Below are 60,885 nucleotides of genomic sequence, written 5' to 3' on the forward strand. Positions count from 1 at the left end.
GGTGCAGTGGCAATTTATTATTCCTAGGGGTCCTTACCGGAAACTTTGGGAGATTCTTTGGTTTATGATTGTTTGGGAGATTTGGAAAGTAGGAATTCAAGAGTTTTCCAGAGTGCGGAGATTGCGAAGGAAACGGTGATTTTTAATTGCTTTAACAAGGCGGCTTTCCTTTATAAGCTTTGTAATAGGAGTTTTTCTTACTCGGGTTTGGATTTTTTTAGAAATCCATTCTGTATTCTTTTTTCGAACTTGTGACTGTGTGTTTGTCCGTTGCCCATTGCCTAAGCCTCTAGTGTGCCATTTTAATGTGCCACTTCTTGTGCGAAAGTTTTGAGTAGCGGTTTTGCCACTTCTTGTGGCTTTTAATATAATTTTTATTCATAAAAAAAAAAGTAATAAGTAATCGATTTTGAATTGGTAGTTTCACCTATTGCATTGATTCTTATAATATGTCAGTATATTTTTATTTTTCTTACCAAGTTGTTGGATAAGGAGAATTAATTGATAATATTAATAACAATGTAAACAGCCGCACTCTATTTATTTCAAAATCATATATTTTTGTTCGAGTTGATAAAACATCATAAAAGTAATGTTTCATAAATTTGTACTGTTATTTTTTTTTTAAGTTAGACATATAAAAAATAGATAACATTAAGGAGGAAAGTTTATCATTAGTGTTTCCTTTATTTATATTTCTGCCACTACCATATAATTCAATTCACTTAAGCAAGCGAATTAACTATGTGATACAAAAATTTGATTTGTCGTTTTAATATGTAAAATATATCAAAACTATGAAAACTCCAACTTTATTTTAGTACAAGTTTAATAATTTACCTACAGTTAAAAAATTTATATTTTTTATGCCATTTGAATCATATGTTATAATTCATAATTCATAATTCAAAAGCTTATATTTTGTAAGGTAAAACAATTTTTGTTGTCAATTATAGAGAAGATAAACATATTCAAAAACTATTAAAATTTTTTATTTTTATTTTTAACATGATATTCGAATTCTACGTTATAAGTCAAAATTCAAAAACTTGCCTTTACTATAAAAAATGAATTTTATTATTAGTTATAGAAAAACAATGGTTCATAACAAGAAGAAATTGTAAAAAACATTAATTTGAGAAATACAATTTTTTGGAGAGATCAATCCAAATCCGATCAATATATTTTATAAAAATGAAACATTTAATAACAAATAAAATATAGATATAGTACTATTTTATAAAAGTACAAATAATTAGAATTAATCTAATTCAAGATCAAATAGAATACTCAAGAGATAAAAAAAATATTTTAGAGAGATCAATCCAAACAACAAAAATTTATAAGTGTTTTTTTAGAAAGATATATTATTTTATAAACATATCATTTATTAGAATTATTCTAAGTAAGAATCTTAAAAATTACAATAAATTTGAGAAATTTTACTAAACATTTTTTTTTTGATAATTTGGGGAGGGGAAGCGCTTGTGGGAGGAATCGAACACACGACCTAGCAGTTTTCTGCTTAGCGCTTATACCATTTGAGCTAAAGCTCATTAATATACATTTTTATTAGTTTTAAAGATAATGTAGAATTTTATTTTATTTATATATCCAATTTTATCCACACAAGTATTTTTATTAATAATATAGAAAATAATCAATACCATTCATGGTAGCTAAATTCAAAATAATATTTAATATAATAATATTATATTGGTCTCCCGCAATTGCACGGGCATTGGACTAGTTTTCTCATAATTCCTGCTGCTGCTGCTGCTGCTTCGTTAAAGAACAAATTGAAATAACTTCCCGCTTCAATTCTTCTACACTACGCAGCGCTACGGTTAACAAAACCTAACCCTAAGGTACTGAAATTCTGATTGTCTTAATCAACAATGTTTACTGTTTAATTAATATTCGTATGCCTTCTATTTGGTACGCTATTTAAACCCTAATTTGTATTATAACTGGGATTAGGGTTTCTCTGTATGCCTCAATTTATAATTTTTTTTTGTTTTCAGTTGATTAGCTGCTCTTGATATGCAATGTTAAATATCATTTGATTGTTATTTTAAGTTGTTTTTTGTATCAATTTTGCAGAGAACAATGGGTCATTGCTGGGATATTCTCAGACTACAGTTGTTCAGTATATTATTGACATTTGTGAGTGAACCTTTTTGCCTTCCTATCAAGTGTTGCAGCATTTTATTTAGGGTCAATGTCACCATATAGCACAATCTTCCACGTTTTTTTTCGACTTGAGCACAAACTAAAAAGTGTATCATACATCAGCACAACCTTTCCAAACTTTTCATTCTATAGCTCGGTATACATTTTATGCTTTGTTTTTTGTTAAAATGACGTTGTTTTTGGTCGTACGGACGACCAAAACGATGTCGTTTTAGACATTTATGCTATATATGCCGCATATTGAAAGGTTATGCTATTAGTTGAGACGTTTTAAAGTTTATGCTTAAATCGAAAGAAACGCGAAAGGTTGTGCTATATGGTGACGTTAACCCTTTTATTTATGATTAGGGAACAGTATGCGAAATCACTCTATGAAAGTGCACTTGTTAATTTGCTTTTTGTTTTTTTCGACCGATATGGAATGGGGAATATGTAATATATATAGTGTGCTGAGTTAAAGTGAATTCTGGCTGCAGCTAAGCAAGCAAATTCGTCAAATGATGTTCTGGGCAGGCTATCGGAGTTTGGATTTTCAACGTCTTCGGGAACCCGTTCTTTCGCTGAGGAACTTTTTTCTAGAGTACCCCATAAACAATCTGGTTTAAATGTGAGTTTATTTATGAATTCTTACACTTGTAAAGTTTTATTGTCAATATAGTTTGCTGGAAAACATATGTATTTTAAATAACATGTTCATATATTTATGGCGTAAATGAGTGGGTTTTGGGTTGCATTGATACGTGGGCAATGTGGTAAATAGGTGAAATATTTAAATGTCTAGACCATACTTGTATGCCCACCGAAGCCCACCCATTTGTTGCCCTTAGATGCAATGATAATTCTCCTCGTTGTTACTTGCAATATCATATTTGTATGTTTTTTTTTTTGCCCAGAATTATCAAAAGCAAGAAAGGGAAGCCGCTATGCTGGCAAGGAAGCAGACAACATATGCAATATTGGATGCTGATGATGATGACAACAACAATGGTGATGCCACTACTTCTGGACAGACATCCTCAATTACTGTTGCCACTGAACGTAGAAGAGATGAGTCACATAAGAAGCGATTTAGGAAAAAGATTGAAAGTGAAGAGGATGAAGACAATGAGGCAGAGTTTTATTTTCTTAAATTGATTATTTTATCTATTTTTATGGTCTTAATCTTAAGCTGCTGCCCGGTTTTATTTCTGTTAGACATCTCCATCACATTTTTCTTTTTGGGACTCAATCGAATGATGCATCAGGTCTCACAAGTGGTAAATGAGAGAAAGGTTAAACAGAGGATTTCCCAAGATGAAGAGGATGGTTCAGAGGTATGGTGTATTTTCTGAAATATGCCCCTTTCATGAATAGTTGTAGCAACTTTTTGTTCAGTTTCTGGTACTCTTCAAGAAGTTAATATCATTTTGTGGTTTTAGCAGTGAGATTCTCTTCGTTTATATCTTTGTTTATTGTTAGTAATAAGTACTTGAATAAAGTAATTAACAACTTAATTGCTAGCTATTTTTTACTTCCCATAAAATCTGAATGTGGCTTGTATTTTATTCTGTCTTGCAGTCAGAGGAGGAAAGATTGCAGGATCAAAGGGAAAGGGAACAGTTAGAGCAAAATATAAGAGAACGCGATGCTGCTGGAACTCGAAATGTATGTATTGCACATAACAATCTTATTTGTGTTTCCCTTGCATTTTAAACTTGTTGTTTCTGTGATGTAGGACAGATTGCGTAAACTGATTGCATTTTAAACTTTTTGTTTTCATACTTTGGAGCGTTCATGCATTTTATTTATTTTTCGAGTAATTTTCTTACATTAAATGTCAATGAAGTTCTCCTTATTTGGTCTATTTATCTCAGCTGACAGAGCCAAAGATAACAAAGAAGGAGGCAGGTATAACACCTTAAGAGTAATACGTTAACAAAGCCACACACTTAAGAAGTGCATTGTGTTTTGCTTGAAATATGTTAACTCTTTTCCGCAACTGCTTTCCTTATTTTGATGCAACAGAAGAGGCAGTGCGAAGATCACATGCTTTGGAGGAAAATGGAATTGGCACTCTGAGGTTCGACCTTTAGCATCACTTACTTCTGTGGTTTAATTTTACTGGTGAGAAAATCTAATCCTCTTTTTGTTGGCTTTGATTCAGAAACGTGTCTAGGCAAGAATATCTTAAGACAAGAGAGCAAAAAAAAATGGAAGAACTCAGGTAAATTACATCTAGCCGTGATCTAAATCTATCACTGTTTTTTTCTTTATATATTTATTATGTTTGTAGATTATTTTGACCTTAAAATATAAAAATGAAACGTCCTTAATGTGATCATTTGCAGTAATTTTGAATTTCTGTATGAGATTATAGTTGTCAAAAAGCACCAGCTGTATGGCCTATGAATAAGACACTATTGCAAGATATGCATAAAAGACTTGCAGTGGTTGTGAAAATGTGTTAGTAATAGTTGAAAGAATCATAGAGCATTCTCATTAGTCATTACTGAAAATTAAGATATTCATTGGACTATGTAGAACAAGTTATGTCTGAGGAAGAGAACATCTGCATAAGTAGCATTATGTCAGGAGAAAGATGATAGGCTATGCTTATACTTAGGCTAAATGGTGAAGAAATGGAGAGGCTGCAAGATGATTAAGGGGAAAGATCAGGACGCCATGCAGGGAGTAATAACAGAACGAAATAATTAAGATGGCAGAAGGGAAACTTTCGAAAATGAGTTGGACAATAGATCATGCATGACAGAGACATAAAGTAGAATAAGAATAACAAAGGCGTGTTCTTAGAACTTAAACTGCCTAACAGAAGTAAACCAAATGATAATTAAAATAAAAATTGGCCAAGTTTATGACATGAACCTTAGCATGGTACATTTAGGTACTGTAGCCCTTAGGCATCTCATTGTCCATTGTGCTACAAACTTTCTTTTACATTATATATTGTTTATGCTTCTGGGGTTACATCTTTACAATTCTATTTGTGAACTTCTACTTCAGGGATGATATAGAAGATGAACAATATCTATTTAATGGTGTAAAGCTTACTGAAGCAGAAAAAAGTGCTCTAAGGTAAAACTTTTGGTCATTGCTTGTGGTCCCGTGTGTAATTAAATACAATTACTGTCTCTTTCTCTCATCCCACCCTTATTGTCACCTGCAAACTAGCAATTCCAAATGATGATTGTAAGTGATTTCAAATTTTAGTTAGTTTATGAAAATTTATGGTTTTTTCACGTTTTTGTGATATAACTGAACAAATGGAAAATTTATGTATTTTTGCCTCCAGCTTCCAGTCTTGTGTGTTCTACTTTGCCAAGCCTTCCTTTCTCTTTTATTCCTCATTTTCCCTACTAAATGAGTTAGATGTTAAGACATAGTTTCACAGCACTATATAGTATACATTGATTTAACTAAATATGGTAAATAATCATGGCTATCTTATTTTCGCAGTTACAAGAAGCAAATGTTTGAGCTTGTACAGAAGTCGTCAGAAGATGTAGATGATACTACTGTGGTATGCAGCTTTTTTGTTTCCTTATCTGTTTTCTTTTCTCCTAACATATTTGTGATTATTGAAGGAGACTTTCAAAATTTAGTGGCAAATCCTTGCGGCTTTTGACAATATTGTTTAACTTATGAATTTTCAATGGATATCAGTGTCATTTAATCTTTCCACAATAGGTAGGATAATGACTATGACAAAATTTAGTATCTAGATTCTAGACCACCATATTTATGCTGACAAAAGAAATAAAAAAGAAGTCTGAATTGTTTTGTGTATCATTTCATTAACAAAATTACAATATATAGACATTAGAAATAATCAAAACCCTTGATCTTAGAGACTGGTATTGTAAACAGAATCTGATCCCTTAATCCTAGGCCTATTAAAGAAGGAAATGCAGCAGTAATTACAGCCATAAGATATACAAATAATGAGAATCTAAGAGAGGTAATCAAGGGATATGCATAAACTAAATAAGTAAAGATGAATATATTGACATATGCAAGCTCACATACCTTTTCTTTCATGATTTAATCGCTTTATATTGTTTTGTAGCAATACGTAAATACATCACCCCAATAGTAATCGCTTTATATTGTTTCATAGCAATACCTAAATACATCACCCCAATAGTAACTTAAATGTATTAATAATGTATGTGATTTAGGATACCACATCCTTGAACCTCTAATCAGAATAGCCTATTTGAGTGGCCTGCTATAACGATTTAGTAAAGCTATGTTATGGTCCCGCGAATAGGATCTCGTCACAGGTCTGTTACTCGGAAAATATCGTCGATTTCCCTTGTTTTTCCTGTTCTTCGATAAACCTATTTTTTGAGATGATAATGGTGATTTGTTCAAGAGACCACCAACTCTCCTTTTCTTTAATTTTTGACTGAATTATTGATTGCTTTATTGAATATAATCTTCCCCTTTAAATAGAGAAGAGTTTAAACTACAAAAGGAAAAGAATCCCTACTTAAGATGGACTCCTAATAAGCATAAATAATACTTCCTAAATAATAGAAAACAAAACATTCCTAATTAAGAGTCTAGATATTAGCTAACAAAATGGGAACTTTATTATTACAGCTGTAATAAAACAGCTGATCATATCACCTATCTATGAAATGCTAAATTTTATCTTTCCCTTTTCTTTCCCCAAGTCTCTTCTTCCGAATCCCACTCACCTCTGTGCCTTCTCTCTTCTGTTTACGAATTTCTCCCTTTGTGTTGCTTAAAACAAAATTAAGCACCTATGTGCTAGTTGAAGCTTCATCCTCTTATTATTGTTTGACTAGCCTTTCTATCTCCTCTTTGTCCTCTAATTTAAAATCAACATTCAATAAATAAAATTTAAACTCCAAGTTTTGAACAACCATCTCCTTGTCAAACCAACAACTTAATCTATGTAAGAATAAATCTTCTCTCATGAAATCCTCCCAAGAATCTTTAGTAGGAGGCTGCAAGAATTAGTGGTGCTCTTTCAAACAATACCCACGATATGGACAAATCTCTTTTTTCATAGAGGCAAGCAGCCTGGTGGTGCTCTTCAGTTCTTGGACCGTTGATCCATTATTTGTCATGATATTCTTGATTTTCATCTTCTGGAATACCCTTGATTTTATCCTTTGCGTGTTACAAGGAAGAAGATTCAGTTCCTTTTTGGGATTCTACTTTCCCAAAACATTCTGCTAACTGGACTTCTAATGATTATCTAATAGCTGAAATTGGAGAAGCTAATAATGTGATATCTAAAATGACTTATGAGCATTGTCTGAATCTGCATATTCCCATGGAGTTTTGTCTTAGTGCTGAGAATTTGTATTGAATTATGGTCACATGAAGTTTTATGGAGTTAGATTGTGCAATACCCTTGATTTAGTTGTTTTGTATAACAAGGAGGAAGATTGAGTTCTTCTCTGGGATTTTTTTTTCCAAAACATTCTGCTAACTGGACTTTCAAAGATTATCTAATAGCTGAAATTGGACTGGCTAATGATGTAATATTTAAAGTTAGTTATGAGCATTGGCGGAATCTGCATTTGCCCATGGAGTTTTATTTTGGTGCTGAGAATTTTTATGAAATTATGGCCATATGGAGTTTTATGGAGTTACATTGTGCAATACCCTTGATTTTAGCCTTTATGTATAACGAGGAAGAAGCTTCAGTTCCTCTTTGGGATTCTGCTTTTTCAAAACATTCTGCTAATTGGATTTTTAAAGATTATCTAATAGTTGAAATTGCGCAAGCTAATACTTTGTTATTTGAAGTTACTTATGAGCACCAGTCGAATCTGCATATGCCCATGGAGTTCTGTTTTGGTGCTGATAATTTTTATTTGAAAAATGGCCTCATGAAGTTTTTTGGAGTTATGTTGTGCAATACCCTTGATTTTAGCCTTCTGTTTAACAAGAAAGAAGATTCAGTTCTTCTCTCGTATTCTACTTCTCCAAAACATTCTGCTAACTGGACTTCTAAAGATGATCTAATAAGTGAAATTGGACAAGCTAATACTGTGATATTTGAAGTTACTTATGAGCACCGGTCAAATCTGCTTATGCCCATGGAGTTTTGTTTTGGTGCTGAGATTTTTGTTGAATATGGCCACATGAAGTTTATGGAGTTACATTGTGAATTGCAGATAATCGTTCTTGTTAAATTGTAGGGTAATGTATAAGCACTTGAAGCCTGAGAATCCCTCATTTGAGAGTAAGATAGAGGGGGAAGGCCATTGATATTTGGAACAATTTTTCCTACTGTTCAATGAAGAAAATTTCAAATTTCAGATGAGATAGAAGTGAACAAGGGGATAATAAAGTGCAAGATAGTTTGGTAAAAAATAATTTAGCATTTGATAGTATCTGGGTGCAACCATTTTGTTGTGGAAGTGGTGGTTTCGTATAGTAGAGATAAAAGGATAAAAACATGATTTCTTTCTATCAAATAAGAAACTAGAATTATCTTTTAAGAATTGCATATTATTCCTGATTTACAAGCATGAAAACATGTGTGTTGCTAAGTAATTTTATGTCCCATTTTCCCTTTGAATTGCAGTATATAATACCCAAAGCATATGGCAGTTTAGTAAAAAATAAATGTAGCATTTGATAGTATCCGAGTGTCACCATTTTGTTGTGGAAATGATGGTTTCTGTATAGTAGAATTGAAAAAATAAAATAGAGGATTTCTTTCTATCAAATAAGAAACTAGAATTATCTTTGAAGAACTGCATACCATTCCTGATTCAGAAGTATGGAAAACATGTTTGTTGCTAATTAATTTTATGTCCTATGTCCCCTTTGAAATGCAGTATAGAATGCCAGATGCATATGATGATCAAGTTAGGGGTGTTAATCAGGAGAAGAGATTTGGTGCGGTTCATCAGCGTTATGGGTCAGTATGAAAAGAAAAGGCTTCTTGATTGGGACCGTAAAATTTTTCTGTTAAAATGTTAATTTTCTAACTAGCACAAAGTTTCCAATATTTTATTGCTTGTTCCCTTGCATTGAGGCTTTTTTATCCTCTTTTTTTTTGTAGAGATGGTGGTTCCAGTAGCAAAATGAACCCCTTCCGAGAACAGGAGGAATGGGAAGAATATCAGATTGGTAAATTATTGTGAAGGTTTTAGCATTTTCTTAGCATGTGCTCTAATGCAAGACAACTCTAGGTTTGCAACTTATTCTGAATTTGCTGTTATACTCCAGGGAAAGCTTCTTTGAAGTTTGGCTCAAGGAACAAAAAACAGATCTCTGATGATTATCAGTATGTTCTTAGAGTGTTACAATTGGATGAAATTATTGACTGAGCAATTTCTTACTGTATACTTTTTAATTTGTTTTTCTGCCTTAATTAAGTTTTCTCGGTTTTTTCTTCTTTTGTTCTCTTAAATACAAATATTTTCATGTGCTGTTTATTTTCTATATCATATTTAATTACGAATTCTTGCTTATGCTTAGGTTTGTGTTTGAAGACCAGATTGAGTTTATCAAGGCATCAGTGATGGATGGTGACAAGGTAGAACCATCAGTCCCCAAGTTATGAATGGTGGTTGTTCAGTTTGTCTCTGAATTCACAGTAAATACATGTCTTTTATGCAGTTTGATGGTCAATTACCAGCTGATTCCCTAGATATTGCTATGGAAAAATCAGCTATGGAGAAGATTCAGGTGCGTAATTTATTATTATTATTATTATTATCTTTTCGCCCTTTCTGCCTACGGATTTTTCTTTCTATCTTCCTCAAATTCCCTGATAATGCGTTTTGTCAATAAAAGGTATGCGGCTTACATTCAGAACAAGTATCTTGGGGCTCAACTTTACAATCATTAAAAAAAAAGACAGAGCCAAGGTTGATTCCATAATTCTTTTAAAATTAAGTTAATTGCTAGACTTCTATAGATAGGTTCCTCCTCGCAGCCAACTATCCCTACAAAGACCTTTATTGTAGTTGGTTCCTATTGAATAAGAACAAAATTGAAATTTTGGCCCCTGCATAAACAATCAAGAATCTCAATACTCACTCTTCTTATTCAATACAATCAAAAGCTCCTGTAGATTCTGATGAAGAAATGTACTTCCACAACTTTTTTTATTGATCGGCATTTTCAAAAACCAATCACTGGATTACAGCTCTATTCAATATTGAGTCGAATCGAGTTGAGTTGAAACACTGTCAAAATCGAGTTTGGCTCGACCCTTAAATTCAAAATTCGATTCAAACTTGAACGAGTTTTCTTTTATGAGTTCAAGGTTGAACTCGAGATCAGTAGAATTGATAACCGCGTTCGATTTGGTTCGACTTGATTATCAATATAAGAAAGTTAGTATTAAATTAAAAGTATTATTGTTAATATGTGTAATTATAAAAGATAAAAGAGTAAATTAATCAGAATTCGATCAGACTTGCGAGTTTCTTGAACTAAGTATCTTGATTATTGATGTTCAAAATCAACTTGGCAGTTGACTCGAGTAGCTCGAACTTGAGGTCAACTTGATAAAAGGTTTTGAGTACTATTAAGTCAATTTCGAGTAGTTTGGGAGTTGGTTTGACTCAGTCACTCATACCCTTAATATGACGCATGTAAAATTTCAAGGTGAATAGATTTTAAGAGGCTTGAATCATCTATTTTACAGTTGAAGTTCTCATCAACTATTACCAAATCTATATGATACATGACATTTCTGATTGATATAAACTTGGTATAAACAGAAAAATTGAGTTCTATTGTAAGGCTTTTCAAAACAGCGAGTTAGAGAAAGATATGGGACTGTGGAAGTAACTATGTAATTACAACGTCCAACTGTATATGTGCACTTGCAACTGTTTTTTGCTTGTACAAATATAGTCTCTCAGCCAATATATAAAAATGTATTTTTATTGCTTATAATGATAATTTGTCTTGATATGTATGTTATAATTAAGATTTCAAACTCTCCTTTATTGATTAAATGTGACGGAAACATAGAATATTTTTCCCAAGTAATTGTGCAAAGGAAAACTAAGGGTGTATTTTAGTAATATCTAGACTCTTAAAGCTTCAGCCTCGATGGTTAGCTAGCATGTAGCATTTACATAGCCTTAAATATCAGTTCCCATTTTGTTTTTTTGGAATCCGTTTTCCTAACCATTTGAGCCTGCAAAGTCTTGCAGGATTCTATAGAAGTGAATTATCCTTGGTATGGAGATGGATTTGATACTAGTTTCCTTATCATATCCTTTTAATGATAAAGTAACTTAAATATCTGAGATTGCTTCTAATGCAGGAGGATCGAAAAAGTTTACCTATATACAAATTCCGAGACGATCTACTTGCGGCTATTGAGAAGTATCAGGTTTGCGTCTTTTTTTTTAATATCCTGGTCATGCTCTTAATTTTTTATTGGACATTAATGTCTTGGCATGTTTCATATACGTGAACTACTGTGCATGTTCTTTGTGGCAAACTATGTGTTTTTGGCATGTACATAGTTCATGGCGTCTGTATTAATGCTGTTTCCTTTTATTTCTATTTAGGTTCTTGTTATAGTAGGAGAAACCGGTTCAGGGAAAACCACACAGATACCACAATATCTTCACGAAGCTGGTTACACCAAGCGTGGAAAGGTATTGCTAATGTCTGTTCAAAAGTAAATTTTGACAAAATTTGTACCTATAATTACTGTGATCTTTTGTTGAACAACATCTGTAAAAAGGACGGAACTAGAATATAATGCTTGATGTAACTACAATTTAATGTATGAAGTGGACCAAAGTTGAAGTATGGTATGGAGGATAAATCTGGTCTCCTAAGAAAAATTCTAAGAGGAGGCACTGCCATCACACACCTTTTTTCTTTTTATCAAATACATCATAACTTATAGTTGCTATTCTAATTTTAATTTCTTTGAAGGAGACCATGCATAACCTGGTTCCGTTCCTGTCTGTGAAAGCCATTCAAGTGCCATAATGCATCAGAACTCTTGATTTGATGCATCCTAAGGCCATCTCCAACCCATCTTTATTTTAAAGTAACTCTATATGATAATGAAGTTCTTCTCCAACACAAACTTTGTCTCTAACCCAAACGAATATTCTCACCATATTACTTTTTTATACTACTATAATTAACACTACACTTTTTTGTTATCTTAACAACTTAAAAAAAATTTAAATTTTTTTAACATCATCCAAAAATTAATTTTATTTAATTTTTATCGATAGTAAAATAATAAAAAGTTAAATAAATATACTTTACAAATATATCGACATAAAGTAACTAAATTTTACTTAATCAAATCAAATCAAAATTAAAAAGAAATAATAAATAAATAAAGAATTATTTTTAAATAAACACACGTACTAAAAAATTATTACATAAAAAAAATATACAATACAAAGAATAAAGGATTTTTAATTTCTAATTTTTAATTTTCAATATTTGGTAGTCCGATATAAAGGAATTAAATAATAAAAATATCAAGGTATAGAATTTGATCATAATATTTGAATATATTATCTTTAGAGTTGAGTTGGAAATGTCCTAATATTAAAGAAGTGCAATCTCATGCTGGATATATGTAAACTTTTATTGTCTTTTACAGGTCGGCTGTATGCAGCCAAGGCGGGTTGCAGCTATGAGTGTTTCTGCCAGGGTTTCCCAAGAAATGGGCGTCAAGCTTGGGCATGAGGTAGCTTCCTTCCCTTTTAGACTAGTGATTTTGTTGGTTATAGTCTTATATATGTTTCATTTCATGATCCAAACAGTTGTCACATTTAAATTTATGAGCTTTGCTGTGAAAAATCAGGGAACATGATTTTTTGTGTTAAGATTGAAGAACTACAGCTGCATGATGTATTTGAATATTAGTTTTGACTGTGATTATGATATAATCTTCAGTCTATTACAAATTTCCTGGTGTAACGATACTATTCTGAAGTTGGGTTTGTTGCAAGTTAAACTTCGAGTTCTGAAATGTTTAATATATCTAACTTGATCTTTAGTTTGGATTCCAATATGAATCTTGAATCTTCGACTTCTCATCTTGAATTTTTTTTCTCAATCCACTTCTAACATGACAAATTGGTTTATGATTCCTAGACAACAGAATTTGATTTGACGTTTTATATAACATTTCCAAATATTTTGTGAATAAGTTACCTTGGATATAGTTTTTAAACATTTTGACCCTTAAATATCAACAAATTAGCTTTTTTGTTCTCTATTAGAATTAAGCAAAAAGTTCCTAAATGTTTTCTGAGGTCTTATAATAAGTTTAGATGAAATAAATGCGCGAGGTCTTCAATGTAGGTTTTGCAAGTCAGAGATGACATATTGAGGTCTCCTAAAAGTTCCAGATGCTGGGTGTAATTGTCCCTAGATTTTGTATTTTTCCAGTGTCTGGCTTCATTAGTAATATTATCAAAAAAAAAAAACATTTATGATTATATCAAGTCTGCCAATTTGGAGTTAAACACCATTATTTTTGCCGATAAATGGACATCAGTAACACTTTCCATGTTATATTTCAGGTTGGCTACTCCATTCGTTTTGAAGACTGCACTTCAGAAAAGACTGTATTGAAATACATGACCGATGGAATGCTCATGCGAGAATTCCTTGGTGAGCCGGATTTGGCAAGCTACAGGTATGCATGCTTACCTACTCCATTAATATTTATATCTTATGGTGTTTGGGCTGGTTTACTTACTTTGTATTTTATTAGTGTAGTAATGGTGGATGAGGCTCACGAGAGAACTTTGTCGACCGACATTCTGTTTGGACTAGTTAAGGCAAGTATACTTGATGATCCTTTTGAACACCCACACACGGGCACAAAATGTGGCTGTAAAGAAGTTTCTGCAGAACATGAACTTTGCTGACGTGTTTTCATAGGCATACATGATCTGTCTGACAGCATTTGTGTTTGCATACCTCTAAATGTTGTGAATGAATTCAAGCATGGTCAGATTTGAATGAACTGATCACCATCCTTTCATTTTCAGAGTCCACTATATTTCTTGTCAATCCTAATTATATTTTATTATCTGGTCCTCATGTATGACAGGATATAGCCCGGTTTCGTCCTGAGTTGAAGTTGCTGATCTCAAGTGCAACGCTTGATGCTGAGAAATTTAGCGATTACTTTGATGGAGCTAATATTTTTAAAATTCCTGGCAGGAGGTTTCCTGTTGAGATACACTACACAAAGTCACCAGAAGCTGATTATCTAGACGCAGCAATTGTAACTGCCCTTCAAATCCATGTGACACAGCCACCTGGAGATGTTTTAATTTTCTTCACAGGTCAAGAGGAAATAGAGACGGCTGAGGAGATTTTGAAGCATAGGACCCGAGGTTTGGGGACCAAAATTGCAGAACTTATCATCTGCCCTATATATGCAAATTTACCAACTGAGCTTCAGTCCAAAATATTTGATCCTACACCAGAAGGGGCCCGGAAGGTTGTCCTTGCAACCAATATTGCCGAAACATCTTTAACAATTGATGGGATAAAGTATGTCATTGATCCTGGCTTTTGCAAGATGAAATCATATAACCCTAGGACAGGGATGGAATCTTTGTTAGTAACACCTATTTCTAAAGCTTCAGCAATGCAACGCGCTGGCCGCTCTGGTCGAACAGGTCCAGGAAAGTGTTTCCGGTTGTACACTGCCTACAATTTCCAACATGACTTGGATGACAATACGGTACCGGAAATACAAAGAACAAACTTAGCTAATGTTGTCCTCTCATTGAAGAGTCTTGGAATTCACGACTTGCTAAATTTTGATTTTATGGACCCCCCACCATCCGAGGCATTACTAAAAGCCTTGGAACTCTTGTTTGCTCTAAGTGCACTAAATAAACATGGTGAGCTGACCAAAGTTGGTAGAAGAATGGCTGACTTTCCACTCGATCCCATGCTATCTAAAATGATTGTTGCTTCTGACAAGTACAAGTGTTCAGATGAGATAATTTCTATTGCTGCGATGCTTTCTATCGGAAATTCAATATTCTATCGTCCAAAAGACAAACAAGTTCATGCTGACAATGCCAGACTGAATTTCCATACTGGTAACCTGGGGGACCATATAGCTCTTCTGAAGGTAACACATGAGAAACATAATTTGTTATGTAGATAAAGATGCTCATGGAGGCTTGTGAAATAGTGGTGTAGGCACTATGGTTTACTTATATTTGCTCGTATGCATTTTGACTTTGTAGATAGGCGCATCAAATTTGATTTTCAAATAAACAACTTAGATACTGATACATGCACAGAACAAACAAACAAAATTAAAAGACAAAATGATGCTTGAAGTTATTTAGACTCATATAGGAGGTTTCTTTGATGCTTTGATAAGTATGAAGTATCTGTCTTTATTGTTAGAGCTTTTTTACTCTTCTGTATTCTTGACGAGTTAGTACCAAGATTCTCTGTTTTCTGACAAAAAAAAGAAAAAAAATAATCAGACTATTAAATTTCGTGTGATTTATTCTCAATTGTTTCTGTTTGTTTTAGGTGTATAGCTCTTGGAAAGAAACTAACTACTCAACACAATGGTGTTACGAGAATTATATTCAGGTATGGCTCTACATATAATAGTTATTTCTGATCTCAATGACTGATTTATAGAGTCCAAGGGGGCTTGATGGAGACAACTTTGGTAGTTTGCGTTGTGTGAACTAATAATTTCCTAATTAGATAAGGTTAATGATTATGGAGAGAATGTTAGAGACAACACAGGAGAGAGGGGTGAAAAACTAAAATAGGGGATCCAAAAAGGGAAGCAGAGGGGAGGAATTGGAGCAAAGAAGGATGGTGTTAAAACTGAAAGGACATAGTCGCCATCAGTTGATGATTGACGTCATTGTATACTCCGTCAAAAAATCTAGTAGTATTTTGCTTAGTGGCATGAAAAATTTAGCGTTTGAATGGCTAGCTGTTGAACATCAAATATAATAATCAAAAGTGTTAAATAATCAATTAATCCAAAGGTTAAGCTGTAAGGTGAAGTTCCAACTATGATTTTTATATTTCTAACTCACTCCCACGCGTGAATATTCATCGGGCTCGAAGAATGCATAAAAACACAAACTGACCTTATTTTCTGCTCAATTGTTTATATAATCAAAGGGTGTTGCTTAGGATACCATATCAAATAATCAATCAACCCCTGAAGCTTAAGTTAATAGGTGAGGCTCTAACTGTGGCTTTATATCTCTAACGAGAAGATTGTTTATTTTAACTAAATTTACTCGCAATATCCCTTCACTGTATGAAGGAGACTAGTAGTAGTAAAATTTGACATCATCAAGGCTTAATATACATGGAGGATATGATACAGTTTTCTTCTTTCCTTTCATTGCATCACTCGTGCTAAGAAGCTTCTTTGTAAATTGTTTGCTCTCTTTATTGGGTTGTAAGCCTTTGCTCGGTGCTAAGGTGCTCAATTTTGGCTGAAAGGTCTTACAATGGAGTCTTAAAATTCCTGTTTATGAAAATAGATTTGTAGGCCACATAATGGAGGACACCCCCAAATTTTTGCAACCCGAGAATCCTGTTCTTTTTATTAGTCTGTTGAAGTTACAACATTAAATTATGAGATTCTGTGTCTTGAACTCGATCAAAATTTGATCACTTGAGGCAGCTTTATTTATCAAAAGTAATTAAGTGATATTTAACACTAGTTATCCAATCAAAGCTGGCTGGTTAGTAATGGCTTATTACTAAACTGTCTCTCTCTCTTTCACACACACACAACCACATTTTGCATTCTCTCTTACTAAAAAAAGGGGCGGATCCAGTGGGGGCGAGGGTGGCTACCAGCCTCACTTTTCGCCGGCCAGAGACCCAAATGGGGGTAGCATAGTGGCTGGGCCGTCTTCCTATGAGGCAGGTCTGCCCCCAATGAGGCATGTCCGCCTCTCCTCCATTGATGGAAAAATCTCTTTAGGAGCCATTGTTGATTCTTTGTTATAGTGGAAAAAAAAGCAGTAGGTTATTTTAGAGCTTGAAGAAGGAAAGAAGAAGATGACGAAACAAAAAGATATTAAATTGAGTATTAGTATATTCTACATGGATGGCTTTGTTTGCTACAATCTATAATAAAACACACCGAGTAACTTATTGCTTTACTTTTTGCAGATTTCTTTGGGCAAAAGGCTCGATGTTTCCCTTTGACTATTATCGGAAAACTATTTAACTCTTTGAAATATCATTTAGACTATTAAAACTTTAAAATAGTCGAAGCCAAATTAAACAACTCATATTTCTTTTAACACATATTAGACCATATGACATGTTTAGGCTATTTTTTAAAAATATCTAAATGAAAATGTTGTTTGGCCAAAAAAACAGAGAAAATGAAATCGAACCATATTGTCGTTTGGCCAAGTAAAATTCTGCCCCACCCTAAATAATATTTTTGGTTCCGCCACTACCCAAAGAACTCATCTCAATTATAAACACAAAACAGATGATCTAGTCTCACAAAAAATAAATAATAAAAATGATATTAATTGCAAGAGGTTGTCTACATTCAAAGTAAAGCTTACTTTGTTCATTTTTCACCATTGGATGAGTTATTTTCACTTTCATCGGGTGGTGAAAATAACAAAGTAACTTAAAAACAAAGTAACTTAAAAACAAAGTAACTCTAGAAAAATCCTAATTTCAACTAAGAAAAGGATACCTCTTCATTATAAAAGCAATTTGGCACAACAACATAATTTTTTTGTTTAATAAATGTTCTTCTTCGTATCTACATTTGTGAGACTATATATTTATTTCTCCGGGATGGAAATTGTGGCTGTATCTGAATTTCGAGCTGGTTGCTGAACTTGTCTATTGCTGTATAATGTGTCCTGTTCTCATGAAAATGTGGCATGCATGTTCAACCCCCTAAATTCCCTTAGATTGCAATTTAAAATGCAGTTCTGCAGTTGTTAGGAATATTTTGGATGGTTCAGTTTACTTTTTGTTTCATTTTTTCACTTTTGTTTAAATTTTTGATGATTGATTTTATGATATAAATTGATTTTTTAGTAGATGTCAATTATGTGTTAAGGTAATATCATGATAATAAATTTTGGTCCTTATTAAATTCCAATCTTCCCATTAACTTAGCGATGCAAGTATATTAGCAGTTATTGGTCATCTAAATTGTATGACGAGAAAAAATAAAAGAAAATTTGTTCAACTATTAACAAGTAGTAGAAAGTAATTTCTAAGTGCAATTCAATTAGCAGTTAGGTAGGAAATTTCTTTTGTAAGTAATCACATTAAATACAGATTTAAACAATCTGTAAAGGAATTTAAAAAATCAATATGAGAATACAATGAAAAAACATGATTATAGTTTAGAAGCATTATCCATTTTCAAAAACTAAAAGTTATCTGATATATAAGGACATTAAACATCTGTCTATTTATTCTTGTACTTTTAAGTGCTGCAACACCTTTATTATTAATTTGGGGTTCCCTTTGTTAGGGTTATTTATCTCTGATCTGTTATGTTTTTGTAATGCGGTATTTCAATCTTTCAAGGTAAGGAGTATGAAACGAGCAAGAGATATAAGAGATCAGTTGGAGGGCCTACTAGAAAGAGTTGAAATTGAGATAGCTTCTGATCCTAATGATTTAGATGCCATTAAGAAGTCCATTACTTCTGGTAAACTTTCTGGGTACCATGTATTCTATGTAACCGGGACGTCAGTGCTTTCTGTTGATTTTATTAAATTGATTTTTATTTTCCTCTCTAGGTTTTTCCCTCATTCTGCAAGGCTACAGAAGAATGGGTCTTACAGAACAGTGAAACATCCCCAGACAGTTAATATACATCCTAGTTCTGGGCTGTCTCAGGTAATTTTTATCGACAATTGATCATTATCACGCACGCCAAGTTTTCGAAAGTATTCTATTTCTTTTATCTCAAAAGTTTTCCAAAATATGTATAAAGGTATTTATTCTGGTGGACGCGGAGACTGAAAGTAAACCATAAACACATTCCCATTTGATTTCTTCTCTGTTATTTTGCTTTGGTCATTGCAGATCATAAGCGCATATTTTGGGGGTCGAATGAGTGAAAATGTAAAATTTCAACATGTCATCTAAGTGCAGCCATGTCAGTATAATATTGTCCTGTCAGAGCTATTGTTGCTCACTCTCTCTTTTATAGGTTAAATAGACAAAAGTTACAAGTTCAAAGGTTCAACAGATTAACGAAAAGATGAGGGTTAAATAAGTGAAAGTATACAAGTCCAGGGGTTTAATCATGCATTAAGCCATTAATTTTATGTTCCGAGGATTAGGTCAGACGGACTACTCTTGTGGAAAAAGTTGTTTCAATTCATTGGTGCAATGTGATACTGCTTGTTGTGGGGGGCGGGTGCTGTTGGATTCATATGCATTGTAGATGAAGTGAATCGTGTGTATCATAACTTGATTTTGTTTGATTGACTTGCTCAAGGCATTTTGTGTCATTTTGGTATCCAAATTGCAGATGATGTTAATTTGGGACCGACCTAATTTGGAGATTGTCAAATGAGAATTTTTAGCATTAATTTATATTGCAGATGAAGTAACTTCCAACTCATGAATTTTTTATATGGTCTCAAAAATTGTTGTTACATTACATGGAGAGAAGAGACTTTTTAGCCTTCCATATTAGCAAACATCTGTAATATACTAGCAATGGCTTGGTTAGTAATAATAGATATCGCTTAAGATCATTTGCAGATGTAATGTAAGGTATAGATTACAAAAATTGTTTGGTTAGTAATAACTGTTGAATAAAATGGGAGTAATTGAGAATAAGCAAAATTTCTATTCTTGAGTTATTTTACAATGGAATGCCACTATCTATTTATATACAAGGATTCTTGCTAAGCCTTATGTTAGAACATTCTAGACTATGAATGTTCTAAACTATGAACATTCTAGAATATGATTATTCTCGAATGATTAAATATAAGACCATATAAACTATCTCTTCTAAATCTAGAAGTTTTTAGAAACTCTCAAATCTGGAAACTTCTAGAAACTTCCTAAATCTAGAAACTTCTTAATTAATTTATTTATACTTTGACACTCCCCCTCAAGCTGAGGAATATATATCTTCCATTCCCAGCTTGGATATAAGACCGTGAAAACTTGAACTATTCAGCCCCTTTGTCAATACATCTGCTAGCTGTCGATTGGAAGGAACGTAGGACATACACACTAACCCTTCATCCAATTTTTCTTTGATGAAATGTTTGTCGATTTCAATATGTTTTGTCCTTTCGTGTTGTATAGGATTGTGAGCAATGTTGATAGTTGATTTATTGTCGCAATAAAGTTTCATTGGTCCTTCCCACTTGATTTTCAGATCATCTAAAATAATTTTCAACCAAAGTAGCTCACACAATCCTTGAGCAATAGCCCTGAATTCTGATTCAGCAGATGATCTTGCTACCACATTTTGCTTCTTGCTCTTCCCCGTTACTAGATTACCCCCAAGAAAAGTACAATACCCTGTAGTTGATCTTCTATCCACTAGGGAACCTGCATAGTCAGCATCAGTGAACGCTTCTAGAGTAAGGCTATCATTCTTTTTGAATAAAATTCCCTTTCCTGGATTTCCTTTCAAGTAATGTAGCACTCGGTAAGCCGCTTGAAGATGAGATTCTCTTGGATCATGTATGAATTGACTTATCACACTCACTGAATATGCTATGTCTGGTTGAGTGTGAGCAAGGTATATGAGTTTTCCAACCAACCTCTGATACATTCCTTTATCAACAACCGGTTCTTCTTTAGCTACTCCTAGTTTATGGTTTGGATCCATTGGAGTACGGGCTGGTTTACACCCAATCTTTCCGGTTTCGGTCAATAAGTCAACCACATATTTCTGTTGAGATATAAAGATCCCTTGTTTGGAATATGCCACCTCAATACCGAGGAAGTACTTTAACTTTCCAAGCTCTTTTATCTCAAATTCTTGTGCTAGTATTTGTTTCAGTTCATATTTCTCTTTCTCATCATTTCCCGTCACTATGATGTCATCTACATAGACTAGCAAAGCAGTCACTCTCCCTTCAATTGAGTGCTTAATAAAAAGAGTATGATCACCTTGACTTTGTTTATACCCAGAATCCTTCATGACTTTGGAAAATCTTCCAAACCATGCTCTAGGAGATTGTTTTAACCCATAAAGAGCCTTTTTCAGCTTGCAAACCTTTTTAGTTGTTTCTCCCTCAAATCCCGGAGGAATGCTCATATAAATTTCTTCATCCAAGTCACCATGAAGAAATGCATTTTTGACATCATATTGTAGAAGCTGCCAATTAAAGTGAGCAGCCAATGATAGTAAAATTCTCACGGTATTCATTTTTGCAACCGGAGCAAAAGTATCTTGATAATCAATCCCATAAGTTTGAGTGTACCCTTTCGCCACCAATCGTGTTTTATGCCTTTCAAGGGATCCATCAGCCTTGTATTTGAGTGTGAAAATCCACTTGCAGTCAACAATATTTTTTCCTCTCGGTTGATCAACAATCTCCCATGTATTATTCTTCTCTAATGCACTCATCTCCTCTTTCATAGCATCCCTCCACTCTCTTTTTGATAATGCCTCAGAAACAGTGTTTGGAATGCTTATGGTGTTTAGACTGGTAATAAACTTTTTATGGGTTGGTGACAGGTGTTTAAGAGACACATAGTGAGAGTGGATAAAGTGGTTGTTTGGTGCACTCTCTAATACCTTTTCTGATGGCAATAGGAAGGTCTAACTCATTTGTTAGGTTGTTAGTTGTTTCAACAGTTTGTGTCTGCAAAGGTGGGTTAGATCTCTCTGTGATTTCATTTTCGGAATTTGAGTCAGATTCTTGGACTTGTGCTGGTTCCGGAATGGCCTTTCTTCTTGAATATACTTGAGAAAATCTTGGAAAATTATTACTGACACTAACTGGGACAGAAGACAATTCTAGTTCGGTGGATGATTTAGGCGATTGAGATCTGATTATTTCAGAGGATTTGGGTGTGACACTGACCGGAACACTAGGAAGTTCAAGTGGCGACAATGATTCAAAAGATTCACAAGTATCACCTTCCATCATTGAAATCTCCCCCCGAAGATGAGACTTAGAAAAGAAGGGGGTATTTTCAGCAAATGTGACATCTGCAGATATGTGAATTTTTTTGGATAAAGGATTGTAACACTTGTATCCTTTTTGAGTAGATGAATAACCTAGGAAAACACATTTGGTAGCTCGGGGATCTAGCTTGTCTCTGTGTATGTTATGAACATGAACAAATGCCGTGCATCCAAATACCCTAGGTTTGAGTCCATTGGAGGTCCTGACGTGAGGATAGAAACTATTAAGTATCTCCATAGGGCTTTTGTTGTCTAATATAGGTGAGGGAAGTCTATTTATCAAGTACGTGGCAGTAAGGACAGCCTCTCCCCAGTAGGATTTAGGAACATTCCCTTGAAGAAGTAACGCACGGGTAACATTGAGTAAATGTCCACTTTTCCTCTCTGCTACCCCATTTTGTTGGGGAGTATTAACACAAGACGAGTAATGGATGATGCCTTGTGACTGAAAGTAAGGTGACAAAATCTTGTTAAAATAATCTCTAGCATTGTCTGTCCTAAAGCCTTTTATTTTAACCCCAAATTGATTTTGAATCATTGAGTGGAATGTAAGGACGACAGTACTGACATCAGATTTTTGTTTAAGAAGGAAGAGCCATGTAACTCGAGTGCAATCATCAATTAAGGATAAAAACCAGCGAGCCCCTGAAACACTAGGTATACTAGAAGGACCCCAAATGTCACTATGAATTAATTGAAAAGGGTGAGAACTTCTATTATTGCTGATAGGAAAAAAGATTCGAGTATGTTTTGCCAGTTGACAAATATCACAAGAAAATTCAGAAATATCCAACCCTTCAAATAAATGAGGAAACATGACTTTCAAAACTCTGAAGGAAGGATGTCCTAAACGTAGGTGGTATAACCAAATGGCATTTTTATTTGAAGAACTAAAAAAAGAATAGGATAGATTACTCCTATTGTTTTGAGATGATCCAAGATAGTATAGGCCATTTCTTTCATTTGCAAGTCCAATCCTCCTCTCCGAATTCCAATCTAGGAAAACACAATGAGAAGGAGAGAAAGCAACATAACATTGGAGATCACGAGTAAGCTTTTTAATGGAAATAAGGTTGGCTGATAGTTGTGGAACATGAAGGACATTTTTAAGGATAAGGGTAGGTGAGATGTGTATATCTCCAAACCCTGCAACAATAGCTAAAGTGCCATTGGCCGTTACAATTTTCTTGCTACTTGGGCATGGTGTATATGTGTGGAAGTGTTTAGATATGGGGGTCATATGGTCGGTAGCACCAGAATCTACTATCCAAGAATTTTCTGAGGCATTCATATAAAGAGGGACCGAAGACGCACCTGAAAGAGTCAAAGAATAACTTTCCGAAGGCTGTTCAAAAGACCTTAATAAGCTCTTTAACTTTTCAATTTCTTCATTAGTGAATCCTTCTATTGTAGGATTTTTTGAAATTATGGGCTGCCGTTTTTGGTTTGCCCACTCCCGATGCGTTGGCTTACCATTCATCTTCCAACACATTGTTGTTGTGTGACTCGGTTTTTTACAATAGTTGCACCAAAGATTTTCCTTGTTGAAGGTTGACATGGTGTTAAAGAAGTTACAACAATTAAGGCTGTAGAAATTAATAGAGATGACAACAATGAAGGTTGTCTGAAAAAAGAAGATTTTAGAAAAGAGCTTTAGGCTCTGATACCATGTTGAATAAAATGGGAGTAATTGAGAATAAGCAAAATTTCTATTCTTGAGTTATTTTACAATGGAATGCCACTATCTATTTATATACAAGGATTCTTGCTAAGCCCTATGTTAGAACATTCTAGACTATGAATGTTCTAGACTATGAACATTCTAGAATATGATTATTCTAGAATGATTAAATATAAGACCATATAAACTATCTCTTCTAAATCTAGAAGTTTCTAGAAACTCTCAAATCTGGAAACTTCTAGAAACTTCCTAAATCTAGAAACTTCTTAATTAATTTATTTATACTTTGACAATAACATATATACATACAACTCAAGATCATATACTTGTAGTACGTCATTCTTGTAGCAGTATGATTTGGAAATAGGCAGTATCAATTAATAATTTAAAACCAAATCTCTGCATAAGTATGCTGTGAAATTCTTTCTTATATTTAGAGCAACATTCGAGATACGTTGCTGAAACTTGGCTGTAGCAAATGCATCTTAAATTATTTTTTGATACTTTGTACACTTATTTCATATTCTATTTGGTTATGTTCAGGTCCTCCCGAGATGGGTTATATACCATGAGTTGGTTCTTACAACCAAGGAGTACATGAGGCAGGCAAGTATTAAAATCTGTAATTTCAGATACTTTTATTCTCCAGAGGCTCTTTTAAGCATGTGTTTGCTATTGTGATTTCATCGATTAACTTGAGGCATATTTTGCAGGTAACTGAGCTGAAACCAGAGTGGCTTGTAGAGATAGCCCCCCATTATTACCAGCTGAAGGATGTTGAAGATCGTAATATCTCTTGACTCTCCTTATCTCTCTGTCTCTCTTTATTGCCTTGTGTGTGAATACATGCAGACTTGTGATTTGTGGTTTGCCATTCTGTTGGTAAAATCAATGCGCTGTTATTTGTGATTGACATGAGTCGTTATCCCGAAGAGCTTTTATCAATTAGCTATATTATGCATCTTAAACAGTGACAATGACATGGGGGATTTAAGAGAATACGGCAAAAAATTTAGGCTCACTTTTTTTTCTCCTACAAGGACTATGGACGTACTTTTGAAATTGAATTAAGTTGTGGGTTACAGTGTCATCTCCAATATCATGCTTCTGGTTGACCTTGCTCTTATTTGATGCATTCTATCCCTTATAGATGTAGAGAGTCATGCCCAGGAGTTAAGAGTTCCCCCCCCTCTTCGAACGTTCTCAGCTAATAATTATTTATGGACAGTTGCTTAAGAGTGGAAAATAATCCGGGCTGCTTTAGTGTTACTGTTCCCCATAAAAATTAAATGAAAGCACCTGATAGAAGCCAATAGTTATGCAACACGAAGTTTTTTTTGAGTGAATCCTGACTGTCATGCAACTGTGCCTACCCCTTAATTTAATAATGTTGTTATTCCAAATGGCATCCAAGAATCTAATCTAGAGATGGTGGGGATTTAGTGAACATTAAGAACATGTGTTATATTTCCACTGAAAGATGCTTTTTAATGTTTCATTGTGTGTGGCTTTCTCTAGAAAGTGTGCAAGTCTTGCCCGTTTTTAGCTTGTTAAACCTCAAAATGTGCAAATTTAAAAATACCAATATATCTTGAGTGCTTGATTTGCAGTTAGTATTTATCAAAATCATGATAGACTGATTTTTAAATGCTTATTTTCTGTTATGAATGCAACAGCTGGGTCAAAGAAAATGCCACGAGGGGAAGGACATGCAGGACAGCCAAGTATATGACTAACATTCTTAATCCAAGGATGGGAGAATTGTATATACAATTTTGTAATCTAGAGTAAATATTTCTATTAACAAGTATAGATATACGATGTATTGTCTGGTCCGAAGCCAGTTTTCAAGAAACTATTTGCGTTTTAGTAAAAGCTGCATTATAAACAATTTTGTAATCTAGAGTATTACTATTAACAAGTAGAGATATACGATGTATTGTCTAGTCCGAAGCCAGTTTTCAAGAAACTATTTGCGTTTTAGTAAAAGCTGCATTGGCAAAGGGAAAGAGCTGTAAAACTTCAACTTTGTAGTGTTATCCAAGTGATTAGTGCTTATGATTGCATTGTAAACATTGTAATGGTAATTTCAGCAGAATACAACTTTTAATCAGTGGCCAATGCCAGGTTTATTTCCTTATTATGAGGAAATCAGTTTTAAAGTGCAAATGCATGGGTTTAAATATCAAGCATGTTCTATAGTGTTTTTCGATTTTCTTCGCATAGCTCACTCTCATATTTAATTATGTGGCAGCCGTTGTAGCTTATTTCCGTATTATCTGCTAATGATTTGATGATATCTCGTCGGTACATGAGCTGGTATAGAACGCTTCATGGCACTGAGTATGGTCTTATAATGTTCTTCAAATTGAGGGAGTTGTAAAAATCTAATCGAGTTTATAGATTTAGTTTGGCTTGGTTTGATATAATTAAAATATAACCTTTTCCTTTAGATTTTAAAAGGAGAATAAATTTAACCTGGTTTTAGTGCAAATCCATCTGAAAATATTGAAATGAATCAAAAAAATTAATTGAGCTACCAGCTGAGTTCGATTTGAAATATTTAGAATTCTAATGCATTTTGATTTGATCCGAATTGTACACTTCTCTTCAAACATAATTTCGATCTTAGCTGTAAGCAAAGATCTACTTGAATTACCGTATAATCTACTCGAGATTGTTTGTTGTGAAGATACTGAGAAAAAAACATGAGATATTGAAGTCATGAAGATCAATATGGAGAAGTTCTGAAGTATTTAGGCGAAAAAAGTCCGCGAATTAACATAGGGTGGAAGATATTAGGCATCAACTAAACTCAGCAAGTAAAGAGGGACAAGCTGTGCTGGTAGTTCTTCCATGTTTTGTACAATACATAATTGGAATTAGAATCAACTTTTATTTGAATATTAGATTATCTAGTATATACTAGCTATGTACTATTTTTTAAGTAAAAGAACGGCTTCAAAAAATCAGAAAACACACCCGAACAATTCAATTAGGAGAGGATGCTTGGTCAACGTAATATAATGTTTAGAGCTTTGGAGGCAATCCTATGAGTGTTCAACATATTTACTTGTCATTTGTCACGTATATATAAATATATTACACGCTCGAAATCAAATTTGTTGCATTACATCTCATTGATGAAATTTTGTACACTCGAAATCAATTTTTCTAATGGGAAGCCATACCATAGGAAGAGATACACACTCTCAATTTAATTTACATGTTATTACTTGTACTTGTCTACATTTATTAATGCAAGTTTGCATGAATGCATATGCCTAAAGGTCAAGGCCTCAATCTATTATTTTCCATTTAGGTCTTTATGCACGAGAATCACAAATTGATCCTCAAAAACCTAGATTCTATTGTTTTTCTTACGGTTGAGAATATATTTAATAAGAAGTTGAAACATACAGAAATTTTATTTTTCTTTACGTACTCTTTAGTATAAATTAATTGTATGTAAATCCAAAGTCATATACAAAACTAAGAAATGCCTAATATACATTTACATGATCATTTATGTACAAATTTGATTAACACCGACTAGCTTTAAACTAGGTAAAAGAGTACGCAGCTGAAGAGAGAGCGCTAAGCTAAGATTACATCTCTTTCCCTCTCTATGTAATTGCAAGACCAAAATAAATAGGGATTTGATCGATAGAACGTCTTTGTGGAGTTTAGCTTTGTTCTATGCCCGCCCCCTAAAGAAAAACGCTTTACAGGATCTCCTTCTTTTTAGGGATTCCGCGCTTACTCAACCTTTTTTTGCAGGCAGGATCTAAAAAGACTAGCAGGACCTGGACTAACTAATCGCTAAGAGCTCATCCCGAAAGAACTTGGGACGGGATAACTCGAAGTACGACATTCAGTTAGAAGCTTTTTTAGTGGTAATTTGAAACTGAAAGGCCGTAATTTGAGTAAAATTAGTGATTTTGCAACGTAAGGGTGCAATCGAATTGAGACTAAAAGGTGGGGATTTTTTTTTATGGAAATTAGCCTTTAAAAAAAAAAGCTTACTTCATGACAAAGCCAACTCAACCGCCTCTTTTGGACATAGCTCAAGGAAAAGAAGTTAAATACTTTAACAAAATTAGTGAAAAGGAGCCACGTTCTATTTTGGTTCATCATCATGGGTTTGTTACACTGATTGGCATACTATTAAAATATATTTTTACTCATAAAACTAGTTCTTTTAAAATATTAAGTGTTTATTGCTATTTTCTAAATTTATCTTTATTATTAAATAACTTAATGAGTTTAGAAAGATTAGTCAAACTCAAAAATAATAATAATTAATATAAAAAATTAAATAAAAATATATATTTATATTAGAATATGTTTTTTATTATTTTAATTTATATAAAATAGCCAAATGTAATAAATATTTATAAAGAGTACTTGCTAGACAGACGTAGATAAAAACATTTAGGAAGGACCATTAATAATTTAAAATTTAAAATTGTATACAATATAAAATTTACATCAATATTCTATTAATAATGATAATAAACTAAATATAATTGTATAAAGTTATATATTTCATTCATCTTTTAAAAAAAATCATAGTTTACATTAAATATAATATAAAAAAGGATAGTATAAATATTACAGGGGACTAAAATTGGATTTTATCACTATTTTTTTTAAAAGTCAGGAAATAAATTAGTTTTCACCAGTAATTTATTAGATATATAAAAAATATAATGTTCAAAAGTTGTAGTATATTTTTTTCAAGGGTTTAAGTTAGAATTTGGGAGGCTATGGCTCTCAGGTCTAAATATTTGCCGCTGAATGCTGATGATATTCATTCTAAAAAGACGTCTGATTGATATTTTTACTGTAAGAGAATTATAAAAGTTTAAAGTTCGAGTTTCTGTACCGTTACATCTATCCATATTGACAGAAGTTTATCATTTTTATAACTGTTGAAAAAAGATTATTTTTTATTGTATAGTTCATACGACTCATTAAACCTACAATGAATAAAAAAATTATACATATAATTTTAAATATACACATTTGATTTTTTTCCCCTATTTATTAACTTATTGTCTCTAAGTTGGACTCAAAGCATTAGCAATTTATTCAAAAAATAATATAAATATAACTTAAAATAACAATAATACATTTCTAAGTTTTTATTTTACTAAAATAGAACGGTTTGATATAGTTTTATCCTCAGCAGCAACTTTATAGGCCGGCTCTATGGGATCACTGGAATTTGGAAAGACAAGGGCAATGCAAAAGCTTATTCTTTTACTCTGTCTCAGATTTAAACTTAACATCATTATTGCTCATATTCTGATTTCAGCATTATTCCTCTATTACTAAATTATACTTATAGTTAGGGCTTCAATTTTTTGAATTTTTTCATATATGGTTCAACAATTCAAGAAAAGTCAGATTTGTCATAATTTTGATAGCCATATTTCAATTGGAACAACTAAGCAAATTTATAATAAAAATCCAAATTTTTCAATTTTTTTTATTTATAATCAAATCTAACTTTTGATACTTATTAAAATTAGGCTACAATTAACAAAATTTAAATAAATAAAAAAACATACCTTTTCTTAAAAAAAAATTGGACAGTTTGAATATAGTAATTTATCGAAATTATGTCTAAGTTGGCATTTGAGAAAACTTGACCTTAAATAATAAAAAGGAGAAAAAAGAAACAGTATTTTTTTGAGTGATTAATAATATTTATAGAGACATTGAACCCTATGTTTAAAAATAGAACTTTGAGAGTCAAAGTTGAATTGAAACACTAGCAACTCTCTTCTTATTTTAAAACATGAACAAACAACAACTAGAAAAGAAGCACAATCATGACATAGGTTTGCTCTCGTTTTAGTAACGATTTGTTCCATATTTTCTTTTATTTCCCTCTAAATCCTCCAAAGATAATACTATGTCTTTATCACCTTTTTATTTGTATCTTTACTTTGGGAAAGCATAATTCGAATACATCCGAGTTTAACCCGCTAATGTAACATTGGATAACTCCGATTTATTCGGATAAATATACAGCAAGAAACAACAAAACCGATTCAAGGCACTTGAACAGATACAAATTTCGCATCATGTGACGCAATCAAGGAGAAGAATGACTGACATTGCATACATAAAATTGTCTCGGGGACAAACTAGATTTCCGGTCAAGACAAATGGATTGGAAGTAAGACTGAACGCAAAACAAGAACAGTTTGAAATGCAGGTTCGCACAGATGAAGTTCAATTACTTTTTTGGCGGACAAAAATGTTCAATCTCAATTTAGTATTATAACAGGATAAATATTTACATTCTTCAAATCCATACATTGAGTTATGATCACAGGAAAAAAGGGTAAGAAAAATAACTACATGCACTTCTAAAATCTGTCCAACAAACTCCCTAGGGCGTCATGAACCAAAAAAACCTAAAACCAACAACTGGCACCTTAAATCAATTAAACATGTAATACAACAAACCACCACCTTGCCGGTAGCCAATATTCAACAGGCTTTTTAACTTTGCTGAGACAATTTTCCGTCCTATTCATTTGGGTTTGGGTAAGATTGTAAAGCTCACCTTGAAGCTATAGACAACCAACGCAGACAACTCTTAATATGTGATGTTGCTGCTTCCAGTAAATATCCGAAAATTTTGAGATAATTACGTCTATGGATCATCATCATAAGGAATATTTGGGGCAAGGAATGACGGGAGAATTACAACAGGCCTTCCATTATGTTGGAATTCAGCAAGCAATGAAGTATGATTTTGCTGAAAGTACCAACTATTCCCAGTCAAGTCCAACCGCTGAAGTTTACCTAAGTAAAAACAAGAGTAGCATAGGCTCAAATTAAATTTTTTATTTTCATTTGGAGTTCCACAGGAAGGCCTAGTAGAGCATAATTCAAACACAATAAGTACTTGAAGCTTCTAAGGGGTTTTGAAGTTTGGTCCACTAACATCACTTATTTCTTCATGTTTCAGTTTCTCAAAATTTTTTTAAATCGCAAGCTATAAGTAACATGGTTCAAAAATCACGTCTTGTTGGAGAAACATACCTTTTGCGGCCTTCAGAGCTGAGCATATGAGAGTTGATGATTCTGCAGGCATAAGATTGTAAGATGCATTAACATCCACAAGATCTGGAGCCAATGACATGAGCTTTGTCAAAAAATATACAGTTTCAAGTCCACCACAGTTTTTGCTGTATTAAAACAGTGGATTCACAATCATCAAGTCACAGATTAAAAAAGAAAGAGACAGCAAAAGAATCCATAATTTTGTTCAAACCTTATGTTGATCTTGACAATACTCAATTCTCCCATCAAACCCTTATGTAGCTCCTTAAAGCCAGCTTTGCCCAGTCCAATGCCTCCAATATTAAGTTCTCTGATAGAAGTGCCTAAATACTTTCTCAAGGCTCCAGCTACTGGGCTGGAGGACAATAATTTTAAATCATTTTTATCTTTTGAAAGAAAAATAGGCAATACATTGCAACTTCTATGCCAGTGTTAGGTAAGCAAACCTGCCGAGGCCATTATCTGCAAGCGTGAGAGATTTCAGCTGTTTTTGTAGGGTTGAAAGGGTGTCTAAGAGAAGAGTAACTCCTTCGCAGGACAAATCACAATTCTCTAAATTCAACTCCACCAGTGGAGAGCATCTTTCCATTGCCTCAGCAAAATAAGGGATTAAACATCTGAAAAGTTCAATAGCTACTTTTAAACTCTTCTTCATCACATCGGAAATACAGCAGAAAATAGATGTTTAACTGACTTGATTCCTTCATCCTCAATGGGATTTTCGCCTAAATCCAGCACCTCCAAATTAGGCATACAAAGAAGTGTGTATCTAAGACTCGTCACATCATAGTTGCGAAGATTGTTATTCCTAAATAAGATAACGACTTGTGTCAATGGATGATTATTAGTATGTGAAAACAAGATGACAAACCTACAAAAGCGACCAAATGTGGCCTAGTAAAACAGTATATATCTTCTGTGCTCTTAACTTGTGGTGACTGGAAAATAATTATGAGTATTTTGCATCTCACCATAGAATGAATTGGTCTAAAATAAAAAAGTGTTTTTTTAGGCAATGACGTACCTTAACTGAAGGACGCGTAAGGATTGCAAACAATTGCTCATCTCCAAAGATAATGGGGCCCTGCTTGAGGAGCCCCTGTTGAAACTAGAAAGCCACCCTGCTATCTGTGAAAATTTAATAAGAGATCAAATGTTTGAATATGCAAATGAGAACAACTAGTAAAACAACAACAATATATTTATCAAAAATGAGCTACTTACAGTGTTGTCTGAAAGATCAAGGATGGATACACTAGAAGAGGCATCAAAAAGCAAAGTAAAAAGGATCCGTGCAAAATTCCGATCTAGGTGGTTACCAGAAAATCTTAATGAACACAGGGACCTGGATTCAAAATAGTTGGAAGAGTAGGTGATGTTGGAGAGTAACTACTCAATTAAGTGACATGCAATAGATGATCAAAGCGGCACTTTTCAGATTAGGTAATTCATTCGTGCAACATGCTCTTTAGATTAATTAATGAGTTCAAAGCAACATGTAATAAATGCATGGAAAAATCACTTCAGTGGAGATAATTGACTGGACAATAGCTCTCAAAAATCAAAAGGGTAAAAAGAATTAAGATTTTCGGCATTTGATATTTTTGCAGCAAGCAAGTCCAAAGTTGTGAACTCAAAATCTTCAGGGAGCTACACTGCTAACAAGCTCATTACAGTATTTAAAAATATTGCTTACTAAATATGATGAGAAGTTAAGCAATGAAAATATAATAGAATGCAAAAATGGATGTACCTTCCGGACGAAAGAAATGATACTAGGGAAGGAGGTAAAGACATTAGGTTAGCTTCAAGGAAGACTGATGTCCTGATTGAGAGGTTCTGTATTCCATGTGTTTGTCTATTTTTTATTTCTAAAGACCTACATATTGCATCAATAGATGTTGATGAAAGCTTGCAGTGAATAAATTCAAGAGATGTCAATGTTTCACTGTTTTGGACCAGCAGTTTGCATAATCCATCAACCTGTTAATTTGTGATGATAATCAGTCAAACACATTCAATTCTACAAGTTAAAAAATTATAGCTTTCAAATTTACCGGAAAATATAAAAATATTTAAGCATACATGTTCCTCTGATCTGATCCACCGCAATGTCAAACTCTGCAATCGGCAATTCCTCAATAATTGCTGCAACAGAACAGAAACAGTTAATATTGAGCCACTTATCACTCTTGTGAGATTCAAATGTAGAATGCACTAAACAAAAGCGGATTTATGAAACCCAACAAAATGAAAAACAGATAGCGTACTGATAAAAAAAAAGCAGCAGCAAAATGTAGACCCTTACCACCATTATAAAGCTATACCTTAGATAGCACAAAAAGTTGTAAAACATAGAAACTCAAACAAAAAACAAGCGCACACATGAGTGGATCTTTATTAGCAAAAACAGCATGCCTTACAAAGCTTTGCAGAACATATTAATCTACAAACATACATAATCTCTTTCTCAAGGGGATGCAAAATAAGCAATGTCTAGCTCCCATAAACTGAGAAGACCCTAGTACATATGCTAGCAAATCCATTCAAAACAAATATAATAAAGGCATGTGCTGAAGTGATTGATGATTTCATTCAATTTGAGGTATAAACATACACACGTTTCTCCGATGCATAAAACACTTTGAAGTCTCAGACATCTGCACAAAGAAACAAAATATTTAAGAAACCTAAACCTGGTATTATAAAAAGAAAAGGCATAGTAAAAAACTTCAGTGTAAATGAATTTATAATGGAGAGGGACTAACCATTCCAATGGTTTGTTCTAGTCATTTTAAATATAGTTGGACCCAATTACATTACATGTTTATGTGAACTCTAGCATTCTAGTACAATTACATTAATAATTATAATCACTCCCACCGATTAATCAATTAATAATTCTATCAAGAGTAAAATTGATAAGAGTGAAAAGATCAACTAGAATTGGAAACACAAAGATTTGATATATTTGTTCAGCCAGTTGGCCTCCAAAACATAAGAAACTGACATAGCATATAACTAGCACAGTGACCAAAATAAGATGATACCTAGCATAGTGACCAAATTGTTGGAAGTGATGAGATAATTTTGAATAGGATGAATGACTCAAATGTCCTTCACAACCAATGCATTTCAGTACATACTCTGCATGAACAGAGACAAAGTCAGTTTTTGACTTTGTTGCAGATATTAATACATACACGTGTTTCCAAGACACAAAATATATTAGATCTTACACTAACCAATATCAAGAAGTTATATATTACCTGGAACAATTATCTCCCCAACGCAACCATCAAAGGATACCATCGATGATCCTGCTGCTTCATCGAGACAACTGTATTTCAGATTAATAAAATAAAACAACAAAAAAAAATTCAAACACAAATTAAACAGAAGAAGAAGCATCATGATAATTCATCCAAACATTATACTTTTGCAAATGCGTTTCCCAATATTTCTGATGCCAGTCATCTGTATCAATATTGTCAACAATCAGAGACCACCGCGACCTAAAAAGATTCTTCCATTCCGTATCAAAAATACAACTTCTGCAACAACAAAAATCGTAAAATAAACAGTTCAACTCTTAAGAGTAATTCTTCCGTTTCTTTAAATCAAAGCGCTTCAATCCAAAAAAATACATAAAAAATAACCTAATTATCGCACCTCCCACGCTTTTTTCCAGTTTTCGAGCTACATTCATCATAACCATCCGAATTCTCGTAAGGCCTACTCAAACACAAGCACAATTACAGAAAAATTAAATCAAAATTTCACAATAAGTTTTTTTTAATCAAATCCAAACACACATAAAGAATTAGGTTTACATTTCGATTTGCAGCTTGTGCAAAGCCAATGGAGGTAATTGAGTGACTAAACTGTCGAACAAATGCGACGGAAGCTCATATAAATCAGATAATTGCAAACTATCATCACCTACAATTAATAATCATAGAAATTAGTAACTAATTTTTACATATATGAAATGAAAAACATTATTTTAAAAGCAAAAAAACAGTTACCGTCAAGTAGTTGGTGCTTAATTGCTTGTATGGCTAGAAATATCAAAGATGGAGGTTCTGTCATCGTTTAAATTTGTAATCTGCACTCAAACAATCACACAGTATAACCCAAAATATTGTCAGCTAGGGATTATCATGGTGATTTAGCTGCTAAGTTCATTTTTTGAAGTCTGCAAATTTCTTCTCTTATGCGTTTTAGTACTTTACGACTCTGCAAATTTCTTCTCTTATGCGTTTTAGTACTTTACGACGCCGTATTAGAATTATCCAAATTGATTTATTTTGCTTACGTTTTAGAGCAATTTTGAATGTTTTGTCTGTTCACTGTCCTGAGTTTCTCTTTTTAAATATTTTTATTTCTTTTCCATCAAATACTGTGACGGCAGCAACAGCAAGAAGAAGAAAGAAAGTGAAGAAGTAAAGGAAGGAAAACCACTGAAACCATGGTAATTAATTCAGTTTTTTTATATATAATATAATTCAATTTAGGATTGATTTTAAACTTCAATTTAGGTATATAAGATTAGTCTTAAATAAATTTAGAAGTCATAACCAATCTTCGGAGTGCGAAATTTCGCCACTCCTGGTCGATTAATCAGTCTATTATCTGGTTAGAAGCGTGCAATGTAGTCGTAAAATGATGAATTTATAATGTCGATTGATTTTGATTTTCAGGATAATCCGCCGGCCAAAAAGATTGGGAACAGCTCAAGATCCGATATAATCAGTAACTTGCCGAGTAATATCATAAATAACATTCTAAGTTGTCTGCCGATTCAAGAAGCAGTGGCGACTAGTATTTTGTCAAAAGAATGGAGGTTCAAGTGGAGATGTCTTTCCAAATTGGTATGTGAAAATACTTTTTATGAGATATCGATAAAACCCAATACTGGAAATCATGGCAATAATCTATTTTTTCTTAATATCTATAGAGTTCTATTACGTCACCATGGATCCATCTTGAATTTTACTTTTTGTGTTCCGTTAAAAAATTGTGATGAGATTGACCGGTTGATGCTTTTCTCGAGAAAGATGTGAAGGAAATTTTCTTCGAGATTGAAAGAAATGAACACTATAGATTGCCATCATTTGGTGTTCTCGTGTGTGACATTGAGGCGTTTGACTTTGTCCTCATATACTTCCATAGTTCCATTGCCAATTGTTTTTTGTTGACTCAGTATGAAGGTTTTCCAATTTTGTTGTGTCTATTTAATTGGTGTATTCTATGTTCTTACTTTGTATTCTTGCAATTTTTTTATAGTACCTGCTTCATGAAACAACGCGAACGAATATTTCTCTTGGCTATCATAAAGTTCTCGAACTGCCTGATATATGTTTTCGGTGTGCGAGTGATATCTCTACTACTTTTAGCATGATCATGAGCTCTCCTAACTTGGAGATGCTCGAGATTGGGGTAATTTTCTGTTTGTTAACTTGCTTTATACATCATGTTTCATATTTCTCATCATAACTAATGTTTTATGTTTTTTTCTTAGTCTATTGCTCATTGTGAAATTCATCCTCTTGCTACGGAATTTTTAGAAGTAAAAGACCCCTTAGCTAATGAACTGAAAAAACTTCGAGTGGTGAAGGTGAAGCTTGGATACACAACAGCAATAAGACCTGAACTAGAATTCATTGAAATTCTATTGGCTCGATCAGTAGAATTAGAAAAGATGTTTATACAGCCTGCCGAAGGAACAGTTTGTGTGGAATTATTGGAGTTTGTGAAAAAGATAATTCAATTTCAACGTTTATCAGAGAAAGCAAAAATTGAATTATTATGATTCAGATTTCGATGTACAAGAATGATGATTCAGGATGATGGTAATGCAGGTTATGATGTTGATTATTATGATTGCTAATCAAATTTACTCAAAATAGCACTTTTTGGGAATGTTGAAGCATTCAAGATATCAAAGATGGAAGTTGTGGCATCTTTAAAGCTTGTAATCTGTATTGAAATAATCAAATAGCGTTACCGAAAATATGTTAGCTAGAGATTATCGGAGTAGTTTAGGACTTAGGAGTCATTTTTTTAAGTCTGCAAAACGTTTCTTCTACTGATTTTGCTATGGATGCTTGGCTTGGCTCCTCGTATAGTTCTAGAAGTAGAACGCCGTCGTATTGACATTATCCAAATTAATTGTTTAATTTCGTGTTTTACTATTTATTATAATATTTTGCAATTAATTTTAGCATATAATTTTTTTGAATGAAAACTTCAGTAATTTGAGATGACTGATTAATATGATATTGATATATCAATTTAATTTGTTCCACAGTTTTAATACTAACGATGATGATTTATTCCTTTTGCATTCGACTTATCTTGCACGAAAACTTTTTGAATACTACATTTTAAAATTTCATTTTTTATTTCCGGTTTGAAATTTAAAAGTTTGACATTTATAAATCATTCTTTAAAAAATAAAATGGTCAACGCATATTCTTGGGATTATTTTTGTAGAATTTGATGTTTTTAAAAAAGCCAGATTTTTATCTGCATCCCTGAATTCTTTTCTTTGCTAACTTCTCATTCTCAACAAAAGCGGCAATTGTTAGTTAGGAGCAGTGGTGTAGTTGGACAATATTCTAAATTTAGGAGGTCGAACTATTAAAAAGAAAGATAATTATTAATTTTTTTATATCAAATAGGACGAAGCTTTAAATCGGAATTATTCACCTAAAAAATTATATTTCAGATCAACTTTGACAAGCTCCAAAATTATATTTTCGTTGTTAAAAAACACTATCAAATTTAACATTTTATCTCTTCATTATATGTTATGTGCCAATCATTCTCAGTCACCTTATTTGAGAAGGTAAAACGAGATAAAATGTCAAATTTAAAAATATTTTTTTAAAAACCACGAATTGAATTTTATTTGATTTATTGTGTCAAATTTGGGAGACAAAATGATCTTCATTCTATTTTTTTTAAGGCCTAATCACTCAAAAAACCCTCACCTTTTAAACTTTTTTTCAATTCCACCCCGACGTTGAAAATTTGTCAATTTTACCCACTTTTGAATTTTCCGTTTTCAATTGTATCCCAATATTTTAATTTTTGTTAATTTTTTTTACTTAAATGATGAAATCATTCAATTAATTAAGTCTAAACATGAAATTAAATTCTTTTTTATTCAAAAAAGTACAAATAAATCCTTTATTTTTAAAAACTAACTAAAAACCATAATCAAATTAACACTAATTTAAATTCTTAATTAATTTAACTAAATTTAAATAAATTTTAAAAATATACAATCAATATATGCGAGACATGGAGAATGTATTAAACAAATTTCCAAACGTAAAAGACGTTAATTTAATTTTTCAGGGTACAATTGAAACATAAAAATGCAAAATAGGGTGAAATTGACAAATTTTCAACGTCAGGGTATGATTGAAAAGGGGCTAAAAGGTCGGGTTTTTTTTTAAGACATTAGGCCTTGTTTTAATTCTATTTTTTTTTCATAACTTTTGAAATTCATCATTTGATTCAATTTTTTTTTTTGGCAAAATAGCAATTGAATTAATTTCGGTAAATAGAATTACATAATGTTTGTGAGAACTAGATAACAGAAATTACAATAAACTCCTAAAAAGGAGGCTTTAAGGACTTTTTAGCCACTTCATGGGCCATCCAAGTACACATTCGCTTAACATATGAAAGTAAGCGAACGGTATAAAATTATGACTTCTATTATTGATGGGATGTCTTTCTCGACTTATTCCAATGTCTTCGCAACTTCGGATGATATTATTCCTGAAAGAAAATGAGAACTACAGTAAGTGATAAAACTCAAAATTTTCATACAAATCATATCAACAACTGTTACTATATTATAACTGCATCAGAACTTATCTTGAACATTGCAGTAGAGGCCTTCATCAACGTACTTTAACCTCATACGGAGTACAATATCCTCACAAGAAATATAAAACCTCACAAGGAGTACTTTAACCTCACAATGAGTACTTTAACCTCACAAGAAGTACTATAACTTCACAAATTGATATGATAAATTTTATATATAATAAATGAGATTTAAATAGAGTAAAAAATAACATATAATTATACAAATATTTAAAAATAATATATAATATGTAATTTAAATAATAAACTTTATTATAATGGATTTGATTTCAATTGAGTTTTCAATAGTTAGAATCGTGATATTTGAACAAATTGTTACTTTATATCATCAAATGAAGAAATATTTTTAAAAATAGTTAGAAATTAATTTGTATGAATATCTATTTTTGACAATATCATTGACAAATTCAGTAAATGAAATTAAAGGAAGTTATAGTTATAATTTAAAATAGAAAAGATTATAATTTTTGGAGGCTAATAATGAAATTGAAATGAGAAAGAAAAAATCTTTTATAAAAAATCAGAGGAGATATTTTCATAAATGGGCTTCGAATTCAAAATTAAGAGTTAATTTAACTTTTGCAAATGAAAATAAAAAATGTATTTAGAAGCAAATCAACCAGGAGCAATATATTTAGAAGCAAATCAACCAGGAATAATATATTTGGAAGCAAATCAACCAGGAGCAATATAAAACATCTTTCATTATTATAGCTTAGATTCCTTGACAAAACTTCATTTGATTATATGAAATTTGGTACTGTAAATGGTTTTAAACAATATTTGTGATTGTCAATATACTGTACATAAAATTAAAAGATTAAAACATAATAATATATATGATTATTGTTAAATGCAAACCTGGCAATGGAAGGACAGGAGCAGCAATATGAAAATAATGATGATGGAATTCGAGATTTTTAAAAATGGATTACCATAATAAGATTAATTATGTGAGTATTCCATAGAAACAAGAGTAGAATAAGAAACGAAAAGAAAAGATTAAGATAGAACAAAGAAAAATAATGTTCCATCTCTGTAAGAGAGGAAAGAGGCGGGTATGGGACTAATTTAATGAACAAAGAGATCAAATCACAATCATAAACCTACCAATTGCAATTTGGTATCACATATTTAAAATGTAAATTAGCACTAATCATAATAAAACTTTGAATAAACCATAATATTAATAAAATACAAAAGAGAAAGGAGTAAGAAATACATTACAGTGTTAATTTCGCAGTCACACCAGCAAATGATCGGTGGCTGATGCATTCTCTCATCGACGCCATTGCCCAATTCACAGGAAACATAAGCCCATGTTGGCCTTTATTTGAAGCCGTGTTGGAATACAAAGACCCAATTTGATGAAAGGCTACCATCAACAATGGAGGTTTTTCCTAGTCTAAATTGTAATGGGTCCTTCACAAAACGAAGATGGAAGCGGTAGCGATTATTGACGGTTATTACAAAACAGCCGACATGATTTTACAGTAACAAACTCTTCTTCTCTGTACTAAATTCTATAATCCATAATCCACATTTCCGTCAGAAAAGATTGCCATCGTCGCCAGCGACGGCATCGGGTGCTTTACTGTCGACAACGAACGGTTTCCATGTTCACTGGAACATCGTCTCTTAACGGTTATTGACGGTTACTTCGTAGCTACTGCAACAACGCCACTATGAATAACATATAATTTTATCCCAATGATAAATGCACAAAATATTATCCTTACAGACATTTTACATTCAGGGTGGAGATTGAAATCTCAAAATCATTGATGATGAGAGGAGTTATGGTAAGAGCAGGAAAGGATGCAAAGAGATGATAAGTTCCCAAAAAAAACCTCATTTGATTCAATTGAATAAGAACAAAAACAAATAAACAGAACGAATAAACTGATAACGGAAATAAAAATAAAAGACCGTATAATTAAATTTTCAAACAAAAGATACAAAAATATAAATTAGAAGATATGAGGGGGGTTTAGAGTAATTTTCTCAATGTTTTATCTATTTCCTTTTCTGTGTTTTCCTATTTCCTTTCCATTAACAACTAGAAGAAAGAAAGAAAAGTAAAGCAGTAAAGGAAGGAAAAAAAACTGAAACCATGGTAATTAATTCGTTTCTTTTTTATATATAATATAGTTCTTATACATCCTTTACTTTACTTCCACTGATAATGATTAATTATGATTAAAAACCTCTAATTTGATAGAACCCAATTTGTGTGCATTTTACTGTTTTCTAGTTTGTATTTGTGCTTGTTACTCTTCATAATCACATTCCATAATTTATTTAAAATTTAATATAATATTCAGTACTATTTACTGACGGAAATGAAAAAGAGACATAGGTAAGGGAGAATTTAGGATTGATTTTAAACTTCAATTTAGGTATATAAGAGTAGTATTAAATAAATTTGGAACGTCATTGCCAATGTTCGGAGTGCGAAATTTCGCCACTCCTAGTCGTTTAGTCAGTCTATAATCTGGTTGGAAGCGTGCAATGTAGTTGTAAAATGATGAATTTATAATGTCCATTGATTTTGATTTTCAGGATAATCCACCGGCCAAAAAGACTGGGAACAGCTCAAGATCCGATATAATCAGTAACTTGCCGAGTAATATCATAGATAATATTCTAAGTTGTCTGCCGATTCAAGAAGCAGTGGCGACTAGTATTTTGTCAAAGGAATGGAGGTTCAAGTGGAGATATCTTTCGAAATTGGTATTTGACAAAGCTTTTTATTGGACATCGATAAAACGCAGTACGGGAAATCCTAGCAATAATCTATTTTTTCTTAACATGTATAGAGTCTTATTAGTTCACCATGGACCCATTTTGAATTTTACTTTTCGTGTTCCGTTGTTAGAAAGTTGTGATGAGATTGACCGGTTGATGCTTTACTTGAGCGAGAAAGATGTTCAGGAAATTTTCTTTATGATTGAAGGAAATGAACGCTATAGATTGCCATCATATCTGTTCTCATGCGTGACATTGAGGCGCTTGACTTTGTCCTCATGTACTTTCGTAGTTCCATTGGCGTTTCAAGGATTTGTTAAGTTGATTTCTTTTACATTACAATCTGTTCATTTGAGTACAAATATATTTGAAACTTTCATTCCCAAATGCCCATTACTTGAAAGACTTTCTATACAAGAATGTGACGAATTTGATAACCTAGATATTGACATTCCTTATCTAAAGTTCTTCGAGTTCTCTGGTGATTTTAAGTCTCTTTGTTTTAGAAAACCTTGTCAGCATCTTTCAACGGTTATATTTGATGGAGATCTTGATGCTTGCGAACCGACCAAGCTTCTCGAATATCTGCCTGTCGTCAAGCACCTGCGACTCGGATTGAGCTTTGTGCATGTAAGCCAGTTGTTTATGTTTACTTTGTATTGGATGTCGATTTAGTTCGCGAATTCTATGTTCTTACTTTGTATTCTTGTTTCTAGAACATGCTTCATGAAACAATGCCAAAAAAACTTTCTCTTGGCTGTCTTAAAGTTCTTGAACTGCCTGATATATGTTTTTGGCGTGCGGGTGATATCTCCACAGCTTTTTCCTTGATTTTGAGCTCTCCTAACTTAGAGAAGCTGGAGATTGGGGTAATTTTCTATTTGTTAACTTGCTTTGTACATCATGTTTCATATTTTCCATCAAAACTAATGTTTTATGTGTTTATTTCTTAGTCAGTTGGTCTTCATAGAAGAGAACTTGCTACGGAATTTTTAGAAGTAAAAGACCCCTTGGCTAATGAACTGAAAAAACTTCGAGTGGTGAAGATAAAGCTCGGATACACAAAAGCAATAAAACCTGAACTAGAATTCATCAAGTTTTTATTGGCTGGATCAGTAGAACTAGAAAAGATGTTTATACAGCCTGACGAAAGAACAGTTGCTAAGGAAGGACTTAAAATTCTGAAAAGGATAACTCGATTTCAACGTTCATCAAAGAAAGCAGAAATTGTATACCTAAATACTGATGACGATGATGAAGTTGGTAGTGATGGTAATAAAGGTTAGGATGTTGATTATTATGCCTGCTGCTAATAAAATTTGTAGTCACTCCAGCTTTTGCTTAATAAATTTCAAAATAGTTTTTTTTTTTGGGAATGCTGAAGCATTCAAGATATCAAATGTGGAAAGCTTGTAATCTTCATGGAACTATCAGACAGTGTTACCGAAAATATATTAGCTAAAGATTGTCGGAGTAGTTTAGCTGCTAGTTTTATTAGGAGTCATTTTTTGGAGTCCGCAACATTTCTTCTGCTGATTCTGTTATGGATGCTTGGCTTGGCTGGCTCCTCGTACGGTTTTAGAAGTAGAACGGCGTCGTATTGACATTATCCAAATAAATTGTTATATTTGTATTTTAATATCTATTTCGATATTTGGCATTTAATTTTGGTATATATATTTTTTTGAATGATAACTTCAGTAAATTAGAGATGACCGCTTAATGTGATATTGATATATTAATTTAATTTGTTCCACAGTTTTAGCACTAGTGATGATGATTTATTCTTTTCGCATTCTTACTTTATCCTTTTTTTTCTTTCATCTACTAAAACTATCTTGATCGTGGGAGTGAACGTCCGGATCCTCCTCTGACGTTTTCTAAAACTAATATTTTATTAGACGGTTTATCAAATTCATATTCATATAGCACTCAAGTGCTAAAAACAACATAATCAAATTAGGAAAAAGATCAAGATTCAATAAAATGAAGGTCCATCAATTTTCAACACACTACAAAAGTGATGTTCACAAACAAGCCATTGTAATAGAACAAACAAAAGTAAATATATATATAGGAATTAACGAGAAATTCAGTGTTTCAGAGATTTGCGTCTATGGCCATAATGGTGCTGAGGTTCATAGGGTTCATATACTTGGTGGATCCAGTCATGAGCTGCTGCACCAGGATCCTGCTTGCTCTCTCTGTTGGATGGAATGGGTCCCAAAACACATACTCGTCTCTGTTCTTGCACAGGTTCGACAGCATAGTGCATGTTCCTATCCCATTGTATAGTCCTTGTCCGCAACATGCTATTTTTGATGTTACAAAACCTGCAAAACCAGCGATTCGGCCAGTTCGGTTAAAAACGGGGGTTTAACCAAAACCAAATTAATCGAATTACTTAATCTTACCGACTAGATTAACTAAATTAATCGAATTAGTCGAATTAACCGATATCTTTAAAATATATCAATCTAGACCAACCGAATTAATCAATTAATTTGATTAAACTGATAAAACTATATGAAATTATTATTATAAATAAATAAAAAAACAAAAAACATTCGGTTAATCGAAATTTAAAACTCTTAATCTTAACCAAACATACCGAACTAATAAATTATCAAAAAAAATTTAACTGAATTAACCACAATATTAATTTCGTTAAATTTAATTTAACCGATCACAGCCTATCTTTAAGGTCAAGTTGTTAAAATCTATGAGACTTTATTTATACGAAAACTTTTTAATTTCTACATTTTGAAATTTCATTTCTTATTTTTGAATATATTTTTAAAAATTTTAAAATTCGATTTCTGTACATCATTCTTATAAAAATATGTTAATTCTCGCTTCCGTTTAAATATTTTTTGTTTTCGTGCTACATAGGTAAGAACTCGAGCTGGTGAAAAAGAGAAGGGTAGTAAATAATAACGAACCGAATTGTTGGGGCTGGTTGATCAAGTCCATGTTCATGTCAAATGCATTGGCAGAAATGAAAACATCAGAGCCAATTTGGGAGTTGAGTTGTTGAAGCATTTGGAATAGCTGAGGATTGTATAATCCTGTAGCTCTCTGTGGCTCTGGTGAACACTCTCCATTTCTGCTCCCATAGTAAGCTAGCTCGGCCGGGACACAACCGAGCGGTCCGGTCCCTGTCACGAGCACCCTTCTTGCTCCCAATTCATACAGCTTCTGCAGTATTTTACTAATAAATTAGAATATTTTCAGAAAGTAAACTCACACTATCAAAAGATAAACTAAAAATATGAGTTGAAATTTGGCCCTTCCTCTAGTCTCGAGTCGGAAAAAGTGACACTACTACACAATAACGACTCGTTAATAGCAGTTTTAAACCTGTTACAATCGTATATAAAAAAACAGTTTTTAGTTTTTTCGTAAAACAGTATACAAATTTTCAGTTTTTAAAAATTAATAAAATTGTTGCACTACCTATCAAAAAGCTAGTGCAGCTGAGGATGTGCTTAGGTCAGTTCGGTTGCCGGATCAAACTAAACCAAATTAACAGTAACCGATTTTATTTTTTATTTTTTTATAACTGTGATTTTAATTGAAGTACATGTAACTGAATTATAACCGAACCAAAATAATAACTTGGTATGATCGGTTATTTTGATTAACCGATAGCCACATTTTTTGATATTTTTTATTTAAAAATATTAAATAATTTTGGTGTTAATTTTTAATTACATAGAATTTAGAGGGCAAAATGATATCTAAGTCCTATAAAAATTATACAGGTACCTTAAATTTCTAAAGAAGTACAAAAATAACATCACATTCATATACATATTCGGTTAATTCGGTCGATCCCGTTAATTTGAAAATTAATTATTGAAAATCAAACCGAATTAACCAAAATTATAAGAAAATTAATCGAACCAAACTAACTAAAAACCGAACTAAATTAAAATTTCAGTTGAAACATACACAGCAGATTGAAGACAATAGATGTAAGGTAAGTCATTTATGTACCAGATTGAACTAAAATTTAAATGCTAGAAAAATTTATTTATACCATGAGAATGTTCTTGTACTCAGAGATAAGAAACTGGCAATAAACAGGGAGAGCAAACTGCTGCCTTCTCAAAGAGAAAGTGGGCAAAAAGTAATTATTAACAAAATCATTTCCACCCAAAGTAATCAGAACTACTGCATTATTCACTAGCTGCTCTGCTTTTGCTTGTCCTATCATTGCCCCAACTCTTTGTTTGTACTCTCCAAATAGTTCGAATTGCCTACACATTTTTAATATGTTCACCTGCAAACATTAATTAATACTCATCCATTAGATCACAATTATAAAGTTAATTTTAATTTTTTTTTTGCTTGATTAAATTGTTGGATGTGGACTAACAAATTGAAGTCCGGTGTCGTTGAGGATTCCGATCCCGGCAGAGGCAAAATTGGCACCATTGATTAGCTTCTGACCGTTAAGTTCAGGATTTAAGTATGGCAATGTTGGTTCCAACCCCATGGACTCACCTACAAATTATATGTGTATTCTCATTACTATGTTCAAACCATTATATGTAAATATAAAGTTTAATGGTCCATGCAATTAGAATTTTTGACACTTTCAAATATTTTTCTAAAAATTTATTTTTAGGTTCAAACCATTATATATAAATATATCAATGATCGACTAGCTTTCGTGGTAGTACTAAAAAGAATACTCGAAATTAACTTAACTTACTGATCAAGTCAGGAAAGCTTAAGCCATTAGAGAACCGGCCAGTAGGCTGATGAGACGGGTAATCAATGCCATACGGCGGGGAATCAGCTCGAGCCGGTGTAGCTAAGTAGTTGTTGTTTCCGTTATCGACGAGAGAGTCGCCGAACACAAAGAAAGCTCGGCCAGCCTCCGCCCCACGAGGCGAGATTACCGTCACCATTGCCACCATTAGGGCAACATTCATCATAGTACAAGTGTTAACCTTAAAGCTTGACATAAAGCAATTTGTAATGTTTTTAAGTATATTGATCTCTCTCTTTTTTTTCCGAAACCAAAGATGTGGTTTTATATATAGAGTATCCCTTACTAATGGGTGCAACGCTATTTATATTCTTCTTGCTTGAGAGTTTATGACAAAATGAAGTTTAAGAATAATTAATATGCATACGAAAATTAATAAGTAGAGGCAATAAGTGGGTAGATTGGAGGATGTTTGACATTAATAATCACTATTATATGGAATGGCTTTCAAATGTATCATATATAGGGATGTTTGGTTAACACAGATCGATTTAGCCGAAACTGAATTAATTTAATTATTTTTTTAATCAAACCGATTGAATTAATAGTTTTAATCAAAATCGATTTAACCAATTGATTGAAATCCTAAAATTAAAAGTTAAACCAAGTGAATTTGTAATTTTAGCCAAAACCGATTTAACCAAATTATTTAAACCCTAAAGATGAAATCTTATCTGAATGAGTTAGTCATTTATAATTTGGTCAAACTGATAAAATACAGAGAATAGTAACTAAAAATTTAGGGTTAATCTCAATAAAATACCAAACGTTTGCGAGTTTTGTCAGTTATAACCAAACCTTTCAAAATTGTATAGTTTAGCCATTTTTGGGATATTTAGAACCTTTTCTAGCTATTCGCGAAAAAAGTCAAAAAAATTGTCATTCGTTAATGGGCTAAACTAGCCGATTTTGATTGATTATGCTAAAAAATGTTTCAAATATTCCATATCAATCAAAATCGGCTAGTTTAGTCCATTCACGAATGATAAAATTTTTGATTTTTTTCACAAATGGTTAAAAAAAGGTTTTAAATATCCCAAAATTGGCTAAACTAGACAATTTTGAAAGGTTTGGTTATAACTGACAAAATTCTCAAACGTTTGGTATTTTATTGAAATTAACCCAAAAATTTATAAGTAAAAAAATATAAAATATTTGGTTAAACAAATTATTTACAACTCTTAATCGCAACTTGATTAGAATTGTTTGTTAACCGAATCGACTGAAGGGATCATTTCTTTCATGCGTATTCACGAAGTCCTTATTATTTGGTACACTGTATTTAATTTTCTAACAAGAACACCATTCTACTAAAATCTTTAATATATCAACTTTTTATGATCTAATTGATAAAAATAAAATGTAATTTTAATATTTTAATTTATTTTTATAATAATCATAAGTCAAAACAACTTAAAACAATTCATAAATGTTTTAATTCATAAATAATCAACATAACTTATCAAAAGATCATCAAGTATGTATCCGGGTTATATTTTTTAGTCGGTGCAAACAAATCTAGCTAGCAGTGGCGGAATCAGGACACTAATTTAGGAGGGTCGAAATTTTACGTTCGGCTATTTAAAAAAAAAATAAACTGCTGAAAAACAATTTAAATGTGTTAATTTTCAGTTGTAGGAACCGCCCCTACAGAGAAAAAACCGCCCCTAACACATGCAGGGGCGGTTTCTAGAACCGCCCCTACGGAAAAAAATCCGAAAAATCTATTTTTTTTATTTTTTTTCCGGCGAGGAGGGTCGGCCGACCCTCTTCGACCCTTCCTAGTTCCGCCCTGGCTAGCTAGTACTTGAACCAATCATGTAAGATTGTTTTCTAATTCATTTTTGATTAATCACCTCTAATTGGAGTTCCAACTCGAGCCTCACACATAAAAATTAATTATAACATTAATGTAGGTCCACTTAATATGTGGTTAAACATTTTTAAAATAATTTTTATTTCTGATAATTGAGATGGAAAAATACTTATAGAAAAATTAAACTCACGACCCTAGCAATTTTTTTGCTGAACGCTTATAATATTTGAAGTATAAGTCGTTGGTTAAAATAATTTTTTTATGAACAGCTAATTCATGATAGGGTCGTAATTAAATTGAATTTACTATAAAGTAAGCATGAGAGCTAAAAATGAACGAGAGCCCATTTATGTTTCACAAGTGAACAATAAGTGAGATATTTATTTTATCCTAAATCTAATGCATGCTATGATTTACTATTTCTTTATTTGCAGGTCAAGGCACTGGCCCTATCTATTAGTGAGAGATTTATTTTAGAAACCCTAATAAACATATTGGTGAATATACTAACTTCACTATGTCTTTTTTAGTATGAATTTTCTCAAAATTGAGCATTTCTATACAACTATGAGTTAAAACAATTTGGGTAGATTAATCATTCCCCTAAGTTTTATTAAAGTGCTAGTCCAAGAGGTGGATGCATAGCTTCTAAATATGTGTTGTGTATTAAATTTTTCAATCCTCCTACAAATAGTAGAAATCCATTCTATATTGAATATAATTTTTTTCTTATCATTGAGTTTTTATTTTACTCCATTTGCTTAATCTTTCAAAATAGTTATTTTTTATGGCCAAAACATTCAAAATAGTTTTTTCTCAAATTTTCTCAAAGCTGCTCAGCTCCTTCTGCTCCCTCTCCGATTGAGAAGGAGCTTTGGCGGTTCGGTGGAAGGCCATCAATTTTTTTTGGCCAAATATTTTTAATTTTTATCGTAAGTCGATTTCGTGTAAAGAGTATTTTTTAATGATTTTAATTTTAAAACGTTATTGATTATTAATATAAATTAAATAAAAATAATAATAGTTATTTATTTAATTTAGTGGGGGAGAAGGTTTTTTTATATCATTAATAACATTAGCGTCTAATTAGAATATATGCAAAAAATTAAGGACTATTTTAAACCTATTTCAAATGAAAAGAGGTTAATTTAATACTTTATGTACCATTGAAACACAAAAGGATAAATTAGGGTAAAATTGAAAAATTCCTACGTCAGGGTATAATTGCCAAAAGGGCTAAAGGTGAGGTTTTGATTAGGCCTTAAAATTAAGATATCACATCATTTGATCCTAAAAAAAATTGCAAATGAGAAGTTTGATAAATGTTCGGGGTGCTATAGAGTAGTTTATTCAATTTTAAAACCACAAGCAACAAAAAATTTCCTTCGTAATTTTTAAGGTTAACTTCTTTTCGGTTATTAAACTATATGTCTTCTATAGTTTGGTTACTATTGTTTTATTTGTTATGTTTCAGTAACTCAACTTTCATTTTTTTTTTGAAATAGGTTACGATCAATCCCGGTTAGTACTAAGAGTTTTTTAGACAAATACCCTCAAAACACCTAAATATTCTCGGGAACACCTCTTGACTAAAATTAGATGAAATATACGATTTGACTTATATTTTCTTGCAAAATAAACTTTTTATTTTGTAAAATACGATTTCTTTCATTTGGCTAAAAGATACAGCTACAACACAAATTCACAACTGCTCCTCCGCGCCTCCACTGGACCATGTTTGATAGTCCGACGATAGCCCGAGCTTTGACAGGGGAGTTTGAAAGAAGCGCTATGGAATGAAGATGATGATGCAGGTTGGAATTTGAAAAATTGGAAGGTGAGGTGACGATGGGGAAAAATATGTTACTAACCTTTATTCTCTTTAGATCATTGGTTATTCTTAATTCTCATATATCTGATTCATTGTTTTTTGAATCTATTAATTGATGATTCTTAATTGTTTGAGCTATAATTTCAAACTGATTTTAGTTTCAATAATTGTTTTGTTCAGATAATCAGTTTGTTCATTCTCGATTCTTCTTGCCTAGTGTTGTTTGATTGTGAAATTTCTGAGATTAGATTAGATATTATGTTTGAAAGGACAATAAATCTTTCAGCGGCGCTCATTAAGTGTTCGACTAAATTCCTCAACGAATTTTTGTAATTTCTTTTGTTTTGGTAATGGTGGTGGGTGATGAGAGTAATTAGTAGATTGGTGTTATAAGTAGATTGGTGATGAGGGTAATCTGATTTTAGTTTCTTTAATAGTTTTTGATATAGTTTATGAAAATCCCTGATAAGTAAAGTAGTTCTGGAACTTTGATGGGGACTTTTATAAGAGCCATTAAAGATGTTTTGACGATTGTTCGCTGTCCAAGTTTCATTCTTACTTAATTATTTACTTAAGGAAAACCAGTGTCTTAGGCCTCCAAATGGAGTATTATACTTGAAAACAAACAGATATTATATTCCAATTAATCCATTACATAGCACTTACTTTTTACTTTTTCCATAACAATATTTCTTTCTTTTTGTTTCTTCTTCCTATTTTTTGTTCCTCAATTAATTTGCAGCTGTCTTGTGCAAGTACCCTGATGGTAATATCAATTGGTATAATGTTTTAGGATTCCATTATGTAAGTAATTTCAGTTCCATTTAAATAAAAAATAAATTTATTATTAATTTACTGTCGGTTTACTAAAAGAGAAATTTATTATTACTATGCTATCGGTTCACTAAAAAAAATAAGCTAACTATTAGTTAGTATCGGTTTACTACCAGCATTATAAACATGTCAGACTACTAAACAAACAAGTTTACTATCGGTTTACTTAAAAAATAAATTTACAAACGATTTACTAAAATTGAAACCCGTTTACTAACAGTTTACTAATTTTATCAATTAATTAAAATTTATGATGCATGAATTATAGGCGGCACTGGGCACATATTTGTTGAAAAATTAATAAATGCTAGCGAACTAGACGTTCACTAACAATTTACTAATGGTCTACCATCAGTTACTTAAAAATCAAAAAACTATTTTTCATTTTAAAATTATAAAATGTTAAAATGAATTATTACTTAATTTCCAAAAATTATTGGTGTACCATCAGAAAATAATTGGTTAACCAACAACAAAACCATTACAGATATATAAGCGGACAAAAAAATTGCATAAAAAAACAATGGTTGATTATAAAATATTAAACTTATAGTTTATATCGGTTTACTAAATATACGTTTACCAATGGTTGATCATCAGTTTACTTAAAAAACAATTTACTATTGTTTATTTTTTAAAATTATAAAATATTAAACTTATGGTTTATATCGGTTTACTAAATATAAGTTTACCAACGGTTGACCATCAGATTACTTAAAAAATAATTTACTATTGTTTATTTTTTAAAATTATAAAATATTGAACTTATGGTTTATATCGATTTACTAAATATAAATTTACCAACGGTTGACTATCAGTTTACTTAAAAAATAATTTACTATTATTTATTTTTTAAAAAATTATAAACTATTAAATTTATGGTTAATATCGGTTTACTGAATATAAGTTTACCAACGGTTAACTATCAGTTTACTTAAAAAAACAATTTACTATTGTTTATTTTTCAAAAATTATAAAATATTAAACTTATTATTTATATTGGTTTACTAATTATAAGTTTACCAACAGTTGACTATCAGTTTACTTAAAAAATAATTTACTATTGTTTATTTTTAAAATATTAAACTTATGGTTTATATCGGTTTATTAAATATAAATTTACCAATAGTTGACTATCAGTTTACTAAATATAAGTTTACTATCGGTTTAATTTTATTTAATAAAAAATAAGTATACTACCGGTTCATTTTCAATTTACTAATGGTATACCAATAGGTTACTTATACTTTCACAATAAATTTGATAATAGATATACTATAATATACTATTTGGTGACCCATTGGTAACCAAATAAATAATCCAACAACAATAAAAACACATTTTATACCCAAATTTGACCAATAAAACTTGTTTTACCAAAAAATCAAATATTCTAGTAGTTTTCCTAAAAATTTACCAATATTATTATTATTAAAAATCAAGAAACTTTAAAAATTAAAATGAATTCATAAATGGTAACCAAAGGCTTACTAAATAGTTACTTAATGGTTACCAACAGATAACACAAAAACAATAATAATCATTAGATAATTACTATAATTACTAGTATATTATATAAATGTTTATCAAATTATATATCAGAAGTTTACTATTAGATTACCAAATATTTACCTATAATTTGTAATAAAGTAAAACATACAAAAGTGATTTTAGCATAATCTTTTTAGTATTTTCAAGTTTAACATATTTAACTCTCATTTTTATTATAGTCATTTTAGTCAACAACAAAAATAGGGGCGAAATTAATATTTATAGAATAATGCTATTTAACTTATTTTTTGGACAAACTAACGTGGAAATTAAAAAAATATGACTAAATATATATATTGGACCTTCACGTTTAGTTCGGTTTTGAATTGGATCTTAATGAGCTTTTTTTCATAGAGGTACTTAACGTTATGAAAAGATTTACATGTCCGCTACTAACTGACCAATGTGAACCATAACTTAATACGTCACTAAATCGATGGCTGCATCAATAATTTTACTATTTTTTTATTTTTAAAATATAAAATATTAAAATGAATTATTACTTAATTTACTAAAATTATTAGTGTACCATTAGTAAACCATTGGTTAACTAACAACAAAACCAGTGCACATACAAAAGTGAATAAAAATATTACATAAACAAATCAAGAGCATCATAAAACAATAATTATAAAATTACCAACGGTTAAATTAAGGTTTACTAATGGTATTACTAAAATTAAACTTATTGGTGTATTATTAGTAAACCAACGGTTAACTCAATGTTTACTAACGATGTACTAAAAATAAGATTATTGGTGTACCATTAGCAACCCATTTAGGACAATGCAAAAACTGAAACAGTTTGATGAATGACCCAAAAACCTAGAAGCCTAAATAGAGACGAAGTAAAGCCATAGCACAAGCTTGAATTAATTATATAAATCATTACATTGGATAATATTTAGCAGTAGAAGCCCTCAAAAAATTGTATTTTTTTGTTTTGAATACAAATAATCTTTCTAAATATTTGATAATAATAGAACACTTTACATCCATAGGAAGCCACAACCTAATTCAGAAAAAGAAAGTTGCTTAAATTAAGAAATCTTCTGCTGACAGTCAAATGAAACTCTCATTCTTCTAGCCACCATAACCAATTTGGATGGTGCTCCATTGAATCCTAATGCAGGTTCTTCCTTCACTTGTTTGAACTAAATTGCATTATGTTATGGTCATAATCACATACTTAAGCGGATAAAACAGTTGGCTTTTGCTCCGCCTCTTGTACTTGCAAGCTCTCGTAATATCTTACGAGCACCATCCACTGTTGGGACACATGAAACCATCTGGTGGATTTTCACCGGTTTTGGCAAAATTCCGCATCTGTGATACACAATGAGCATGTCAAGCTATAGCTATTAGCTTGGAAGTTTATGCGAAATTGTTGCTCTAACACTGATTATGCCTTTATCTTACTGATCAGAATGATTGCTTTAACTAGTCAACATATATCTTTTTTTTTTCAGATTCATGAAGCTTTAGATAAATGAAAAATCATGCAGTCTTACCTTAGCTTCAGAGATGAAGAGGAAATCCTGAGCACGAGATGGATCAAAAAATGCCATCTTCTTTGCCACTATATTATATGCTGCCACCTGTACAACAGAATGAAGAAAGATTTTCATGATTGTCCGAAACCTATCAAAGTGAAACAAAATATCCAAAATGGTAATAAACATCCAATTGTCCTGCATCGTTTTGGAACTTGGCCTTCTGTAAAAGCATCTGCTTTCTAAACTGATTGAATTCTAATCCTATTCCATCCAGTCCAAATTAGCAGAAATCATCGGCATTAATCAAGTATGATGTCCAACAATCTATTGTTTTTAATCAAGAATTGTAACATGATGCTAAACATTAGATAAAGCTCCATAATCAAATTATGAGATGATATTCCCTTTCAATTGCTAGACATCACATCGTAGAAAGCATAAAAAGGGATTAAGCGAGAAAGAGCATTAATAGTGAAAACAGGGTACCCACCCGAAATGGCAAGAAGTCGTCGAGCTGCCGCAACAAGACACCAACGAGGCCAACCAAGGCAACACCTTCCAAATAAGCTTCAGAATCATCTTATACCAGCAGATATGCAAAAACCTCTGGATCGACCAAATTCGTACTCATTTCTTATCTGAAACGTCGCCAACGACAAACCCACCGCCGTGCATCCGCTTCCTTCCAACATAGTGAAAGAAGAACTGGAAGGGAAGAATCAACCACCGGATGCAGCAACAATATGACAAATCCAAGCACAATCACAAGCCCTAAAATTAATAAAAAGATTAATCGTAAGAAACAAACAAAAAAGATGAAATATGGAAACTATAAACTTTGTGTCGTATTTTTGCAAGAAAAAAGGACGGACGGTGTTGTTGAGAATATTTAGGCCTTTTGTGGTGTTGGGCCTAATTTCCTCTAGTACTAATTGCTTATGTAGCAACAGAAAAGTTGGATGTCGCATCCTTCTGTAGACCACATAAGTGATAATTTACATGAATTCACTAAGTAATTCCCCGTCATTTAGAAAATAAAAGTTGAATTATTAAAATATAACAAATCAAACGACAGTGATCAAAGTGTGAAAAATTTATAGTTGAGTGATTGCAAAATATTTAAACATAATTTTCTAGTCAAATTGAGTATATAAGGCAATCGAGTCTTACCATATAATATTACATCAATAACGGGTATATCAAATTTATGTTGTCACTAAATTTTTATATTATATCATTTTGGTGTATAAATAATACTGTTGCTCCATGATATGATAATATTCGGTCGGCACAGACTCAATTTGATATGCAATCGCTAACAAACTTCTTGCGGCTTGTAATTTTAAAATTTGGTATCTGTTCAGAACAAATTAAAATTTTATCACTAAAATAAAATAAAATAAAAATTTAGTCACCATAAAAATTTGGTCGCCATAAAAATTTATTACTTTTTTTTCTTTTTAGAAATTGAAATATTTGATCCCGAAGATCATTGAACTTTTGAGTTTTTTCATCTAAATCACTAAATTATTTTTTTTCTTTTTAATCACTGAACTTTCATTTTTTTCTTCATTTTAGTATTTTCGGGCCAAAAATGCTTAGATGGCAGCCAAAATAAATTTTTTTGTTACCTAAAAACTTGTTATATACACATAATTTAACCTAAAGACTCATTTTCAAAGTGAAATTATGGATGTGTGATAAATTTTCAAAGTAAAACTAGCAAAATTCGGTTGTCACATGTCAACTTTCGGCTGCCACCTAAGTATTTTTGGTCGGAAATACCAAAATGAAAAAAAAAAACGAAAGTTCAATGATCTGAAAAAAAAAATAGTTTAGTGACTGAAATGAAAAAACTGAAAAATTCAATGATGTTCAGATCAATTACTCGTAGAAATTTAGAATAGAAAAAAGCTTGGCATAAGAACATCTATACATGAAGTAAAGAAATTGCTATTTTTGATGAATGATTTAGGTAGCATTGATTAAATTGTAGGTGACTAATTGAGTAAGAAAGTTGGTAGTGCACTTTAATGAACCTTGTGTTCTTCACCATTTTATTCATGGAGGAACACAAGCTCTGAGGATTCAATTTACTATAAGGCTTAAGGTCTGAAAAACTACCGACCTTTTAAATTTTTTTCAATAGCACCTTCACCTTGTAATTTTTTCAATAGCACCCTATTTTGTATTTTTGACTTTCAATAGCACTCTAAAGTAAAAAAAATAGATGATTTGATCACTATAAGGATGAAAATTTTCAGAAAAACTAAATTTAAAGGTGAAATCATACTTTTTTCTACTTGAACATTTTTAAACAAGTCTTTTAACTTAAAAAAAAGTTCAAATAAGTCTTCGATAAATGAGTTTAATTTGATAATTTATGGTGCTATTGAAAGTCAAAAATACAAAATAGGGTAAAATTGACTGTTTTACAAGGTCGGGGTGCTATTGAAAGCCAAAAATACGAAATAGGGTGCTATTGAAGAAATTACAAGGTGAGGGTGCAATTGAATTTTTTTTGAAAGGTCGGTAGTTTTTCAGACATTAAGCCTTACTATAATAAGAAAAAGAATTAATATAAATACCTATGACATTGGACATGATATAACTCAATATCTGTTTGTGAGGATGAGCCACAGCTTTATCTAGGAGTAATTATCACATACACCCAATATAAATCATTATATAGGTTTCTAGCATTTGCAAAATTTGATGTTCATTAGCATTTAAAGATTTTTGTTTTTTCAATAATCAGAAAGGGGAGAGCTTTTGAAAAAATTGAACCCACAATCTAACAGTTTGCTATTTAGCGCTTAGAGTATCCACAGTCGTTAGACTGTTTTTGAGTCTGATCAGTATGCCACATCAGTTTTCTATTAAATTCAATTTTATTATACAATCTCATATAATAGTTAGACTTTAAAAAGTAAACTGATAAGGGACCTGCACCTAACTACACACTATTTTCTTTATAAAAAAACAAATTGTACTTATATATATAACTTTTACAAAATTACGTATAAATAATTACTTGTAAATTATAAATCATTTTAAAAAAATATTATAATGGCTAAAATTTTACAACGGATACTTTACAATTACATAAAACTTAAAGGTACATAAAATTAAAATAAAAAAATATCCAATATAAAATAAAAATTGATTAAATAAAATTTAAGAAAAAATTTGCTATACACAAAAAAAAAAATTGCTTAACATATATTGATATTGGAACAAGTTAGTGTTATTTGTTTCAGTTTTTTTTTTTAAGAATAAGATGTTGGAGCAAATTAAATTTTTTGATATTATTTTATCTAACTCAATTACTGTATTATATGAAGTAAATGTGTTTATAGATTGTTGGCCAAATGTCCTAAATAGGCCAAACCTTTCATAAAAGTTTCACAAAAGTCCTGACCTTTCAATTTTGTCGATTTTGGCCAAAAATAAATTATTTGGTTTCAATTGTGGCCAACTCTCAATTTGATTTCAATTTGCCTATATGGAGCCTATGCGACGCCTATGTGGCATGTCAAATATTGAAAGGTCAGGACTTTTGTGAAACCAAATAATCCATTTTTGGCCAAAATCGACAAAATTGAAAGGTCAGGACTTTTGTGAAACCAAATAATCAATTTTTGGCCAAAATCGACAAAATTGAAAGGTCAGGACTTTTGTGAAATTTTTGTGAAAAGTTTGGCCTTTTCACAACATTTGGCCTAGATTGTTTAACTTGAAAGGCTATTAGCACCCTCTATTACAATATGAAAATAAATGGTTTTTTGGAAGCTAATTGTCTTTTGATATTTTAAGGGTTGGCTGCAGTTTTATTAATTTAATTAGCTAGAAGATTAACAAAATTAACAACAAAAAAACAATTTCTTTTACTATTTTTTTATAAATCACCAAAAAGAGTAAATAACATTGCTAAAAAGAGATACACCAGAATTACAAGCTCAAAGGCTACAACACAGCCAAAAGGCTTAGAACACAGGCTAAACTACTAGCCAAAAGCCACAACAACCTCAAAACACAGACTGCAGAACAACTCGAAAAGCCTCCACACAGCTCACCAGACTAGAAACAATCCAAAAATGCCTTAATACAAAGAAAACACAGGCCAACAAGCAGACATTAAAACCTCTCAGGCCTGAAAGAACACACAGCCTGCATAAAGGGGAAGCTGTAACCAGGAACAACAGGAAGTAATTGCCTTTTACTATTTGAAAGGATATATTAGACAAGATTTATCTATGAATCTTGTTGGAACTGTTTATACAAACAATCAAAATAATAAGATTAGTTTGTTAAAAACAGTCTATAAAGTAATTGAATTTTTGAGCCCGCCAAGCACAGGTCTTTAACAAGACCTATGCTGAGAAAGCTGGGTCTCGTTCGAGACTCTCTGGTCTCGAATGAGACCATGCTGAAAAGGCTGGGTCTCGTTTGAGACCAGTGCAGCTGTGTTGGTCTCGTTCGAGACCAACACAGCAGTCGTTTCGTTCCCTTTTCCCCAACGTTTTAGCCATCGATCTTCTTATATATTCTAACCCTAATTCTTCCCCACATATTCATACTAACCCTAGCCGTCATCTCTTCACCGAAACCTCTGAATTTAATTGTGAAAGTCATCCTCAAACTCTTACATTCATCGGTAAGCCTTTGATTACAATTTTCAGTTTTGTTCAATTACGGCATCTCCGTTTGTAGCTGATATTTCTTTCATTTCAGAACCAAATTGTTTCCCGTTTAGTTCCTAAGATTGTAGACTCAGTCCTCTACGATCCGGCATCTTGTTTTCGAAAAACGGTACGTTATATATCCTGTATTAGTCACCGCCGTTTTACCTTTTTCAAGTTATATTCAGTTTTGTCTCTAAAACGATAACTTCGTTTTTCGATCCATTCGCATCCGATTTTAGATCGATTTCAGTTCCATCTCGTCCCCGTGAAAGTAGACTCATTCCTCTACAATTTTGCTTTTTGTATTTCGTCAAACGGTATGTAAATCTATTCGCTAGAGTCGCTGCCGTCTAACCGCTTTATATTGTTATTAACTATGAATATTACAAACTGTTAACTGCCGAGTTCTTATCTCCTTTTGGCTTTGATTTTGATAGTTTGGTGTTTATAAATCTTTGGGAATGTCCGTGGTTATTTGATTAATCTCAGTTGTGATTTGTTTCTCGGTTTCATTCGTCTCGGTTTTGATTTCAGTTCTTAGAATCTTCACTGCTATGTCATGAATGTCAAAGGAATGTTTTCTTGGTTTGGAGATGCATTATAATTCTTGGATTCTTGATTGTTGTCCTTGAGTCATTGTATTTAATTTGGATTGTTAAGAAATTATGAGGATTTGATAATATGGGGCTTGATGATTTGGTTTTGTTCTTGCTCTGTTTTGTTCGTGATGCTACTGTAATATGGGTTATTGAGATTGAATTATGTTTATATGTTGAAGATGATGTTGTGGCAATGAGCTATTGGCTAACTTGATTGTGTTTGGGCTAAAGGCTCTTTTAGGTCCTTGTGTTGTTTTGATTAAAACATATTGATTCCTTTAGTTATTATTTGCTGCTGCCATAATTGATTTTGATTTCAATCTACAGAATTAGTTCCGACTTTTATTTTGACAATTTAATTTTTAATTACGATTTTAAATAACTTTGGATATCATTATTTTAATTAAAAAGTTATATTAATTTTATTATAATTAAAATTATTTTAATTTTAATTATTTATTTTGATTATTATAAATTGAAATTGGATAATTATTTTTAATAATTATTTTCATATTTGGTTTAGCATGCCAATTGGGCTAAATTTATAATTTAGTATTTTAAGTGTTTATTAAATTATTTTAGAGAAGTATTTTGTCGGTGATATTCGATTACTTGGGTTTCAAGTTATTGAGTTCTGCTTTGATATTAATTAATATTTTTATTAAAATTATAATTATAACTGTTGTTTATGATTCTGGAATATCGGTTGGATCGATTTAGACTTGGGTCGCCGACATGTGAGTTTAGCTTGTTAGTTTTAGAAACTCGGCTAACCCACTGTTTGAGGAATTAATTTTAATTATTATTTAAATATTATTTAAATAATAGCTCGGATTGGATTTTAAGTGTGAACTCAATAATCTTGAATTATTTGCGGCATTATATTTTATTTGAGAATTGTGTTTCTCTGTGATTTTATCTGACTTATTAATTCTGCTAGTCCTACGTGGTGTCTAGTATTCTTAGAGTTAGGGGTTGGAGTGATTTTAACTTATGATTTATTTTTAGACTCTTCGACTACTCGCGTTCAAGAGTCGAACCAGGATTAGCTGTTTGCAAATATTCACGTGGATAAGCAAGCAGTGAGTTTGTAGTGCTATTTACCGCTTTATTAAGTACCGCATCATATTTTAGTATTATAAATGTTTTTGAATTGTTTTAAGCGATTATGGATCTGGATTGAAACGAGCTACTCGATAGGCTTGTATTGAGACTGTGTGCACCGGTAAGTACTCTGAGAGCGGGAGACTAATGTCTTACTTACACTGGTATATGACGAGGATTTGTTCCCGTCCACTCCGGATTTTTCATTATACTATGCATACTTACGCTGCGATCATTTTAATACTGTTCTTTTTTTTTATGAATTCATTTCAATACTGTTATTCCATAATCATAATTATATTAGTATAAAAGTGTAATACCCCGTAGAATTATTAGTGTTTATTTTCGCTAGTGTCCAATTTTAATTAATTAGGACCTCGAAAATAGTGAATAAATTCACGTGATGAATTTATAAGGGTAAAAATGTGATTTTTGGCAATTT

The 60,885-nt window shown here is 32.0% G+C and overlaps 6 protein-coding genes across 13 annotated transcripts; 3 read left to right on the plus strand and 3 right to left on the minus strand.

Moving 5' to 3' along the window:
* Positions 1-1,715: 1,715 nt before the first annotated feature.
* LOC126655194 (pre-mRNA-splicing factor ATP-dependent RNA helicase DEAH1-like) lies at positions 1,716-26,080 on the plus strand. 4 transcript variants are annotated; one of them, XM_056106492.1, is made up of 28 exons: positions 1,718-1,868; positions 2,104-2,166; positions 2,670-2,800; positions 3,087-3,302; positions 3,438-3,506; positions 3,751-3,837; positions 4,047-4,080; positions 4,198-4,252; positions 4,337-4,396; positions 5,194-5,265; positions 5,647-5,710; positions 9,018-9,100; positions 9,245-9,312; positions 9,412-9,469; positions 9,664-9,721; positions 9,805-9,873; positions 11,471-11,539; positions 11,721-11,810; positions 12,788-12,874; positions 13,716-13,831; positions 13,910-13,976; positions 14,252-15,292; positions 15,709-15,771; positions 18,736-18,861; positions 18,952-19,050; positions 24,549-24,611; positions 24,719-24,791; positions 25,682-26,080. In XM_056106492.1, the coding sequence occupies exons 4-28, from the start codon at positions 3,117-3,119 to the stop codon at positions 25,735-25,737; spliced, it is 2,913 nt and encodes a 970-aa protein (XP_055962467.1). In that variant the 5' UTR covers positions 1,718-1,868; positions 2,104-2,166; positions 2,670-2,800; positions 3,087-3,116; the 3' UTR covers positions 25,738-26,080. The 4 variants fall into 4 exon arrangements, 3 of the variants coding, with proteins under 3 accessions (XP_055962468.1, XP_055962467.1, XP_050205190.1); XM_050349233.2 differs by having other exon boundaries at positions 2,707-2,800; XR_008791118.1 differs by lacking the exon at positions 25,682-26,080 and having other exon boundaries at positions 1,717-1,868; positions 18,736-18,859; positions 18,951-19,050.
* Positions 26,081-30,277: 4,197 nt separating this feature from the next.
* On the minus strand, positions 30,278-35,339 carry LOC126656254 (uncharacterized). Of its 4 annotated transcripts, XM_050350768.2 has the most exons (16): positions 35,120-35,339; positions 34,925-35,033; positions 34,764-34,826; positions 34,529-34,645; positions 34,361-34,431; positions 34,142-34,238; positions 33,709-33,751; positions 33,177-33,239; positions 32,845-33,074; positions 32,316-32,436; positions 32,116-32,219; positions 31,786-31,899; positions 31,538-31,708; positions 31,303-31,446; positions 31,071-31,216; positions 30,278-30,830 (listed from the first exon to the last, which is right to left on the minus strand). In XM_050350768.2, exons 1-16 carry the CDS (start codon positions 35,181-35,183, stop codon positions 30,679-30,681), a joined length of 1,809 nt encoding a protein of 602 aa, XP_050206725.1. In that variant the 5' UTR covers positions 35,184-35,339; the 3' UTR covers positions 30,278-30,678. The 4 variants fall into 4 exon arrangements, with proteins under 4 accessions (XP_050206725.1, XP_050206726.1, XP_050206728.1 ...); XM_050350769.2 differs by lacking the exon at positions 31,786-31,899; XM_050350771.1 differs by lacking the exons at positions 34,925-35,033; positions 35,120-35,339 and having other exon boundaries at positions 34,361-34,414.
* Positions 35,340-35,456: 117 nt separating this feature from the next.
* Positions 35,457-37,230, plus strand: LOC126656256 (F-box/FBD/LRR-repeat protein At1g13570-like). Its single transcript, XM_050350772.2, has 4 exons — positions 35,457-35,565; positions 35,795-35,965; positions 36,381-36,533; positions 36,616-37,230. Exons 1-4 carry the CDS (start codon positions 35,563-35,565, stop codon positions 36,904-36,906), a joined length of 618 nt encoding a protein of 205 aa, XP_050206729.1. The 5' UTR covers positions 35,457-35,562; the 3' UTR covers positions 36,907-37,230.
* Positions 37,231-41,003: 3,773 nt separating this feature from the next.
* On the plus strand, positions 41,004-43,412 carry LOC126654738 (F-box/FBD/LRR-repeat protein At1g13570-like). Its single transcript, XM_050348701.2, has 4 exons — positions 41,004-41,115; positions 41,562-42,377; positions 42,464-42,616; positions 42,701-43,412. The coding sequence occupies exons 1-4, from the start codon at positions 41,113-41,115 to the stop codon at positions 43,031-43,033; spliced, it is 1,305 nt and encodes a 434-aa protein (XP_050204658.1). The 5' UTR covers positions 41,004-41,112; the 3' UTR covers positions 43,034-43,412.
* A 294-nt stretch (positions 43,413-43,706) lies between these two features.
* Positions 43,707-46,807, minus strand: LOC126656252 (GDSL esterase/lipase At4g28780-like). Its single transcript, XM_050350766.2, has 5 exons — positions 46,468-46,807; positions 46,129-46,256; positions 45,790-46,032; positions 44,690-44,945; positions 43,707-44,080 (listed from the first exon to the last, which is right to left on the minus strand). The coding sequence occupies exons 1-5, from the start codon at positions 46,721-46,723 to the stop codon at positions 43,848-43,850; spliced, it is 1,116 nt and encodes a 371-aa protein (XP_050206723.1). The 5' UTR covers positions 46,724-46,807; the 3' UTR covers positions 43,707-43,847.
* Positions 46,808-53,462: 6,655 nt separating this feature from the next.
* Positions 53,463-54,910, minus strand: LOC126656637 (ATP sulfurylase 2-like). Of its 2 annotated transcripts, XR_007633278.2 has the most exons (3): positions 54,546-54,910; positions 54,071-54,157; positions 53,463-53,885 (listed from the first exon to the last, which is right to left on the minus strand). XR_007633278.2 is itself a non-coding variant. In XM_050351247.2 (2 exons), the coding sequence occupies exons 1-2, from the start codon at positions 54,254-54,256 to the stop codon at positions 53,811-53,813; spliced, it is 261 nt and encodes an 86-aa protein (XP_050207204.1). In that variant the 5' UTR covers positions 54,257-54,521; the 3' UTR covers positions 53,463-53,810. The 2 variants fall into 2 exon arrangements, 1 of the variants encoding a protein (XP_050207204.1); XM_050351247.2 differs by lacking the exon at positions 54,546-54,910 and having other exon boundaries at positions 54,071-54,521.
* Between the last annotated feature and the right edge of the window lie 5,975 nt (positions 54,911-60,885).

The sequence above is a fragment of the Mercurialis annua genome, linkage group LG7, assembly GCF_937616625.2.
Source record: "Mercurialis annua linkage group LG7, ddMerAnnu1.2, whole genome shotgun sequence".
In the NCBI taxonomy this organism is placed as follows: domain Eukaryota; kingdom Viridiplantae; phylum Streptophyta; class Magnoliopsida; order Malpighiales; family Euphorbiaceae; genus Mercurialis; species Mercurialis annua.

Coding starts and splice junctions, on each gene's coding strand:
- LOC126655194 (XM_056106492.1), top strand. CDS start 3,117: ATGCTGGCAAGGAAGCAGACAACATATGCAATATTGGATGCTGATGAT. Junction 5,266..5,646: donor GCAGAAAAAAGTGCTCTAAG/GTAAAACTTTTG, acceptor TTATTTTCGCAG/TTACAAGAAGCAAATGTTTG. Junction 11,811..12,787: donor GTTACACCAAGCGTGGAAAG/GTATTGCTAATG, acceptor TGTCTTTTACAG/GTCGGCTGTATGCAGCCAAG.
- LOC126656254 (XM_050350768.2), bottom strand. CDS start 35,183: ATGACAGAACCTCCATCTTTGATATTTCTAGCCATACAAGCAATTAAG. Junction 34,239..34,360: donor TGGGGAGATAATTGTTCCAG/GTAATATATAAC, acceptor CTGTTCATGCAG/AGTATGTACTGAAATGCATT. Junction 32,437..32,844: donor TCATTTCTTTCGTCCGGAAG/GTACATCCATTT, acceptor TTTTGAATCCAG/GTCCCTGTGTTCATTAAGAT.
- LOC126656256 (XM_050350772.2), top strand. Junction 35,966..36,380: donor GGAGATGTCTTTCCAAATTG/GTATGTGAAAAT, acceptor ATTTTTTTATAG/TACCTGCTTCATGAAACAAC. Junction 36,534..36,615: donor TGGAGATGCTCGAGATTGGG/GTAATTTTCTGT, acceptor TTTTTTTCTTAG/TCTATTGCTCATTGTGAAAT.
- LOC126654738 (XM_050348701.2), top strand. Junction 42,378..42,463: donor TCGGATTGAGCTTTGTGCAT/GTAAGCCAGTTG, acceptor TCTTGTTTCTAG/AACATGCTTCATGAAACAAT. Junction 42,617..42,700: donor TAGAGAAGCTGGAGATTGGG/GTAATTTTCTAT, acceptor TTTATTTCTTAG/TCAGTTGGTCTTCATAGAAG.
- LOC126656252 (XM_050350766.2), bottom strand. CDS start 46,723: ATGTCAAGCTTTAAGGTTAACACTTGTACTATGATGAATGTTGCCCTA. Junction 44,946..45,789: donor AGTACAAGAACATTCTCATG/GTATAAATAAAT, acceptor AAAATACTGCAG/AAGCTGTATGAATTGGGAGC. Junction 44,081..44,689: donor CAACCAGCCCCAACAATTCG/GTTCGTTATTAT, acceptor CTGGTTTTGCAG/GTTTTGTAACATCAAAAATA.
- LOC126656637 (XM_050351247.2), bottom strand. CDS start 54,256: ATGCAGGACAATTGGATGTTTATTACCATTTTGGATATTTTGTTTCAC. Junction 53,886..54,070: donor TCTTCATCTCTGAAGCTAAG/GTAAGACTGCAT, acceptor TGTGTATCACAG/ATGCGGAATTTTGCCAAAAC.